This window comes from Petromyzon marinus, chromosome 26 (genome assembly GCF_048934315.1).
Source record: "Petromyzon marinus isolate PM22_M1 ecotype Great Lakes invasive population chromosome 26, UKy_Petmar_22M1.pri1.0, whole genome shotgun sequence".
Classification (NCBI taxonomy): Eukaryota; Metazoa; Chordata; class Hyperoartia; order Petromyzontiformes; family Petromyzontidae; genus Petromyzon; species Petromyzon marinus.
In genome coordinates, this window is record NC_133692.1 from 9,319,612 (window position 1) to 9,391,700 (window position 72,089).

Here is a 72,089-nt window from a genome sequence, read left to right on the forward strand (position 1 = left end):
GAGAATATAAATAACAAAACAGACATGCAGATAATGACTTCTTCACAAATCTGTCTCTCAACATACAAGATAAAAGTATTTTGTTCATAGAACCCATTGGACTAATAGCCTTCTGGGGGCGCATACGTTTCAGCGATTATTAATTAATTTCAAGCAAACTCTGGGCCATGCTCACAGTTTGCCAGCATTAACTCTGCTGTGCTGAACCAATGCTGCTGATTATGAATATGGAGAGAGGCAGAGCGCAGTCACCCTCCCCCCATCACCCTGAGAACCTTTCTCCTGCCAAGTGTCTCAGATCACAGCACCATGGAACGACCTGGTAGTACCTCGCATCCGCTGCGTGTTCACTGTGGGCGAGCCTTTTCCATTAGCCGTCTGGCTCCAACGCACTGGAATGCGCTCCCCGTGAATGTCAGGGGAGCAAGATAGTTCAGATGAATGCAAGTGTTTGCTTAAAGAGCCCACCTCTTTCAATGGATCCGTAATGCAGCGCAGATACAGGAGGCGAGCTGGGTATCTGCTTCTCCCATGCTACTCCTCGGGTTGAGTTAATGGTCTTCATTTTATAATATACGCAATTATTAGTTTTAAATGATATCGCCTCGGCTACAGTGCTTTGTGATTTTAAAACGTGTTGTATTTTTGCATAGTTGAAGTGATGGGCATTCATGTATGAATCAATATAGATTCCTATATTGATGTAAAGTGCGCTATAGATTTAAGATTAAACGATGCAACACTTCTACCATTTAAAAAGCAACTTCAGTAAAAAGGAAATCATATGATTCCATCAAAGATATCACTATGTAACACAATTTTTGTCCCTGGGTAGTAAGTGTTATTTGATAATTGCCTATGTCTAAAATTACATAAAATGGCTATTATTCCCCACAAACTTTGCTTTTTTTAACCAGGACAGTGATATTTTGAAATTAACATATTTTCAATGAGAAAACGGGCGAATTTGTGTCTTTTCGTTCACATAAAGTCAGAAAAAAACAACATACGAATCAAAATTAACATGTATATTTTTTATGGACATCCTACAGCCCATTGTGCCGTAGTTCTTCACCAGAGTCTCAACCAGCTCCACATAGTTTTCGACCTTGTGATTGCCCAGGAAGCCACGAACCACTGCGACAAAGCTGTTCCAAGCCGCTTTCTCCTTACTAGTGAGCTTCTTGGGGAATTCATTGCACTCCAGGATCCTCTTTATCTGTGGTCCGACGAAGACACCGGCTATGACCTTTGCCTCAGACAGCTTCGGGAAGAAGTCTTGAAGGTACTTGAAGGCTGCCGACTCCTTATCTACAGCTCTGACAAATTGTTTCATTAGGCCCAATTTGACGTGCAGTGGTGGCATCAGCACCTTCCGGGGGTCCACCAGTGGCTCCCACTTGACGTTGTTCCTCCCCACAGAGAACTCGGTCTGCTGTGGCCAGTCCCACCTGTGGTCGTGCGCCTTGGTGTCTAAATCTTTTGAAGTCATTTTTGTATTACTTTAGTATAAATACATGTTAATTTTTATTCATGTTGTTTTTTCCGACTTTATGTGAACGAAAAGACACAAATTCACCGGTTTTCTCATTGAAAATATGTACATTTAAAAATACCACTGTCCTGGTCAGAAAAGCAAAGTTTGTGGGGAATAATAGCCATTTTCTGTACTTCTGAGGCATAAGCAATTCGAGGAAATAACTCTTACTACCCAGGAACAAAAAAAAATTGCTACACAGTGTATTTAGATAAATAGCAGAATGTAGTTTCTGAATATTGTATGAGAGAAGCGAAGGCATACACATACCAGTAAAACCTTGGATTGCGAGCATAATTAGTTCCGGAAACGTGTTTGTAATCCAAAGCACTCGTATATCAGTTGTGATCACGTGACGCTCGGCAGACAAAGCGTATACATACTGCTCGTATTGCAAGACATCGCTCGTTTATCAAATTAATATTTATTTAAAAATGTTTGCTCGTCTTGCAAAACACTCGCAGACCAAGTTACTCGCAATCCAAGGTTTTACTGTATTTTGATACGGAATTAACCGTCTAGAATTTGCTGATGACAGAGTTCTTTAGGACGATTTCATGGGAATGAACGTCATTAAATTATTTCAAGACCTTAAGAAAGAAGACTGCAAGGTTTAGCTCCAACATAAATCTGAGTGAAATAAAATTAACGCGCAAAAAGTCTGCCGCACAAAACAATTGTTGGCACAATCCTGGAAACACACAGCAATACGCAGTAGGTACAGTAACGCTAAAGCAATTATTGAAAGTGAATCGAGTAAGAAATTTAAGAAAGACGGGAGAACAAGTGCAGGATGGCATGTGTTTAGGAAGCCGAATTTGATCATAACGAGCAGCAATGCCATTGTGCCTGAGAAGAAAAGTGTTCAATCGGGGCGCGTTACCGGCTATGGCGTATGGGTATGAGCTATACACCGAATTAGAACAGAGGCTGAAAAGTGCACAGTGGAGAGATGCACTCTTGGAATCAGACTGAGCGATAGCAAGAGGAACACAGGTCAGGGAACCAATGGGCACCAGAGACATCACATTGACTCTGCGTGTGTTTAGGACGGACACGTCGCCCCGACAAGGGATGATTGGCCGATGGCCGAGCCTGCTGACGGAGTTGTAGACAAAGGAGAGAATGCGCCCAAAAAGTCGACCGTCTTGGAGATAATGCGATGAGGTCATTCAGTCTGAGTGCTGCAGAAGGATTTTGGCATCGCGGTAACAGTTTGGGATGGTGATGTGCCTCTGTGTGGGGGGGGGGGGGGGGTGAGCGTGGGGCTCCCCCCAGTGGCGGACAAACAATGGCAATGATGATGATGAAGGAAACACATTCAGTTTAATGCCTCGATTTGCCCTTAGGATTTCTTCTTTAGTTGGTCTTGGATACAAACCTACACACTTCATATTAACCACCCCCAAATCATATTCTTAGTTTTTTCGGTAAAGTCACGTTGAAGAGAAACAACAGAATAACAAAATATATATAAAACAATAAAAAATTCTCACGACGTTTCGACCATAACTCAAACGGTCATCATCAGGTGTGTCGGTTTGCATAAATTTATTTTGAAAACGGCATATTTATTTATATATATAAAAATAACGTTTGCGTCACGCGCAACGATTGGCTGTTTGCCAGGACTAGTCCATCTATTTTTTGAAAAGAGGAGGGGGGAGACGAAATTTGTTTTTATGTATGCTGTCTGAAAGCCACTGTAAGCGTGAACAATCAATCAAGAACTGAAATGATTTATCAAATCTTTCCAATGATTGCTAAGATAGAATCCATCTTCTCGGTTGAGTTATGGTCGAAACGTCGTGAGAATTTTTTATTGTTTTATATATATTTTGTTATTCTGTTGTTTCTCTTCAACGTGACTTTACCGAAAAAACTAAGAATATGAATTACTGCAGTCACGAAAGCTTTAAATCAAAATTCACCCCCAAATCGTTTATAACGAGGTGAGCGCCCGTTGAGGCTAAACGGTTATTTTTCACAAAGGCCAAACAGCATGACGGTGTTGTATAAATGAATAGGAGGGAGAAAATGCAATGCAAAAGAGGTGTTTTTTTTGTTAAAACGAGACTGTGGAAATGGTCAAATACGATTCATAATGCCCTATATTTACCAAGGGGAGCCTCACTGAGTCCCAACACTCTTTCAGGAGGGAACTGCATTGGGATGTTTGGCCAATTTCGTTCACGAGCTGTTGGCTTCGCGTGTGGAGGAAAGAGGCGCACCGAGAGAACACCCCACACGTAAGAAGAGTCAACTTAAGTTTATTCAACCGGGTGAGGACCCCGAAATACCAAAAGCAAAAACAATGAAAATAAATCGCACCAATGAAGCAAGACGTCAAGCTCTGCACATATCGATTCAAGAATACATCACAGTACTTCCACCTACTGACCATCTCCATGGTGCGCATTATTTTTGTTTGTTATTTCTTTGTCATTCACTACCCGGGTTTACCCCGATATGTGCAATCGGTGTCATGTCACGGGACAAAGTATTCTGTCAGAACTCTCGCGGTGCATGGCCTTTGCGTTGGAGAATCACCCACGCGATATGAACAGCACAAAGCTACTTCTGAAACCCCTTCCAATTACCTCCGGTCTCCATATTCGGGGACAGGGCTCTCTCACCTGCTCTGACGCCGAGAGTCGCGTTTTTTCCACGTGACAGTCAAATCGAATTTTTTTTTAATTCTAAGACTTGAAATTTGAGTAAAATTCTAGTGCAGATACAAGTTTAATGTGATGGGGATTTTTTTTTTTTAAAGCAGCACATTGGTGAATGGGTTGGGACCATCCACACTCTGCACTTGAGAAGGCGATCTCATCACAGGCAGCTGCCTGGCTTTAAACGCGGGCTCCCAGTAGTACCAGCGCAGCCCTTTGACCTCTGGGCCACCCTGTCACCTCCACGCACGCGAAATTCTAAACGCGCGTTGTGCGCCGATGACGTGGAGGCGTTGGAATGGGTTAATGATAAAAAAAAACATATTTAAAAAAAAAATATATACATTTAATCAACTGGGCACAGATGCATCTATATAAATATATGCACAAAGATGATCTGGACGATGGTGGTAGCTTCTCGCTGCGTGTGAAAATTAGCCAAGTCTCACCACCACAAGGCACAGAGAGAGAGAAAGAGAAGCCTCCTTTCGATCTGCCAGCCTTCGCGGGGTTCTTTATCTCATGCACACACGCGACTCTCCGCGGATCGTAAACGCATGATTGGCCCCGTGTAATTTGTGACAGAGGCACGATGCGAATGCCTTCGAGCACGTTACGGTCATACGCAAAATACAGCGCTAACGACATGGCAACGCAATGCACATCGCTGTGCTGAAATGCACTGCCCAGGCTGGTGTTGTGTTACGAGCAACGGGTCTCTCCTCTGCTTTTTTATTTCCTTCCCGTTCCACTTCTCTCTCTCTCTCCTGGCTCTCTTTCACTGTGGCTTAGGCACATATTGCTGCTTGCCTGAATTAGACAAAGATTGCCACCCACTTTAGTCTTAACAGACTGTTGGGGTAAGTGCTGTTAGCGAGCACCTATAACATCTGGTATGCCACACACACACACACAAAGATACTTTTATAGCCACATAAATTACCGAGGCAAGTACTGTTAGTCAGCACCTATTAGGCTGGCCAAGTGTATGAGAGGTTGGTGTGGTCATTACCACGCCCGGCTGCATTTGTCGCCTCAGTACATACACAATACCAGGTACACATTTAAGGCTGAGTTAACCTAGGTGAGGCCCAGGACAAGTTCTGGTATCACTGATATTCGTGACGGGTAATTGAATTCAGGTCGTCAGATTAGTAGCGCAGTGTCTATATCGCTGTACTTGTTTAGCACCAGTTGTATGTAAGTATGTTGAACTTCTTTCACACCGTACATTGCCAATCGTGCTAATCGGAGGTGCTGGGAAGGACAACAAACAAAACACATAAATCAGTTTTATAGAAATTAGTTTACAATCTAGATGTATAGCCTAAAAAATACTGTTGGGGCAAACGCTGTTAACGAGCAACAACGAAGGCCAACAAGGCACGTGGATAGGTGAAAGGTCAGTAGCACACCCAGCCACCGTTGCCTCTCCAATGCTGCTGTTTATGGTTAAGTATGCGCCAGGTATTAAGGCTGAGTCGACCTCGGGGAGGCCCAGAACCGGTTTATATATTCATCACTGATGTTGCCCGTAAGCAGGAATTTAACTCGGGTCGTTCGGTTCATAGTTCAGTGCGCTAACCACTACACTACCGCTTCCCCCGGACAGAGAGACACACACAAACATATGCCTAACCCTTCATGATAATAATTATATATTTTTCTCCATCGCACATTTAACTTTAAATATGACTGCAATACAATAATACACACACACACAGTTATTTTTCCTTATATTAAATCATATCACCGGCTTCATCTCACCCTCTAGAGCCTAGAGCACTGCATTGCCCGTCTGACATACATATGGCCATACTCAGACACACACAATTATTTTATTCATTTCATTGTTTTGAGTTTTTGCCAGCCATGCAGATAAAAAAAACTGCAGCGGTAACATACAGCACTGTAGTGGGCGAGCGCCTGCAATCCGGCACTTGGGGCTTGGGGTTTGTGAATCATGGGGACATCGTCACGTGTCGTGAGACTTCCAACGCGCTGGGCTGCAATGTGGTCAAGAGATGGCAGTCCAGCAAATGTGTTCACAACCAGTCTGTGTGAATTGTTGAGTGTTATCCCCACGCACGCGGGGGGTATTCTCTGGGTACACTGTCTTCCTCCCACATGCAAAGCAAAACCACGAAAAAGACATTTGTTTAACATCTTAACGGAGGGCCCTCTCGATACTCATTGAGGCTGCATTGAATATACAGGGTATTTCAAAGAGATTGATCCGATTTGAAATCGCTATATCTCTGCAACCAGAAACCGCCCATGAATGAAATTCTTACCACTTGAAAGGGCGGGGCATAGAGTTTCAAATGATTACCGCGAGATGCCTCTCCCAGCGCACAAACAGCCCCTAGCCTCAGTCATTCGCGAGATGGTGACCCCCGCAACACAAGGGGCGTTTTGCGTTCTGCAATTCAGCAAGGCTGAATCCGTAATTGCGGTGCAGCGTGCGTTTCAACGGCGTTTTGGCATTGATCCGCCAATGTCAAAGAGCATTCGGCGTTGGTACCGACAATTTGAGGAAACAGGCTGCTGTTGATGTAAGGGGAAGAGCACAGGGCGACCACGCACCTCAGAGGGAAACGTGAGAAGAGAGGCGTTTGGGACGAATTCAACTATCGTCTCGATGTTGTCCGTACAGGAGGTGGAGGGCACATAGAGCATTTATAAAATGGTTAGTAAAACTTGATAAATCATTAAACCGTTGGTAACTTTTTGTGTAACATGTTGCCATCGTGAAATATACTGCTTTGAAATTGGGTCCATCTTCTTCAAACACGGATATTTTTAGTACTCATCAACGCAGAGGATGCTAGGAATCTGGTGTCAAGAATAGGCTAAGCAACTTTGTCAGCTCAGAATAGAAAGCGGCAGGAATTGCACATGTAACAGGAAGCGAAGGTTGCGATGGGTGGGGCGAATATTGAGAATGGAGGAGGGCAGGTGAACCAAAATGGGCGTCAGATTGGCACCACGGAGGTTGGTGGCCGAGCAGAAGAAGACCTACCTGTAAGAGTGGAACCCGCGGTGGTTGGTTATCATCCGTGCAAGAACAGCTGGGAAATGTGGCACAAGGAAACAATGGTGAGGTGCATTTTCATGAACACCATTGGCTGTGACGACCTCTTGACCTTGACCATTTGTCGACGGATACCCGCATTGACTGTGCAATGACAGATTAGGGATCTGGCATGAGGAAGGAAGCGAAGGCGAGGTTCGATGGCGTGAACGCCATTGGCAACCTCCAAACTTGATTACGGTATGCATGGCACGCAGCCACATAAAATCCACGGCACGTTATATAATGCCATCGAGTCTATCAGTGATTGAGTGTTGTCCATCGCACAAATGATTGTAAAAAAAAACAGATTTCTTCCAACCATAAAATGGATTGTACTGCCCCTGCTTATGATTTTCCAACAGCTGAGGGATCTGGCAGAAGGAAAGAAGTCACGGCAAGGTGATGACCTCCTGACCTTCACTAAGGCCCGCAAGGCAAACAAACTACACACAATACGCTGGACAGTACAGGGCTATAGATGTGTGGCATCCATACAAGTGGATGCGTTTTGTGACGATTACTTTAAAACACACGTTATTATTTGTAAACGTTCCATCATCATACCACGAAATGGGATTGTCTGGCCCTCCCGTACACAATCATCAACACACGCATATGTTTATTTCTAACAATGGCATGTATGCATTTATTTATTTCGTTTTTGATATTACTTTAGGAAATGAAAGATGAAGATATCTGACGTTCTTGTTTATCACAATTAACCAATGTGTGGAATAACGCGAGGGCAACGTAACAGCATATGGTTGTTAGTCAACGAGTCTCTGTCTCTCTGCGCCCCCCACCTCCCCCACCCCTCCCCTCCCCCCCCCCAATGCCCCCACCTCTTCACTCACCCCCGCATAGCGGGCCCCGTGTTCTATTTTGATCTGGTAAAGACAAAAGTGCGTGTGCTGCACACAGACACATGGACACACACACACGTGTGTGTGCATATATATACACATACACGTGCACACAACTATGTGAACACAGACACATACGTAAATATATAAAGACAAAGACCACCGCGTATAGTCTGAATGGACTTTTGGGGCAAGAGATGTTAGCGAGCACACACACATATATATGCACACGCACACATACACAGACATACACATATATTGTGTGTTGTCATTTACACATACAGTGAGGGAAAAAAAGTATTTGATCCCCTGCTGATTTTGTACGTTTGCTCACTGACAAAGAAATGATCAGTCTATAATTTTAATGGTAGGTTTATTTGAACAGTGAGAGACAATAACAACAAAATCTAGAAAAACGCATGTCAAAAATGTAAAAAATTGATTGGCATTTTAATGAGGGAATCACAGAGGTCAGACGTTTCTTGTAGTTGGCCACCAGGTTTGCACACATCTCAGGAGGGATTTTGTCCCACTCCTCTTTGCAGATCTTCTCCAAGTCATTAAGTTTTCGAGGCTGACGTTTGGCAACTCGAACCTTCAGCTCCCTCCACAGATTGTCTATGGGATTAAGGTCTGGAGACTGACTAGGCCACTCCAGGACCTTAATGTGCTTCTTCTTGAGCCACTCCTTTGTTGCCTTGGCCGTGTGTTTTGGGTCATTGTCATGCTGGAATACCCATCCACGACCCATTTTCAATGCCCTGGCTGAGGGAAGGAGGTTCTCACCCAAGATTTGACGGTACATGGCCCCGTCCATCGTCCCTTTGATGCGGTGAAGTTGTCCTGTCCCCTTAGCAGAAAAAAAACACCCCCAAAGCATAATGTTTCCACCTCCATGTTTGACGGTGGGGATGGTGTTCTTTGGGTCATAGGCAGCATTCCTCCTCCTCCAAACACGGCGAGTTGAGTTGATGCCAAAGAGCTCAATTTTGGTCTCATCTGACCACAACACTTTCACTCAGTTGTCCTCTGAATCATTCAGATGTTCATTGGCAAACTTCAGACGGGAATGTATATGTGCTTTCTTGAGCAGGGGGACCTTGCGGGCGCTGCAGGATTTCAGTCCTTCACGGCGTAGTGTGTTACCAATTGTTTTCTTGGTGACTATGGTCCCAGCTGCCTTGAGATCATTGACAAGATCCTCCCGTGTAGTTCTGGGCTGATTCCTCACCGTTCTCATGATCATTGCAACTCCACGAGGTGAGATCTTGCATGGAGCCCCAGGCCGAGGGAGATTGACGGTTATTTTGTGTTTCTTCCATTTGCGAATAATCGCACCAACTGTTGTCACCTTCTCACGAAGCTGCTTGGCAATGGTCTTGTAGTCCATTCCAGCCTTGTGTAGGTCTACAATCTTGTCCCTGATATCCCTGGAGAGCTCTTTGGTTTTGGCCATGGTGGAGAGTTTGGAATCTGATTGATTGATTGCTTCTGGGGATTTCTGGCTCCCAGGTGTCTTTTATACAGGTAACAAGCTGAGATTAGGAGCACTCCCTTTAAGAGTGTGCTCCTAATCTCAGCTCGTTACCTGTATAAAAGACACCTGGGAGCCAGACATCTTTCTGATTGAGAGGGGGTCAAATACTTATTTCCCTCATTAAAATGCAAATCAATTTATAACATTTTTGACATGCGTTTTTCTGGATTTTGTTGTTGTTATTCTGTCTCTCACTGTTCAAATAAACCTACCATTAAAATTATAGACTGATCATTTCTTTGTCAGTGGGCAAACGTACAAAATCAGCAGGGGATCAAATACTTTTTTTCCCTCACTGTATATTGTGTGTTGTCATATACACATACATAAACGAAAATGAACACACTCCGATTAAATGACAGACAGGCATAACTACGCAGACGCACACACAACAACAACAATTACACATCTGCACAGAATCACACAGGTACTTACAAAGCACGGCCAGCCGCACCGCCGATTAGCGCGATTGCCAACGTACGGTGCGAAAGAAGTTCAGCATACGTACCATACATTTGCATACACACGCAGATTCACATTCCTACAAACATCGTGCCACCAAACACGTGTAACCAGTAAACACGCGTTGATTTAAAACTACAAATATTAACACACCACATACGGACATGTACTGCCACGCACACAAAGCCACAGATTCCCGAGTGTTGGGTAAAGTGCTCGCACCGAGCACCTGTGAAGGATTCGCACGGCGCATCTACAAGGGGCGGTGTGGCCAAAACCACGCCCGGTCGCCTTTGTCTCCCCTGTATCGATGTTGACGGAGCCCACCGGGCACCCGCGTAAGGCTGAGTCGACCGTGGAGAGGTCCAAGAACGGTTTCAGACATTCGTCACTCATTGCTCGTGAGCGGGAATCGAAGTCGGGGGCCCAGTGCAGTGCGGTGATCAGTGTACACAGACACACAAACACTCTTACAAACTCAGAGACTTCCTCTCGATTAGCACTTCAAATAAATAGTATACACACGTACAAGACAAGGACCCCCCGTGTAGCCTTAACAGACTTTCTGGTGTGAGTGCTGTTAACGGGCACCTATGAAGGCCCGCACGGCACACGATGGGGTGGGTGACCAGCACCACGCCCGGCCGCCTTTGTATCCCCGCACCGGGTATTCGTTTTAAGGCCAAGTCGACCTAGGGGAGACCAGGAATTGAACTCTACCGGCTGAGCTCGTAGCGCAGTGCGCTAACCACTGCGCTGAATTGTCACACGCATGTACACATGTACACGAGGAGCCACACTCCCATATACGTACATACACGCACGGACAAAAGCATTGTTGTTACATATGCACATTAGTGAGTGTACGCACACGTGTACAAATTGGCACAGGCACGCGCACACGCAGACGCGCACGCGCACACACGCGACACGCGCGCGCGGTGCCGCACATCCCGTAAATAGAGGCTAGGATGGACCTCGCCAGGGACACTCCTCCCTACAGCTCCAAACCTCCACCCCCATTCCACCAACTCGGTCTAGTCCACGTCTCCCCCCCCCCCGCACACATCTCCCCACCCTCTTCATCTCTACCCCACGGCACCCCTACACAGACCCCCCCCCCTCCCCCCACTCGTTCCTCGTTCCCTCACCGCGCCGTCCACACATCAGCACCTCCTTCCCCGGCAGCATCTGTTCGTGTGCGTGCCGTCTCTGCAGAGGGCTCACACAGCGAGGCCGACGCGAGAGGTAACGGCAGTTCAGTGCGGGCGCGCGTTCACTCACCTGGGACGTGTCACTCACACGGGACATTTAACTCACTCGGTCACTCACGCGCGCCTGATTGCTCGCTCGCTCAGGTCAGGTATGAGACACTCACTTGCTTAACTCGCTCATCCACTCATGTGGACATTCAACGCGGTTTCTCGCGCACGCGAAAGGCTCGCTCACATGGTAACTCACTTCATTTGCTCACTCACTGACCCACCCGATCTCCCTTAAAATCTCACTCACTCGCCTGATCACTTGATTACTCACGTGCTCACCCATTTGATGTCACTCACTTATCTGAGACACTTGGTCACTTATTTGATCACTCACTCAATTAATTGATCATGCACTCACCTGGTCACCGCCTCACATGATCATTCACATGATCAGTCATTCATATGGTAATGTTATCCCATCTGGTCACTCTGTCGCTCACCTGATCACCCATTAGTCCGATCATTGACGCATCTCATCACACTCGTCCGATAACTCACTCACTCACCTGGTCAATCACTAACTTATCGTTAGTTCACTCGCATTCTCACTCGTTGATTCTCTTCATATGAACTCACTTGGTTATTCGTTCACTCAGTTGATCACACACTCACATTGATCACTCGCTCAGTCACTCGATCGTTCGCCCAAGCCGTCAGTTCTTCACTCATTAAATGTTCCTTATCACTCGTCCGCTCGCTCATTTCAGAATTCGCTCGTCCACTCGCTGTCTCGCTTACAAAGTCACTCGCTCGTTGGCTACCTTCATCGTATTCACTACCCAATCGATCACACGTCCACCCTCTTGCTCATTACGCAAGGACCCAATGCCTCGCTCTCAGTGAGTCCTTCCCTCCCCATCTCTCTCAGGCACGCATTAACACCACGCGCGAACATAGTCACCAAATTTCGCAATTAAACCACAACTAATTGACGTACTCCTATACTCTGAAATGAAAGCACCCTCCCGATAATCCAATCATTCACATCTACTTATGAACACAATCGTACCCACTCATGTGCATTTTACATTTTACTCACATGTACCATGCACTCAGCAACTCGCATTCACTCAACAACGCACACTAACTCACCAACTCACATGTACCAACTAACTCACATTCAATATATACAGCATATTTAATTCAATTACTTATTCATATTCACTCACGAACATTCACACCCACTCGCATACATTCGCAACAACACAAATAACGCAACACGTTTCGTCAATAACAGTGCCTTAAAAAGGGAATATGTGACGTTTCGGGCAATGCCCCTTGATATATTTGCATACAAGTAATTCACATGGTCTTAACAGGTCACTTAAACATGTTTTATTTGATATTATACTCGTTTTATAAGTGCAAGTACGTTTAAACACGTTTCTATTATCGCTTCACAATAGCAACAATATTAGTATTGTCTAATTATGACTATACCAGGCAATACAGGTTACCTTATACAGGGTCATACAATATAAAAAAATAACGATTTAAGGTTATTTCAGCTGCATTACGATTGCAGTCACGTTGAATGCATTTCTTAATGACAATCACAGACATAGCTTCGTGATTTTATCAGGAAGCCACATTCATTATTTCCACCCAGCTGAGCTGCGATAATAATACGTGTATACTCATGGACTTATTTACCCACGGAAGTCACATCGAGTCAGAGGACAGTTTTTTTTCTTTCGCGAGGTTTCTTGCAAACATTGGATTTTTATTTTATTTTTGAGCGTTTATAAAAGTGGGAGTTAACCGTATCACCCGGTGGAAACCCCACGTCTACGAGAGAGGCAACTCTCCATTCCCGTACAGATGGAAACAGATGGCGATTAGTCCACTTGCTGTACTGCCATCTCCTGGCGTGCCAGGGCGCTGGAACCTCGACGCCCGTGGGAAGGGAGTTTCACAACGTGTGTGCGATCGACGAACGGCCGCTCGTTTACACAGTGCTAGATTATAGGCCATGTGCATAGCCGCTACAGCCCGGCGAGAAACAAACTAACACAAAAATACTACCCCACATTGCAACCGTCACACTTAACGAAGGTCGGGTTGAGCTGCAGGGGATTTCTAAAGCGTCACTGAAATCGTCGACCGCTTATGCCCTTGGTGAAGGAGGCCGGCTCTTACGAGCGAGGTTCGTCTGCGTGTAATGAAATTCCGATGAGGAATCAATATACATCATTTAATTCGCCGGGTTGTTGTTAGTCACAGTTGCTGAGCACAGCCCCAAAAGCGTCCCCGAACGCCCAAGCGGCCAGCAACAAACAGCACTGTCGAAGCTGTGACAGGCGAGAGTTAACATCGTACCCTTCCTGAATTGAACACAGTTAATAAGAGGTTGGGAACAGAAGCACAAAGAGAAGTGGTGTGACCTTGCAAGTGTGGTGGTTGCACACAGTGTGTGGATGCGACGAAACGGTCTGGTAGACCGAGCCCTCGACATGTGTGGGTGGAATCAACAAGCAAAGCCCGCGGACACAGGAGGCCTTGGTGGGGAGCAGTAAAAGATTGGCGACTGGCCGCCAGTGACCTGGTGACGATTGGGATTCGGAATGATGACTACCACGTGGATAGGGCGGTTGGTGGATCGCGTGACGGTGGCGCTCAAAGGGTTCGCTCAATGCGCATGCATAATGTAAGTTGACTCATTAATCCCGCCCTCCCCCACTTTGTGCAAGAGCGCAGAAGCGTGGTCACCGCATCTACGCCTCTATATGAGGAACAAAACAGGTGGACTTCCACCACAAATCTGGCTGTCGCCTGATGAAGCTAGTTGTAATTACTGGCGAAACGTCGTACTCGGATTGTAAATGTTGTGGCTCGGCTCCCCAACACACCGGCGTTGCTGTACTAGTGACGAATTGGCCACGTTCTGTTCACGTGACAACCCTTACTAGTTGGCTGTGTCGGGTGGTGGCGGGTTTAAACGACACAACATTTATATATTTACACGATCTAACCCCCCCCAAAAACCCCCTCTATTATGGACGGCGTAATTGTTTGCAGACAGCTCCTGCGCAGGGTGAGGTGGGGGGTTAATGAATAGTACAGCAATTGGGTCACGAGAAGCCCCCCACTTTGACTTTCAAGAACTCCACTTATCTTACAAACGCAATATACACATAGATGATTGTGAGGGGATGCTGTCAATTAATGGCTAGAGAACTGAAGTTGGGCAGAAATATAATAATCTATGATTATAATAAAAAAATTTTAAAACCATTTATTTGTTTATAATTTGGGTCCCCAAACCAAGGCCGTAACCGTGGAGTAAACATTGGGGGGGGGGGGGGGAGACCAAATCTTAAAGGGGGTCTGGAGGTCGCGCCCCAGAAAAATAAATCAATCTAAATTTGAAAACGAATTTCCTAACTAAAATATTTAAAAAAATCACTAACACATAGAATGGATTTTTTGTTTAACATAATGTCTAGTAGTGTATTGTATTACATTGCTCTGTTTTTTTCTTTTTTACCTTTCCTTGTTTCATTGTATGTAACGGCAGAGATTAGGGATTAATAAAATACAACCATAACCACAATTATATAAACAGAAATCTATTTTATAGCAATATATTGGAGTGGGGGGCATTTTGAGCATATTTTAATATGGGGGGGGGTATGTGTCCCCCCCCCCCAATATATATTCTAATTACGGCCTTGCCCCAAACACGAAGGCTGATAGAGTAGGCTCGCCCAAAAGTATAATTTTGGAGTGAGTCTCCTTGATTCGCTGTAATTATATTAGCTTGGAAAAAAATATATACCATTACATTTCATCAGTGAATTGCGTAGCCCGCCTCCCATGGAGTGTGGCACTCCCACTGCCAGTGACTCGTGTAGTGTAGCACACAAGTAAATGTTCGTATCAATTAACCCAGACGCCCCCAGTAGGTCCATAATTTTGAGGGTGTATCGCTCCGGGCTTGTTCCACGTTATTTGCTGTTTTCCCCCGTCTTCGAAATCAATCTACTTTGTATTCTGGGTCCAATGAATAACAATAAAAACATATAGAATAAAAAAAAGCTAACTACCATCCCCCAGCAGGTACCTCTTGAAAATAGGCTTGAGACTCAGTGAGGTATTCCTGGCAAAAGTGAATGACGAGCTGATGAATGATGAGTAGCTTTCAGTCAAGCATTGGGTCCAAGTGTGGTATTTTTTATTTTGCTGCTATAAAATTATTAGGTGATGCTGCTGCTGCCTTAGCAGTGGTGCGTGCGCACAGCACAAAAAACGCAACACATTCGTCATTCATCATACAGGTTTTTTGGGTTATGGATGATATTGGTCGCGAAAGTCTACATGTCAAACTGACATTCGTCATTAATACCACCGTGGCCTCAAGGATAAAGCGTGTATAATAGGCAACGTTTTATGCAATGGCCCTTCTTCACAGCATACAGAGAAAGGCCAATTCCACCTATATGGCCATAATTATCTACTTTTTCTGTTGAAGGTCACAGTGGTATCGACGAATGTGTTTGAGTTTGGCTTTATGTTAAGATCATCATCATCTTGACCTCGACTTGTATAAGTCTTAATGGGGCTTTCACTTGGATTTTTTTACGTAAATACATTTTATGTAACGATGATGGGACATTTAGAAGGCGTTTACCAAACGCAGTGCTTGTTATATAAGTTATTGAAGCGCATTCCACATGGTATAAACGGACTCTGATTATAAGTCTCTGTAGACAGTGTGTTTATGTCCGTAAGCTTATTTTAAAGTATATAGATGGCTGGAGAAATGAGATTGACAAATGTGAGCACTAAAATAATAAATTAATAGATACACATCAGTCTGTTGCATTTCGAGAACAATATATCATTTCATTCCATAGGGCTTTGGACCGATTTTAGCAGCATTCGTTTAAACTGGGAAACATTGAGTCAGCAAATGTTTTTGCATTGCACAGGAAGCGGTCTAACTTTCGAGTGTGCTTTTAAATATATTTCTCATCAGACCCCATCATTGTGTTAAGTTCAGCCTTCAACCCTTATTTATTCTATATATCTGGTCTCTCAAATTATGTGCCATGAAGAAGGTCCACTGCTAATAAAATCGCCTATTTTTCATATATATTTTTTTTCTTTTGAGGCAGTGTTACTGATTAATGCATTTGTTTTTTTCTACATTATACCTGGTAGGGGAATGCATCGAGTTTGCCAGTTTGGACGATTTTAACCAAGTCCTATGAGCCCAGATGCAGCACAAAAATAGCCACATTGTTATAGGCCGAAGTAATTAGAACAGTGCACAGCGTAATTAAAATAATAATTCACAGTCCTTGGTTAATCCACTGCTGAATGCATCTCCCCATGTTGTGTCAGTCGTGGGGGTTGTGTGGCCATACTTGACATTGAAATACATATCATGTCTTCATCGTGGACTTGATAATTGATTTAAATGTAACCTTTAACAGATATTCAGGGCAAGTGCTGTTAGTGAGCACCTATTAAGCCCAGAACAACGCAAAAGGGGGTTGTGTGGACAACACCACGCCTGGCCGCCTTTGTCTCACCAGTGCGAATGTGTACACACCACACCAGCTACTCATTTTGAGAACGAGTATACCTCGGGGAGACCCAGGACCAATTCACTTATCACTGATGTTACCCATGTCCGGTGATCAAACTCAAGTAGTCGGGATTTAAAAATTCAGTGCGAACCACTCCAGCGCCGCTCTCCTCCAGTTCAAGACAAAGATCCCCTGTACAGCCTAAATAGATTGTTGGGGGAAATTGCTGTTAGCGAGTAGCACCTGCGATGTCTGGCATCACCCACACAGATCCGGTAACCAACAACCACGACTGGGCCGCCTTTGCCACCTTAGTGGCAATGTTTTTCACATCGCACCAGGTACTCATTTGAGGTGGAGTCGACCTAAGGGACGCCTAGAATCGCTTCGGATAATAATCGTCACTGGTGTTTATTAGTGGCCGTGAGTGGGATTTGAACTCTGGGCTACAGGGTTGGTAGCGCCGGCGCGCTAACCGTTGCACTACCGCTCCCCACAGTGAAACAAAATACAAAGATCCCCCATATAGCCTCAACAGACTGTTGGGGCAAGTGATGTTAGCGAGCACCTATGAAGGCCGGCACGACACACGAGGGGGTGGGTGGCCAGCACTACTGCCCGATCGTCTTTGTCTCCCCAGTAGCGATGTCTACACACCGCAGTAGGTACTAATTTGAGGCTGAGTCGACCTAGGAGAGGCCCAGGACCGGTTGCGATAATCGTCACTGTTGTTGGCCGTAGAGCGGGAATCGAACTTGGGTCGCCGGGTTCGTAGCGCAGCGCGCTAACCGCTGCACTACCACTCCCCACAGTTAAACGCGCTTAAACACACGGGCGGTTAAAACGCACACACACGCACGCGCACAACGATCTCCTGTTTTAAACTTGGCCTCGTGGGCAGCAGTGGGAAGGGCTGTGTGCGAGCACCTGGGGATGGGTCGACCGCCACTAAAGCGGGTGGTGTGGCCACCACTGCATGCTGAGGTTCACTACACACACACACTGCACCGCAGGTACACATTGCAGGCTGAGTCAACACGCACAGTGATTAATACTTTAAATATTGTGTATGACCAGCTGGGTTATAACCTACTGGTCGGCGTGTTCATGACCAAGGAGCCAATTTGCTTGTAGAGGGCGCTTTGACTGCTGGTCATTCATTTCAATATTCATGTTTTTTTTTTTAAAACCGGTAAAGAATCAGCGAGGCTGAATACTTATTTTGAGAAGAATGCCACTTTGGTTTGTTTGGCTGGGTTTAAACAAGTTTTTTTTATTTAATTTGGGAGAAACAGGAAAAGTTGTAGAAAAAGTAGTCAAGTACAATATCAAAATATGGTCATCAACGTGGGAGTGTCATACCACAGACGTGGGAGTGTCACACCACAGACGTGGGAGTGTCATACCACAGACGTGGGAGTGTCATACCACAGACGTGGGAGTGTCATACCACAGACGCCTCTGCTCAATTCACAAACCCCTTGCCTAAAGATTGCTGAATTTCAGGCACAAACCACCAACCTTGGTATCATCATCAGCATCATCATCAGCATCATCAGCATCATCAGCATCATCATCAACATCATCAGCAGCAGCAATCAGAGTCTCGTCTGCTTTGAAATTTATGTAAAAGCTTCACTCATTTACATAATTTGCGAGAGCTGACCATTATTATTCAGTTGTCATATCTCCAAATCAGGAACTCTGTACTAAATCCTCGATGAGTAAAACAAACATTTCTTCAATCTAAACATTTAGTGTAGTCATCCTCAATGAATATGTATGTCGAACTTCGCACCGCACGTAGCTAACCGTGCTGAATAAATTAAAAAAAATAGAAGACTAAACACTCACACCCGTGGACTGTTGTCGGTTATTGTTTTTTTTGTTATTATTTTATCCACGATCGTCCGCAGCAACGCAAATGTACTCATTTGTTTCTGCTTTGCGCCCAGGAACGTAAGCGAACGATGGCCCTTGCTCACAATATCTCACGATACATCACGATTTGTTGAACAGATCTGCTTCTGCTGATGAGACCCGGTGGGTTGAAACTGGATGATGCTGTTAAAACATCGGTCCGCGGGGCCCATAGGCGAACTGTGTAAGAACAACAACAACAATTGCGGGGAAATGGACTTTAGAATGTATTTGTATTCTTTACATGCAGGCCTCAGTTACCATCAGAGATGATGATATGTCAATGGGCTCCCACCTGATTAAATATAGGACGTAAATCATCAATCAATTTTGCTGGGAAAAGAGCGGCGGTTGCTGGAGATAACATTAACGATGCATTACTGTGTTGTTGTTATTATTCGGCGAATGTGAAGACAAATGGGGGTTTGGGAGTGAACATCAGACCAGTGTTAATGCTCCCACCAGCACTCTCTCCATTGTTTCAATCATAAATAAAAAAAACACATCGCCCATCCCAATCGTACACCGCTCCGCCCACAGTTTTGACCCGCAGCATCTCGGCTGGTCTGGCTCCTGCAAATAATCCAGCAGTGCCACGCTTGGAAGTGTTTGTTGAACTACTTTCGCACCGTACGTAGCCAACCGCGCTAATCGCCTATAGCAAATCGAGGTGGTGCCTGTAGCAGGAAGTACCGATTCAAACATCATCTCTCGCGATCCCACGATGCAACAATCCGTCTGGCTCCTGCACAAGAGCGGATGCCATCGCTCAATGTCTGTGGTGGACATCCGCGCCAGCGAGTGTGCTCCTTTGGCTGCCACTCCATCGTTCGTCTTGACCAGCAGCCACCGTCGCTTACAGCGATGTGTCGTGCCCCAGCCCCCGATTGATAAGTTAATATGATGTATTTAACTTGCGTTTGTTCTCTAATCTATGTGTTGTTCTCCTGCCTCTCTCCCAGTGTAATTCCAAGAATGCCTCTTTGCGCACTCTTCATTTGTTCCACTTGATTGTCTGTGCCCATGTTTCTCATCCATATGTCACAGCGGCCAATAGAACACTTACCTGCGTGAGATGTTTGTGTTATCCTTCCATGCTGCGTGGTTTCTATTTTGGGTATTCCAGTTTATTTGTACTGTACAAAATGACAACATCTTAAAATAAATAAAAATGCTGCAATACATTTTTCTCCCAGGTGGAGCTGCGGTTAGAGCACTCAAATAATTATTAGAAGGTCAGGAGTTCAATTTGCCGATCAAGAGTCGACTCGAATAATCATCCCTCTGGGGTTACTCAAATAAGCACCGATTTATGGTTGCTTTGAGGGTCAATTTCCGCCCACACGAGTGAATGGAATTGACCAATCACAACCAAGTTAGGGTCACCAGAGCTCGGGCCATTGTTGGCACCGGTTCTGGCTGCCTTCCCTTCTAGGCTGTTTTTTTTCCCTGCACCTCGGAAAAATTCGCTCTTTGAGAGTGAACGAAATCTGTGTGCCTAAATGGCGATTATTCCGCCAATTCGCCCATGGCCTCCATGGACGAATGGCGGAATGTTAAACCGAGCGGGTTGACACACACACGCGTTGTTATACACCCCACCGAATAACCATAGCAGGATCCGGCTGTAAGAATTGTGGGTCTCGGCGAGGCTTCCCTCAATAAATAATGACTCTGTTATCGTTATTGTTACTTAATTATTGTTGTGTCTTCATGCTTGCTTGGCGCACACATTAGGGCGCCTTCCCTTTTTTATACAAATGTAGTGACTGGATGGGGGACACTAAGAGTTGGAGGCACTCTGTTAATTAACACGCACCAACGGGTTAACACTTCCAAATAATCCGTCTATAGCCGACTACGGTTCCCAGTCAGGACAGTTGGTAGACTGCCTGACTGGCGACGCCGAGATGGTGAAGACGAAGACGGCTAAAGAAGAACGGCGAAGTCTCAAGCAACAGCAGCAGCACGACGGGGATCCCCCCACTCCACACGACAGCCTCGAGGTCCCCTCCAGGAGCCCCTCTTTTACTGTCAGCGTGGCCTGGCTCCGCCCCCCGGCCACGCCCCCTTTCTAGAACCTACCCGCGGGTTCCTCGTGCGTCCCTTACCGTGACCTTTCACCGAGATCCCTCTCTGGTGTATCACGTGGCCTGCTGTCGTCAGGGCTGCCGTAAGCTGCAGATCCCCTTCCCCGCCAGCAGCTATGCTGCTACATGACCAATTCTATGTAACCACATAAACATCGAATAACTCCAGCAGCAGAGACACGGAGACTGGGAGAGACACAGGGGATCACACCACTAAAATTATTAAACTTCGGGACTGGTAATAGGTTTTGCATGCTTCCAAATGGCGTCAGCGTCACATGCCGAAGAAAGTAAACTTCTTGGCACAAAGATGACGGCGAAGATATATTTTGTAAGTGTAAAACAAGATATTTCAGGCAACGTATAACTTTAGCTGACCCTGCCACACGTGTGAATCTAATAGACCTTCTGGCAGTACATGTTGGTTGACCAGATTAGTATGTTTTAGTTGATGGATTTTTCTAGACATTAGCATAGACATAATCATATATGAGCAAAATGTCAGGTTTTTAAAGCGAGAATTTACATCTGTCATTCAGTCTGTCACAATCATCTATAAGAATCAGATGTGTCTGTGGTTAGCATAGTAAATACAATCCTAGCGACCTAAGTTGATCTACAATCACACATCAGTGGTACGTGGTATTTGGAACTGTACTGGGCTTCTTCTAGTTCCAACTCAGCATTAAATGAGTATCTCGTATGATGTCAACATCAGCACGAAATACATAAATGCTGCCAAGCGTGGTGCTGACCCATCCACTTCTGACTGAGCTGTGACAGCGATAATATGAGCTTGCCTACAGCACTTGCTTCTGCGGTCTATAAGGCGAAATGGTGGCTTGTTGCCTTTTGTTTTGCGGTTGAGCGGGTGTTTTAATGGCTAGCACACTGCTCAACGATCCCAATGATTCGTACTCAATTCATGACCATGAGGAATTATACACCACCACCATTGGCAACTGGTACCTGAACCTGACGTGTGTGCCTCCCATTGTTAATGCCCGTGCAAATTATAGCATTTAAATATGCATCTGCTTTGCAAGGGAGACCTCAGAAAATTCCCCAAATGAATGGCATTGTGGTATGAGTACTTGTTTTACTATATGAAAAACATGAGTTCAATCCCAGTTTGAGGTCAACTCAGCCTACTACAGAGACTACTTAAATATGCCTACAAGCATGGGCATAATCTGGTTCTTCAAAACCGTGCTTGCAAAGCCCCAAAAGCGAGCCTTCTCATTTTAATTTCCCCTCGGTGTTTTACGCAACAAAGCATTCCTTAGTTTTCAAAGCTTGATGGCATAAATGTTTTTTCTCACAGCTTCAAGTTCGTGTGTGGTGGATGTTGTTTTATTAGGCCCTGGGCTACCATCCCTCCAGGGTAAAAAAAATAACTGTTTATACCGCTTAGACCTGAAAAGTGCTCATCCCGTGGTGAAGATGGGCCCTTTCATAGGAATGTGGAATATTCTCGACTGGCTCAGGGGCCACCAATAGGGGACAAGTTCCACCCCATTGCTCGTTCTATGGGTAAGAAAACCTCGACCGTATCCTACACCGTATGTCTCGCCCCATAAGAGAGCATTTGATCCCAAATTGCAGACACACAATGACACGATCAGTGCCGTATTGTGTGCGGACGTGACCGTGCCAACGTGCCTACGCATTCAACATTTATGCTGGCTGCGTTTCGTACCATAGGAAATCTGTGAGTAGACGCCCAAGATTGAGCATCTTTATCCCCGACACCGTTTCGCGATGCGATCTCTGCGCGTGTCGCACTTGAGCTTCAGAGGAGCGGTGAGCTCTCTCACGCTGATTTGCCAACGAATACTGAACGATCGATATTGTCGGACGCTAATTTTTCGTTGTCGTTCTGGCTTCTTTAATATCTATTACATTGCGGAGGAAGACGGCTGCGTTACTGCTGTTGGTTTGCGATAATCGACGTGCCGCACGTCTGTATCTCTCAGTAGGTTAACTGAAAAAAAAAACCTATTGGGTGCCACTGCATTTTATTACATCATCAAAACCACATCGAGCTACGCTGATGCAGCGGATAAAATTTGGCCGTGTCAATAAAACAAAAAAAATCCCATCGATTCCTCTCTCCGAACGTGGCTCGTGGCCGGAGTACAAAGCTCCCCCCATTACGGATTTCAAATCCCCCTCCTCGTGCTAAGCTCCGCAGGCGAACACGCAGCGGCTGCCGCTGAGCACCACGTGACGCGAGATGGCTGGGGTCGCAGGGGTCACGCCTCAAGATGCGAAGGTGATGGGGACCACCGTGCTGTGACGTCACGAGAGGGGGCTGTGACGGAGCGCCTGCAAATCACCAGGCTGTGACTGAGCATCATTAACAAAGCGTCAATATCGCCACGGCCCCTGAGTTAGCACAGGCTCAGTGTTAGATATGAACAACACATGATTCTTACATTCGCGATAAGTGCATGAAATGTTGCAAGCGGGAATTGATTATTTTCTATTTAATGTGTCGTGGAAAACAAAACAGCCGCAGTGATGTGGTGGAACGTCCCTCCCCTGGACCCTGAAATTTTGCAGCACTCCATTAAAATATCTACAAATATCCGTGACGAGAATGCGGTTGTTTTTCGTGGATTTATCCGTGACGAGAATGCGGTTGTTTTTCGTGGATTTAACCGTGACGAAAATGCGGTTGTTTTTCGTGGATTTTAGGAGTTTTTATCCACTCCCGGAAGAGATCTGAAAATCCGTGGAGAGTTCTCAGATATCGAGATCTTCACCCCCACATATCGTGGGAATTTCCATTAACTGGGGTGACGGGGGAACGGAGCATTTTGTGGAATTCACGAATTAATTATTGGAGCACGGATTTCTGGAATTCTAGTGTACATTCCTAGACTTAATAATCATCACTGCAAGCACAATGGCAAATCAATACTTGATTCTAGTCACGCCTCAACATCATGATAATTCAATACATCTCAAGGGAATGGAATCATTACACGCCAACTACGTACATATGTAGGGGTGTTATGGGAAAGAAACACACGGTGTGGAAAGGTGAGGCACAACCACACCTTGGTGGCTACAACCACATCCGATATGGCTCCACCCTCAGTGGGGTATGGGTATAAAGGGCGGGGAGCCAGAGAGCTCGGGGCAGTGTGTTGGGGCCAAGAATGAAGAGTCAGGGAAGAAGGAAGGCCAGCTAGGATAGACCCTGGGACTCCTGTGACCGCTGTCCTTTTCAGGGCCGGCACGGCAAGCCAGTGGTGCGGCCCCAGAGCCCCAGAGCCGGAGTCCTTTTAAGGGCCGGTCTGGTTGGTGGGGTGCCGAGATCTGTGTCTGCCCAGGGCATATCAGATAGCCTCCTCTAGCGCCTATAGCTGGAGGAATCGGGAGCCTAGGGCTTAGGCTAGATAGCCTGGGGTTATCCCTGAGTTTATACGGGTGAAGGGGCCGCTACCCCTTCCAGTGTGACCCCTTGTTCAATAAATAGTGCTGCCTCTACTCTACCGTCTCCGTGTCCTGGGAACCCACTACACATGTACAGCCCCTGGCCGGGCGAGGGTCTCCTTAATACCGTGCGGGTCGTGGGACTTATTAGAGCATAGCCCACCACACTGGTCAGCGCAGGCCGGTGAAGGCAGCGAGCACAGAGACGTGGCCCCCACCATAGGAATGACAGCGTAGGCGTGACGGGACACGGGTAAAGTCCTCTGCTGCTTTTGACAATCGACTGTGCATGGTCGCCCATCCAAGCACTGGCCATGCTCAACCCTGATGCCAGATGTAAAGAAAACAATGAGCGGCAGTTTTGTTGTGGCTACTTCCATCTACGAGGGTCAATGATTTGAATGAAGCAATATAAGGAATAAAATAACATTGAGTTGTGCCTCAGGAACATCAGATAGCTCGCCTGAATAGTGTTTTTTCTTTAAACCACCATTTAACATTCTCCGTATAAAGTCGATTTTAAACACATGCTGAGTTTACAAGCTCACAGCGAACTCGCGCGCTTACAGTGTGTGTGTGTGTGCTGTACGTAATTTCAAAATAACAACTGCTTAAACAATAATATTGAAAAATTAAGTTATTTATTTACCCTGGCTATCCTCACTGAGGATCCTCCTGCATGAATGTGTGTTGTGTATGTGTGCTTGTGGGAGAAAGCCAGACTACCCTGAGTAAAAACCTATGCGTACGAGGTGGATAACGATGAAATGGATTCAATTCATAGCCCATGCCTATAACACCTGTTTTTTTCCTAGGTAATTTCCAATCCATTGAATAACCAGATTCCATCATGCTTCGCTTCGGAGGGCTGATAAGATTGGATGCATTCTGGGCAATTTGGTCGTAGGCTTTATTGAAAGGAGTATTTAATTAGGTCATGGGGTTTTCCACAATATTTCAGAGGCAAACCGGCATAAAGTAATGATTCGTACGGTGCAGTGTATAAAGTCAGTGCACATTAATTGCAAATGGGAAAGGCACATCAAGGTAACTGACAAAGCATTCTGAAAGAGGCGAAAGAACCAAAGAGTACAGAATATAATTGTCAAAGGTCGAAATGAAAAGTTCTCAAGAGTAGAAAGATATATAGAGACAGAAAACAAATGCAGATTCATCCATCGTGCTGAATTGTTTCCTGTGATTGTATAATGGGGCTTTCTCCTCTCTTATTTTTTTTAATTTATCGGCAATGTTGCTAGTAGGCATGACTGTACGTCTTTTGGCGTCATCTGGTCGAGCACCAATTGGGTCGAGGTTCAAAAGAAAGCCGTCCCTTTGTGTGGACCAATCAGTTTCAAGGACAATGCATATATTATCATAGTATTTTTTTGTTTGTATTCTGACTGCAGGTATTGTGGTTAATGCAGACATGAATCCTCGTAAAAAAGGTTTCAGTTTTGTTGCCAGAAAAAAGTGGAAAAACCCTATTATAGGCATGACTGTGCCTGTAACATATTAATTAGTTCGGAACTTCCAAGTTGCTTCCATAACATTCCTAGCATCCTCTGCACATTCAAAGGTCAGCAGGTTTTTTTTAAATATTCGCAGAATTAGGTACTCGGCATATAATGATGCATCTATTGCTCGATAATAATTGGTTCTTATGACCACAGTACGCGTGTAAAATAATTCGTGCAAGCGTTATTTACGCTATATGCAAATCCCATGCAAATATTACGCGAATGTAGCATTTTGGTTACTGCAGTAGATAAAGCTATGCAAAGATAGACATACAAAAAATATATAAATAAAACGACTACAAAAACGAGACAGAATATTGACATTTTGAATAGGAAGTTAACCAAATAGAAATTCATTGAATCTCTGGGGGGAAGGGGGGGGTATTGTTACCTGCATAGTGGTTTAGAAGACTCACGTCACCATCTCAAGGTTGGCAGGTGAGACCCCGGTGAAGGGGGTCGGCTGAGCCCATCATCATAATAATCATCATCATCATCCATCTGGGGGCCGTAAAATAAGTATTGCTTATGATCAGACCGACCCCTGCCAAAGGAACGAGGAATTTCCACCACTGTCTCCGGGGCGGCCAATGGAACTGATTCCAGCCCCGTTCCTTGTCAGCACGGGGAGATGCCGGCGCCTTAGAATTGACGCACGGATCTCTTTTTTATTTTCAGTTTCTTTCAATCCATTCCTGCCTCTGTCGCTCTCTCTCTCTCACGCACAAACATCCCCATAAATTATAGAACCAACATCTGCCCCAAATGTTACATAAATTACGTAATCTCCCATAACAATAACAATAATACCGTGAGTATGTGTAGTGGAGTATGAATGTGTGTTGTGGAAACTGCGCGAATGCATGATCACACGGACAGTGTGGGTTTATCTGGGGTCAGCCTGTGGAGAAGGCGACAACAGTGTGGGTCGTCTTAGGACAGCCAGGTGCAAAGGCTGGGATGATGAGGTGACGGTTGGGCCAATTAAGACAGAGGATCAGCAACGGCGGTGATTGGCTGTGGCTGTTGTCAAGGGCGAGGAGGCGTCGAGATGTCTGGGGAAAGGCAGGTGTTTGAGGACGCGAAGCGTGCGGAGGCACGCGGGCCAATTAATTAGCGATAATGAGCATGGGGATAAATTGGGGGAGACACAGAGAGACGGAGGTTGGTTGGAGTTGGGAGCTGGACGATGAAGACGCAGAGTTAGGAACGGAGTAGAAGCAGAGTTTAGAAACAGAGTAGAAACAGAGTTCGGAACAGAGTTGGAGACAGAGTGAGAAACGGAGTTGGAATAGCGTTAGCGGAGCTGAAGCAAGACGAAGTATTTTTTGATTTAAAGCTTTCGTGACTGCAGTACTTCATATTATTAGCTCTTTCGGTAAAGTCACGTTGAAGGGAAACAATAAAATAATAAAATATATATAAAACAATAAAAATTCTCACGACGTTTCGACCATAACACAAACGGTCGTCATCATCACCTGATGATCATCACCTGATGACGACCGTTGGTGTTATGGTCGAAACGTCGTGAGAATTTTTATTGTTTTATATATTTTATTGTTTCACTTCAACGTGACTTTACCGAAAGAGCTAAGAACAAGACGAAGTAGTTAGCAGCGGAGGGAGCGTAGCGATAGCGGAGCGAAGAGGCTGTGTGCGAGTTGCTGAACGGAGACTCGCTGAGTGCGAAGCAAGTGAAATGATAGTGGGGGAGACAAAGGTGGTGAGCGAGACGGGCGGAGCACGGCGAGCGAGCCGTGGTGACCAGGATACTGTGGAGTGTGGAGGTCATGTTGAATGATGTAAATACAGCGGTGTTTGAAGAAAGACATAAGTTGTCCGCGTAAAGTCAAACACTACATATGTATGAAGCTCTTCATTTAGAACCTGCCCCCCCCCACACCGCTCACAACACCCAGTCACGACACAGAAGCAAATCAACGTGCTGATTGGCGGTGTATCACTTTCATGAAGGTCCACTACATCCACCGTGCATTAAGAAGAAGATATATTATGAATGAATACGAGGTGGGTCACAGGATCGTGCGAGGTGATGGTGGCAGATTGGGGCGGGGGGGGGGTGTTGGGGGCTTAATTCCAGCAGTGTATTGAACGTGGTTGATGATACTCTTAGGTTTTTTCGGTAAAGTCACATATAAATAAGAAATAATAAAATAACATAATAGCGTACGACGTTTCGGTTGCAACACAAGCAGCCATCATCAGGTACAGAAGAGCTAAATTTACGAGAGAGGGGAAACACATAACCTCAGATGTATATACAGACACCCAAGTAGGGGGAACTAACACAGATACAACAGGGGACACAGAGAGAGAAGCATATCAGACACACAGGGTTTAGCAACATTTGGAAACCATATAAAGCAACACAGACGGTCGGTCAAAACACAATTAACGCATAGTATGGTTGATTACGCTATTTCAAAGATTGCTAAATTGCAAGTTAAGTATGAAACTCAAAATACAGACCGCACACACACACAGCGTGATCAACCGGACTATGCATTGTGTTTTGACCGACCGTCTGTGTTGCTTTATATGGTTTCCAAAATTTTGCTAAACCCTGTTTGTCTGGTATGCTTCTCTCTGTGTCCCCTGTTGTATCTGTGTTAGTTCCCCCCTACTTGGGTGTCTGTATATACATCTGAGGTTATGTATTTCCCCTCTCTCGTAAATTTAGCTCTTCTGTACCTGATGGTGGCTGCTTGGGTTGCAACCGAAACGTCGTACGCTATTATGTTATTTTACTATTTCTTATTTATACGTGACTTTACCGAAAAAACCAAAGAGTAATTCCTGCAGTCACGAAAGCTTCAAATCAAGTCTGTGGTTGATGATGTTGATATTTGTGATGTACCACTAATGAAACATACTGATGTACTGTACAGACAGGGATACTGCAATGCTGCGTAAGTTAACACACGGGGCTTGCAGTCCAGAGGTGGCCGTTTTTTGACTCAGTAATAATAATGAAGCAATAACAAGTAATTTTAGATCGCTTCATTCATGCAAACTGCATCTCACAACGCTGCACAACACGCGGAGGCATATATAAACCCCCCCCACCCCCCCCGATTCAGCAATTGAAACGAGCAACTTTCAACAAAAACCCAGCAGTGTAAACTGGCAGTCCATAGTATGGTGATGAGGCGGACGGCATTTCGCATGTGGTGGGGTAAAACGTGGGCACTCCCACCTCTTCTGAGATGCCTGGCCAGAGATGAAGAATCGCACCTGTGGCGGGGGCGGTCCTCTCCTAAGCCCCCTCTAGTCGAGACCCTTCTGCCAGCAGTGCCGTGAGCAAGCCACGGCCGGGCTGCGCCTTTACCCTTCACCGTCTGTACACAAAGTAGTGTTCAGTGACGCTTACTTCCGAGGCGGCGGTGCTTATAAGTACATGATAATTAATCAGCGAGGCAGTAATTGCCTTGGGAAAAGCTCTAGATGATCCGGGTTAAGCTTTAATAGCTGGGGGGGGGGGTGGGCGTTGAGTCAAATTATTTGTCCTCACGGCTGAATGGGAGCAGAAAATCCCAATCTCTCCTGGGAGCTTTTATCGGTTTCTGGCTTGAGCTGCGCGTCTGTGTGCAAGCTTCCACCCCCCGCGTAGGGGGGAACAAACATTGACAAGCGTGGGCTCATTGAAACCAGAATGGCCATGGACAAGTCACAGGGGCAGGGAAATTAGTCCGGTTGCCCTTCGAGCTGTATGGTCTAGCGTTGTATTGATACATAAATGTCCTTTTATTTATGTATCAATAGGGTCAGGAGGCTCGGCGGTAGAGCGAGCGTCTCGCCCTCGGAAGGTCGCGAGTTCAATTTCCAGGTTGGGGGTTGACTCAACCCATCATCCCTCTGGGGTCGATAAAACAAATAGTATCACTACATGGGGAAGTCAACGGTGGTTGTCTTTGGAGAGACCCATCTCTGGCACAATAATGTGGAATTTCCACCACTGGTTCAGGTCTATAAACAGGAAATGAGCATCGCTTCAATGCTCATTTTAGCAGGACATTACTTGTAGTGGGTGAAGACAGTTGGGGAATATGGAGCATAGACGTCTGTATGAAGTGTGCAGTACTTTGCTGCACTGCCCTTTCCCGACCTCATAGCCTCGCAGCAGCCAAGCCCACACGGTGGTGGTCACCGATCCAAGCACTATCCAGGCTCAAACCTGCTTGGCTTCTGAGATCTCAGGAGACTGCGGGTGTCCATCGTAGGCACATCACAAACACACCTCCACTTCGTCCCACCTGCAGTAGTCACAAATGAACGCATGTAATGCAGTGCGATGGTGATATTCATAAGGAGTAGTTTTATTAAACGACGTGCCCAACCTATGGCTGGTACATGTCGCGTTGCTCAATTCGTTTCATATTTAGATGAACATTAGATCAGATTGTGCATTAATCGCCGTAATTATGATTACTTATACGCATCATTAATTTGCTCATTATGATTAAAATAACAGTATGTATTTTGGTCGATTGGAATCGAGTGCACTGAACTTTACTTTCCAACTCTAATCCAATTGAGGTGCTTGCCACGACAGTGTGCTCATTCGATTTGATGCTATTGGACTATTATCCGCTAAACGATATTAATGAATCGAGAGTGGGTAGATGAACATGTTGTTTCTACGTAATGCTAATTTAAACTTTAAAAAAATCTATTTATGTTGTGAAAGTACTTTAAAGACAAATATTTTATTTAAAAATAACTGGAGGATGATTAAGAGTGGACAGTTGTCCACTAGATGTTCCATCAGTTTAACACGTAGGCTTTCGCGACCAATATTATTCATAATAAAGGTTTTTGGGTTAGATCGCGTTATTTATAAATGTGTCGTAACCCTCCACCACCATTCTGGCGAATTGCCCGATGATGCTGGATGTAATTACCAGCGAAACGTCGTACTCAAACTGTAAATGTTGTGGATGCTAAAGTAGTGAACTATTTGTCTTTTGTCAACGTGACACTTTTTTGCTGATTGGCCGTGTCGGGTGGTGGAGGGTTACGACACATTTATAAATAACGCGATCTAACCCAAAAACCTTTATTATGATGTTCCATCGTTTGAAGTTGTTCACCACATTCACACTGCAGAGGGTCCTTGGGTCTCCACTTACAGTCCACTGATAATGATGGACTGCAACTTACCCATCGTTTCCAACAGTAGCGTCCTGATTATGGCTGTCTGTGTAACAGTTCTCAGTCTAACCCAATCCTGAATCAATGTCAACAATCACACTCAACATATTCAAGATCGTCCATGATCTCTTCCCTACCTATCTCTGCTTATTTTACTTTACTCTCCTCCATGCACTCTCTACTCCAGCAACCAATGCTTTCTGCTACAAGCCCCAGTCGACCTATGCTCAGTCGGAGGACACTCATTGTCCTCTGCAGTCCCCATCGTCTGGAACTCCTTTCTCCCATCGCTCATTGGACCTTCTGACTCTTTCCCCCCCCCCACCCCCCACCTCTCTCTCTTTGATGATCTTCTTCTAAGCTAGTGCACATCGTGGCGACACAAGACGTGCTCAATTACAAATTGTTTCGCGTGCGCTGATTGCGCACAGCGCAACGCGGAACGTCACCCCAACTTTTAACGGCCGCGTGCTTTCAGTCCCACAGGTGTCTTCCCGATGGCGCGGACGCTCCTTTAGGAAGCCCCCACCGCGGGAAGGAGACCCCCATCCCACCCCACAGAATTCTCGTCAACCACCGGGGCGCGACCGAGCCGACCGGCCCAGAGGTCCCGTCCCCCAGAGACGTGGGGCACCCAAGACAGAGGAGACTCGAGTCGACACCCCGCCCGGCTCACGCCACGCCACCCCCGAAACGAGCCATGAGATCGTCGGAAAGCCTCCTCCCCCCCAACTGCTCCTCCCCGACGCTCCTTCCACTCGGCAACTCGTCGGGCTTCGACCAAGACGCGGACGACCACGACGACCTGCTGGTGACGTCCATCATGTGCGCTGTCATGTCGCTGATGTTCGTCGTCGGCGTGGCGGGCAATGTGTACACGCTCGTGGTCATGTGCCAGTCGATGCGCTCGTCCGCCTCCATGTACGTGTACATCGTGAACCTGGCGCTGGCCGATCTGCTCTACCTCTCCTCCATCCCGTTCGTGGTGTGCACGAGCTTCGCCAAGGACTGGTACTTTGGCGACGTGGGCTGCCGCGTGGTGTTCAGCCTCGACCTGCTCACGATGCACGCGAGCATCTTCATCCTGGCCGTGATGAGCACGGAGCGCTACGTGGCGGTGGTGCGCCCCCTCGACACGGTCCGCCGCTCGCGCAGCTATCGCAAGGCGCTGGCGCTCGCCGTGTGGGTCGTCTCGCTGCTGCTCGCGCTGCCCATGATCCTCATGGTGGAGCTGTGCAGAGTCAACAAGACCAACGGCGAGGTGCACTACCTGTGCGCGCCCTCGTGGCGCATGAGCTCCCTCAAGGTCTACCTGACCGTGCTGTTCGTCACCAGCATCCTGGCCCCGGGCCTCATCATCGGCTCGCTGTACGTGCGGCTCGCGCGCACCTACTGGCTCTCACAGACCTCCGCCATGGCCACCAAGGACACCAAACGCTCGCCCAACCAGAAGGTGCTCTACCTCATCTTCAGCATCGTGCTCGCCTTCTGGGCCTGCTTCCTGCCGTTCTGGACCTGGCAGCTGGTGAGTGTCTACCACCCGGGTGTGGCCCAATGGAGCGAGGCGTTTGTCAACTACATGAACATCGTGGCCACGTGCCTCACCTACAGCAACAGCTGCATCAACCCGTTCCTCTACACGCTGCTCACCAAGAACTACCAGGAGTATCTGCGCAACAAGCACGGACGCGCCGCGACCACCGCCGGCGGCGTTGGGGTCTGGGCCGCGACCGGCGCCGGCTCGGGGGTCGTCCCCGCGTGCGGGGCCCAGGGATCGGAGCGACGGCATTGGCGGTCGGGGCGCACGCATGGCGCCTCGCAGCGCTCCATCTCGTCCGTCAGCCAGCCCTTCACCGAGACCATGATGGTCACGGGGCTGCGCGAGCACCACGAGCCGGCCGTGTAGACAGGAGGGAGAGAGGGAGAGAGAGAGAGCGGGGTGCCGTAGATGTGCGGCTGTGGGGAGCTCTGGGTGAGAGGATGAAGGGCTGCGGTGTAGCCACAGTAAAACGATAGATATTCGTTTTGTGGAAGGGCTCCTAATAATGTGTTGAGGGCCTGCGTTGTGTGATATTGATGGCTGTGGATTATTTTTCGAATCGAGAACCGCGCGCACAAAAACGTCGCAACCGATTGCTAATGTTCACTGAACGTCATCGTTGGTTATGCACGTCCAAAAACAGCAAACAACTGTTAGCAGAGACTCGAACTGATGCTGCAGGCCGTCATCGCGAAGGGATAAAGCAGAGGGTGACGCGTTCCAGATTTTTGTAGCGCGGAGAGGCAAGGCACTTTGCGTGGCCGCAGGGTCAGCCCCGAAACGAATTTCTCGCGGCGAGATGGAGAGCGGCCGATGTACACGGTGGCGTCGACAGACGCGTGGGTTATTGTGAACGACTCGGGAAGAGCTTGAAGAGTGAGTTGAGTGTAAGTTACCGATGGAAGGCAGCCGAGCGATGACGACGAGAAAGAGAGAGAGAGAGAAACAAGAGAAGCAGAGGCATACGGAAACACATGCATCATCAAAAAAACCTAAATAGGATTTCACTTCTGAGAACCGTTTCCCAATATTTCTAGCGACAGGCCCTGAAGGCTGCGATTATGGGGCAGCCCATGACGATGCTGTGGAACAGCTCCGTGTGTTAAGGTCACGGTCTGATAGACGAATCATCAAACATGTCACACCGAGTTCCTCCTGCTTCTTACGCTGGCAAGAAACTCAGTAGAGTTACTGCCATCTGCATGTATGATGATGCATCGATGCATCATCATATATGCGTGAAACTTGCATCGAATCATGCATGCGAGCTTCGATTAAAAAAAAAAGGTATGAATACTAAGCGTATAATTGGTTCAGGTAAATCCTGGGGCCAGCTGAGGCTTTACCTTCAGAACCTTTGCAAAAAAACTGAATTTTTTTTTCAACTGAATTGCAATCCTGAATTGTGAAAAGTCATCAAATCTTTATTTTGCTCACTGCAAACTCAAAACACATGTACACTCTCACCAGAGTGAATATCAGCAAAAATAAGTCCCAGATAATAATCTTGAGTAATGAATGCCCAAATGTTTTTCTACGTGAAGGTTCAGATGGGTTTCGCCTCTGGTGGCTGTGAATTGTGGTGACCAGATTGCTTTAAACCACGAATGGCATTGCTTGACGACACTAACCAGGTAAAGGTGCAGCTCTGCAATTGCCTGGTCAAGCCACCGCTGGCACAAGGGCCTCCACGAGTGGGAGTTCTGGAGAGGTGATTTGGCGCATTTTTCCATTCAAGCTAGATATGTTGGGCGAGGTAGGAATTACCCACGCTTTACCCCACCACACCCGATCTGCCGATCGACTGTGGTTGCACTCATTCATACCGCTGGGAGGGGGTGGAGAGCAGAGGCGGTGATGGGGGATTTTATACATTTGTAGTGGGCTAATTCAGAGACACTAGTAGGAGGCACTCTCTCTCGTTTATTCCGGCCTTCACAGCCTTAGGGGATAACTACACACGGGGTCGAGACAGCCAACACGCTGCCAGACCCACAGCTAGAAGAGGGCGAAGATCACGATGACGACGGCATGACGAGTTCCACTCCAGACGGCAGCAGCCCCGACTGTGAGTCGGAGCTCGCCTTTTATCCTCCCCAGCGTGGCCAGGCTCCACCCTCGGCCCCGCGCCCCTCTGGATCCCCCAGAAGGCTCCGTGCCTTGCCCACAGGTCCAACTGGTAGAACGAGCTGCTACCTCCAATCCCATTGGCTACCAATCTCCCAGCGGCACGTGCTAACAGTGACTCATTCAATGTCACTATACACTTGCACCGTTGCTTCAACTGCCGGCCAAAAGAACAAATCAAACTTTTGACCTCTGAACTGTGCTGACCGTTACACCACTGCAGCAGCCCCCACTCACTACCCAGGAAGTGATATTATAAATGATTGGTGGCAATGGGAGACAGATGAAGACCGCCAAAGTGAAATGCTGAATAAAAAAACAAATTGTTTGAGATAAAGTTTTGGAATTCTCGCTGATAAATAGCTGGGTATGCTGAATATAAAACAAGACTCTGGGTCCGATTCACATGGCTGGCGGACATTTCTTTTTATCATAGTATTCGTGTAAACGTGCCAACTACTTTATCGCCATCAAAAATAATGAGGGAAATTTGTTGAGCCAACGCAGATCATCCCTGTGGTCAAGATGAGAATCTGGCCCTAAAAGTAGAAATTGTATATATACAGCATATCGGTACAAAATGATATAAAAACAAGTTTTTAAAAAAGTACATGTTTTCTTTGTACTGTCAGTGGTGCACAATCTGAAATTACAACAACAAAAAAAACTCAGCTCAACTGTCGGTAACACTGCCCGCGAAGAAAAAAATAAAGCGATATAATAGGCGGCGTTTCCGGCAGCGGCCCATTTTCACGGCTAAGCGATGAAGGGCTTTTTTCCTGAATCGTCGCCGATATTACCGAGATCACAGATCGCACAGCTTTCCCTCGCTCAACGCGGTGGTAGTAGATGCGATCCAAACAAAGGGTGCAAAAAGCGAAAACCTCACGCGAGACAGCTGCCACACAGCAGACGCACGATGCTGTCCTCCACGTCCGACCGCATGGCCACGCGTGAGTGAATTCAAATGGCACGGAGGAGCGAATTATAATTACGGGTAGAAATAATTTCGCCCGGCATACGCATGAAATGGCACGAACCGAACCCACATAAAGCGAGGGAAAGCTGTATATATTGCCTCTTTTGGGGGTTTGTAATGACCAAATGCGTTAATTGTTTTTGTATTATTGAAGTGCTCCAAGCAACGTAAGGGGCCTCGGGGGGGGGGGGGGAGGGATAGCTGCTCGGCATTTTCTGAATATTGGGCGGCCAAGCCATATACCGAGCCCTCTCATTTACCTTCAAGGGCCTCCCTGGCTATCTGCCCCCCCCCCTCACCTCCGACCACAACTTGAAAATAGTTTCCACATGCCTGGTCTTTTGTGTAAGCTATCCTACACGTGCTGCGGCATCGTGTATATATGTGTGTGTCATTGGCATTGTGGGATACACCTCCCCATTAAAAACCACAACGCGCTGCGCACACTTTTCGACAACCGTGTAAGTGAATTAACGTGGCTTGCTGAACGTGCAGGACGGTTACAATTCTGCTGTGCTGCTGCTGCATGACTGTCAATAGAACTTAGTGACCTAATAATGTGCAGTAAAAGCCAATGGTGGAGCCCTGCGATTGCTTGCTCTAGCCACTGCTGGATGAAGGACCTCCCCCACTAGACGGAGCTCTCGACTGCAGTCCCGAAATACCCTCGTAAGGACAGCATCGAGTGCCCGGGATGAAAACAAAAATCCTGTCCCAGATTGGTGATCGTTAATCCCTGCGGATAGATTCCACGGTTTAAACACTCTGACATTGTCTGCCTTATCAGGGATACTTCCAGCGGAGGCGCTGCACCTACTTGATCCCGGGCATGTGCTCCCCCACTCCACACCCCTCTCCTTATTGTTTCGAGAAATGTCAGTGCCTCCCACCCCTCCTGTGTAAAAGTAGTCTTTAAATAGTCCCCGGACAATGTGTCATCTGTCACCAATTGATACACCCGCCACGCCAGGCAAATAATAAACATAATGCACGTGTACTTATTACTGTAGCACTTACAGCCTACTACTACAGTGAGGGAAAAAAGTATTTGATCACCTGCTGATTTTGTACGTTTGCCCACTGACAATTAAATGATCAGTCTATAATTTTAATGGTAGGTTTATTTGAACAGTCAGAGACAGAATAACAACAAAACAATCCAGAAAAACGCATGTCAAAAATGTTATAAATTGATTTGGATTTTAATGAGGGAAATAAGTATTTGACCCCCTCTTAATCAGAAAGATTTCTGGCTCCACTCTTAAAGGGAGTGCTCCTAATCTCAGCTTGTTACCTGTATAAAAGACACCTGTCCACAGAAGCAATCAATCAATCAGATTCCAAACTATCCACCATGGCCAAGACCAAAGAGCTCTCCAAGGATGTCAGGGATAAGATTGTAGACCTACACAAGGATGGAATGGGCTACAAGACCATTGCCAAGCAGCTTGGTGAGAAGGTGACAACAGTTGGTGCGATTATTCGCAAATGGAAGAAACACAAAAGAACTGTCAATCTCCCTCGGCCTGGGGCTCCATGCAAGATCTCACCTCGTGGAGTTGCAATGATCATGAGAACGGTAAGGAATCAGCCCAGAACTACACGGGAGGATCTTGTCAATGATCTCAAGGCAGCTGAGACCATAGTCACCAAGAAAACAATTGGTAACACACTACGCCGTGAAGGACTGAAATCCTGCAGCGCCCGCAAGGTCCCCCTACTCAAGAAAGCACATATACATGCCCGTCTGAAGTTTGCCAATGAACATCTGAATGATTCAGAGGACAACTAGGTGAAAGTGTTGTGGTCAGATGAGACCAAAATGGAGCTCTTTGGCATCAACTCAACTCGCCGTGTTTGGAGGAGGAGGAATGCTGCCTATGACCCCAAGAACACCATCCCCACCGTCAAACATGGAGGTGGAAACATGATGCTTTGGGGGTGTTTTTCTGCTAAGGGGACAGGACAACTTCACCGCATCAAAGGGACGATGGACAGGGCCATGCACCGTCAAATCTTGGATGAGAACCTCCTTCCCTCAGCCAGGGCATTGAAAATGGGTCGTGGATGGGTATTCCAGCATGACAATGACCCAAAACACACGGCCAAGGCAACAAAGGAGTGGCTCAAGAAGAAGCACATTAAGGTCCTGGAGTGGCCTAGCCAGTCTCCAGACCTTAATCCCATAGAAAATCTGTGGAGGGAGCTGAAGGTTCGAGTTGCCAAACGTCAGCCTCCAAACCTTAATGACTTGGAGAAGATCTGCAAAGAGGAGTGGGACAAAATCCCTCCTGAGATGTGTGCAAACCTGGTGGCCAACTACAAGAAACATCTGACCTCTGTGATTGCCAACAAGGGTTTTGCCACCAAGTTCTAAGTCATGTTTTGCAGAGGGTTCAAATACTTATTTCCCTCATTAAAATGCAAATCAATTTATAACATTTTTGACATGCGTTTTTCTGGATTTTTGTTGTTATTCTGTCTCTCACTGTTCAAATAAACCTACCATTAAAATTATAGACTGATCATTTTTTTGTCAGTGGGCAAACGTACAAAATCAGCAGGGGATCAAATACTTTTTCCCTCACTGTATGAATCAGCAACCAGCCTACAGCCTACCAGCTCACGTGGCCTGAAGGGCAATGCCACCCACGCCCACAATCTCACCCTGCCACTAGGCAATCATCTGTACATACGAAAGTGCCGCGCCAATTATTGCCGCACTTGTACCTGCTCAGAATGTGGCCGCGTGGCTCAGGTGACTTATATGTGACGTATTAGGGCACTGGGCCTGCACTGCTGAGATCCTGGCTTTGTATTTTGGTAGCCACCTGGGAATAAACTGGGTTCTCAAGTGTAGTGAGTGGCTGGTATTACTCCGATCATCAATGACTCCCCAATAAACTCGCCGAGTTAGAGGGGTTTTTTTGCTCAATTTTGATAAAATTTTTTTTATTTCTATGGGAAGAATGCTTCTAGAGCTTTTGTCAAGGCGAAAAGGTGGTCAAATTTCAAAAGTCATAAATGCTAAATTTATGCAATCAACTGCAAATTGCAGAAATAATCCTCTAACATTTTCATCTGAATTACTAGCATTGAAACGTGCAGATAAATTGATCAATAAGAAGTCTTCTTTGCACTAGATGAATTATGCCAATGTCAAATAAAAAAAATACGGAAGGGACTGCATTGGCAAAAACACAAAAGGACTCGCAGCATCCATCATACACACTGCCTTATTAAAGTAAAACATTTTTTATTTAGACACATAGCATCTTTAAAACATAGCATGCGCGTAATTTCCCCCCCCCCCCCCCCCCAAATAAATATCACTCACGGTTGAATTAAAACCGTGTACGCTGCTTGCTGGCGGATTATTATTAATTGGGGCTATGTTTCGCAGTGGTCCGACACAGCCACCCGCTCTCCGCGCAACAAACACCAAGCGTGACACGGCACCCATACAGACAACCCGCCCTCCCTGCGCCCAGAGGTCCGAGTCCCCTCCATTCATTCGCCTTGTCACATGCAAAGGTTAAACTCGATGTCCCGTGCCTGAAATTAATGACGGTGGGAGTGGTGATCATGAGACCACTGCCACAGGGAAGCTTCACGGCCCCAATTCCAGCTGCACCTGCACGCGTGTGTGTTGTTGGGCTGCATTGCTAGCTCGAGTGCAGCTTTAATTATCAGCATTATGCTCGAATTCTGATCTGTTGTCCAAGAGTACATGTTACTGTAAAGGTCATGTGTTCAATGTGTTACATATATTTCATAGTATAAGTCTGGTCGCCATGGATTCGCAACAAGAGGGCATTGTAAAAATACTGTATGGAGTGTTTTTAATTGTATTTCTCAATTAGGCTAAGCTACTAAAATCCTGGATTTGCATCTGGGTTTCAGTGATTAAACTGGGCCCTCTCCTTTAGACGGGTGATAGTCTCAGCTCGGCTACCAATAACAGCACAAATAAACGGCATCGTATTAAATAAGCCTTTTCACTTATCTCGGCTTATACGAGCTCTTCACGGAATTCAAATGTATCAGTTTTTATTGTCAAGCTCCACCCTTTGCAGGTCGCATCTGCAGTGCGCTCCCAAGTGCAGAAAATTGAGGCCCGGGCACACCACTCGCAGTTGCGATATTTTCAAGTGAAAATTGCTTTTGTCCTCATGGCATGTAGCCAATAGCAAATGTGCAAGATCCAATAATTACCATGTATAGTATCCCACCACGGAACATAACAATTATAATAAACGTCTATTGGGTGATTGGCATGCATGTAACCACTCTTTAAAGGGCAGTTGAAGAAGTGACGTTTAGTGGTGGTGAGAAAAGCCTATTGAAGTAGCTCCTATTAAATAGGTCCTGTGGCATCAGCTTCAGCAGTGAAACGGAAATGTTTTTACTCGGGTGGGAATGATGTATTAAATGAGTGATTAATATACAAAAATATCCACTTCACAATATATTCAGAGAATTAGAGGTATCGGAATAGATCTTTCAAATTAACGTGTACTGTAAAATACTGGAAATTCGTTACTTTTGCAGACACTGGAGACGATACATTCACCGAAATAAAAAAAAGTATACTGTATATTATTCTTGATCCCACCGAATCGCAATCCTGACTTTCGAAAATTCATAGAATCGCATGGAGAGGCAGTGAATATTCCACCCCTAGTTTTTGCAGTTCATATTATTAATCGCAGTATAAAACAAGTATTAATTTACATGCATTCATCAACCCACTGCTGGATGAAGGCTTTCCCATGCTGTGTCGGTCATGGAAGTTCTTTGGTAAGTGTGGGTTGATGAAGAGGGCGGCGTGGGTAGCAGAGGGCCTTGGGAGCTGTCTAGATATTGGTCCCCACTGGTGGCAGCTGTGGCCTAGAATCGAACTTAAGTGTGTGGGTTCATAGCGCCGTGCACGAAGCAGCGTGTCACTGCTGCGCCACTGTAATATCGAGGTGTAAAGCCATCACACGAAGCAATTGGATTTAAGAAAAACACTGCTACTGTTTTTATTGCCAATAACCTCCAATGCCACACTGTATAATGCGCAGTTCATTAGCAGTATACAAAGGTAGCAGACGCATGGACAAGATTAGTGCGGGCACTGCCTTGGGGTGCAGACATCCTAGCTGTCTTCGACAGCTCTGCGAGTCACTGCAAACTTCCCTCTGCTATATTCCCACTTTATTTTGATTCCTCCTCTCATGTTCATGACAAAAAAAAACTCGTGAGGACAGACGGAGACGCCTCGACGTCAAGCGGAAGCCCCCTGTGCACAAGCGGGGGGGGGGGGGGGGATCATGAAATCAGCAAAAGACGTAGAGACACACGGAGTGAGACAGATGCTGGAGAGAGACATGGGCAGAGAGACACAGAGACAGACACTCCCTGCGACGTGGAGAGAGAGAGAGAGACGAATACACAGACGCAAAGATAGAGACGGGCACGTCGGCGGGGAGTGAGAGGCGTGGAGAGAGATAAACACACAGAGACGGACACAGAGACGTGAAGATAGACATGTCAAGGCAAGCAGAGAGCCACAGAGAGGCAGACGTAGTACAGGAACATCAAGCGAGACGCACAGAAAGAGACTAAGCGAAATTAAATTACGGATCCTGCACAAAATAACAGCCCCTGTGACACAACCTCATGCTCTCCGCTCCAATATGAGACGTAAATCACCCTGCATGTCCCTTTGCACAGTGAGATCTCCCCGTACAAACAGCACACGAACGTCTGTCCACTCGTTAAGATGGGAACAGAGGCGTAGCTAGCGAGCGTGCAGGCGGTGCAACTGCGCACCACCGACTGGAAGGGCCCTGGAGCTGGGTCACGAGTTGTCCCACTGCACCCAACAGCTGAAACGAAATGCTGCACGTGTACGGATGCTATTAGAATGCACAATTTTGAACGGGTTACAGCTGTGTTTAATATCTGAAAAATATAATTTCATCTAACAGCCTACTGGTTTCCTCCAGATTAATGTTTCCCAGTAGCATTTGTTAATAATATTAAACACGGTTTGGGGATCAGCGGTGCACTGTGCTGGGCGCGCCCAGCCGCCTCGGTTTGATTTCCGGCTATGGCTGATATCCGATCCAATCCTGCGCACCCTCCACCCCTCCACGTTCTTCATCAGCCCTCTCACTGCTCAGTGCGGTGAAGTATGCCTCCCCCCCCCACCCCCAAAATAATAATACAACCCCCCAATGACCGAGACGGCACGGGGCGACCTTCATCCCGAAGCGCATTGACAAAGGGCTGCGTGTAAAAACAAAGTAACTTCAAAACCAGCTTCGACTTCACTGAGCATCATCGTCAAGGTGTAGCCTTGTAAATAATTGCCGCCTGGGTGATGGGACGTGCGCGTGTAGTCGGACACGAACGTTGTTGTGCCTGGAAATGTAATTTCAGAAACTCAACGGAGGAGCCCAAAAAAGTTTACTGCGCTCCCTCGTGTGGCAAAGAAAATTAACATGATTCAATAAGAAGTCTTATTTATCTTGGGTGATAAAAACAAACAGCCTGTAATGTTATTACATTTTAAGAATATTATTACTACCGCACAAGCACTGGTAATTCTTAAATGTTGTTATGTATTTCGTTACACGTATTTCGTTCCATTTGACAATGACGTGACATTCTGCCATTGAGCAAACCAGACGCATTGGGAATATTACGTTCAATGTTTTTATTGCACGAAACCCCATTGTAAATGCATTTTTCGCGTTGCATCAAAAACTAATGTTATTTCAACGTTACATAATTCACTATGGAGTACATGTATTCACACAACCAATGACAAATCTATCCCTTGTATCATTCATTAATATTTTTTTCATATTTTGCTTGTAGCTCCCTGATATCTTGAGAGCACTGCCGTTAGTGAGCATCTATGAAGACCAGCACTATGCTTGTGCTCCGGTTTTTTTTCCTCCACATTTATAAACGTGCGTTTAGAGTATTCGGCTGCTATAAATTTCAACGTGAAAAGCCACTTCATTGAATGCATGCTGAACTTCTTTCGCACCTTACGTAACCAACCGTGCTAATCGGAGGTGCCACAAATGAGCTATCATTTGTGGCCAGGTCGCTTGTGACAAAAAGCTATATGGATCGGTGGGCCTTACCTGGTAAAATAAAAATAGATTCGTTTTAAATAGTTGAGTGCTGAGTATGACAGGAACCAGACACTACGTGAGCTGGGCCAGCTTTGTCTCTCCGGTGCTGAAGTTCACAATCACGCCAAACACAAAGCCAGTGACTATTTTCGGCTGAATGAACCGATGGGAGAGCCAGAACGGGATTAGATGCCAATAGTAAATGATTGAATTTTGCATCAAGACCAGGAAATTTATCTAGATTGCTGATCATATAGTGCAGAGCATACACCCCCAATAACACTGCTCTCCGGTACACAAGAATGGAGATACAAGCAACGCGATATTATATAAGATGCCAATTTATACGATATATAGCTGGGCATATTCTAAAAATTATTGATCATTTGTCATTCCTTGGGTCGATGAAAGCCTCCCACACACAGTTTTGGTTCGGGGAGTTTTTTTCACCATACTTCACCATGCTGGTAAGTGCGGGTTGATAAAATTGGCCCAGAACTACGTCAGATGCCACTCACCACTGATAGTCTAGTAGCCATGGCCAGGAATCTAATTCGGTAAACCAGTTCATTGGGCACAGCTCCAGCTCCTGTATAAACCCGTCGTGAATGATCCGTTAATAATTGCCATCGGGCCTTTTGGAGGGGCCAAAGCGACCAACTGACTATTCACGTGGGCCTCGCCTTCCCATACACGTTGGCCTGGACGGACACAGATTATGGGCCTTCATGAAAGTGATGTTGGGTAGGTGAAAGTTTAATATATAAATACACAAAAATAACTCTGTAATTTATCGATTCCTGTTATCTGCAATATTATGACTATATATGCACGCTTGATGATGCACGGTATAAAAATTGGTCAAACAACAACAACAAACCCTCGTCACATGACCCTGCGCCGAGGAAAATTGTGACGAGCGTCACAGCTTCGCGTCCCTGTTGCCCAGCACGGTCGGGCACCCCTTGGGCGGGCCCCGGCCTCGTGTAACCGCATCAGGCTCGCTCGGTTTTGGATGACGGCGGTTGCTAACAACTGAGAGTACATTTTGGTGTAAATTTTATTTATTTATTAACAAAGCATGTTCGAGTAGGATGCTTATGGTTACTGGTATCGTTATATGACCAATTGGTATCGTCCATAATAGAGGTTTTTTTGGGGGGGTTAGATCGCGTAAATATATAAATGTGTCATTAAACCCGCCACCACCCGATTCATAAGGGTTGTCACGCAAACAGAACGTGGCCAATTCGTAACTAGTACAGCACACCGGTGTGTTGGAGAGCCAAGCCACAACATTTACAATCTGATTACGACGTTTCGCCAGTAATTGCAACTAGCTTCATCAGGCGACAGCCAGATTTGTGAGTCATCCTGTTTCACATTTATATATCTACGCGATCTAATAAAAAAAACCTGTATTATGGATGATTTTGGTCGCGAAAGCCTACGTGTTAGACCAGTTGGTATCGGCCAACACTCTGTGAGCGCTGGCTATAATTATATTAAGTTTTTGAATGAAGCAAAGGTTCTTAATTGGATGAGACTACGATTCTGTGACAGATGAGAGGTCTGTCTTAAGATGAGAAGATACAAATATCGAATGAGAAAATTATTAGCGAAATCAAATCAAACGGCTGTTATTTTACAACATTGTCACACATACGGCTGAAATTTAATATGATTTTGGCTTCCCACTGTTTTCTACCGCAGAATGAATCAGAATTAAAGCAGAGTTTTTGAAACTAACCAACCAATCAACAATTTTCTGCAAATCTACAAAACTCCAACACGCAGAGCATATAATCTTGTACACACGTGTGTTTTTGCAGTTTTTTAAAATGTGACATTGTGTTGATGGATTTTTTTTCTGCTATTGAAATGTGAAGACTCAGAGTGTCTCCAAATAGATGTCAAGTGGTCTCATACATTTGTTTCGTGAATGTTACAATCCACACTGATATGCGCTTCATTTTTCTAATATTCCAATGCTCTATTGTGTGCATTTTGGTCACGTGAATGCTTAATGAAATACTCCGTGCCTGTGATGTGTTTTTCGGTGTGTCTTTACTGGCGAAGTTTATACTGGTAGGAACCTCCTGGTTACACCAGCCCACAGGGGATTATTGTGTCCGTCCGTCGTGCATCCAAAAATGGGTGGGGAGGGAGGGGCTGGGTGGGGAGGGTGGGGAGGGTGGGGAGGGGCTGGGTGGGGCTGGGTGGGGAGGGTGGGTCTGGGTGGGGAGGGGCTGGTCACCCCGTGGTGCCCTTATAAAACTCAACGTTTCACTTACTCACGCCGGCTTGTGCCCGCCCTCACAGTCGGGCATACTTGCGGAATACACCACGCCGCCGTTGACCCTGACCATTGACCGAGCAACCCAACGTTCCTACCAGCTCCCTCCGCAGGAATGTGTTACATTGAGTGCCACGTTGCGGCAAGTTAGCAATGGCCGTTCTACAGAGAGACAGGCCCTGTGACGGAATGGGAATGTTTCTAGACCACTCGGGGAAAAGAACACCGGCTCGTGCCCGTTCAAATGCGGGCCACACTTTGCCTTGATTGTTTTAACACACATATATATTTAATCAACTTTGGCGAAACTATTTCCGTTTGTTATCCGTTCGCCAAATTGCACAAATGCTTAACGGAATGAAATCCCCACTGTCTCTTTCTCTCGATTGACCTTGTCCAAACTTGCATCACGGTGACGCTGCCTGGCATTCACACAACGCCCTTTGCTTTATCGAACTGCGGCTCGCAGGTGACAGTCAGTGGCCACCGATCTGTTCACTCCAGGTCAGGTCATGCACTCTCAAAAAACACTCAGCATGAGTGTTTGGTGTATTGCTCATCCCGATTGGTTCTCAAAGTATAACCTTGGAACAAAAACATGTTACAGTAAATGAAGAGAATGAGGATTGTGATGATGATGATGGTGATTTTCATTTAGAAAATAAAAAAACCCCAGGGTTCTTGCTCAAATGAGAATTGGACATTGCTCATCTCTGTTGGTGGCCTTGAGACAAAGGTAGAAACTTCCGCATTCCTTTGACGTGGGCCAGTCTCTCCATATGCGACTGCTGTCAACTTCCCGCAACGTGGCACTCATCGTATTGACCTGGAGCGGCTGATAATCGTGCAATTGTGAGGGTGTCAAAGGAGAGCAAATGTCCTTTACCAATTGTGATGTATGGAAACGACGCATCGATGTATTAAAGTGTATTCTTATGTCCATGATACGTGCATCAAGTTGCGTGTGTGCGAGAGTCGACTAGTTTTTGTTAAAATACATGTTTGCATGACCGGTAGTCAAATTGAAAATATAACTGGTTCAAAAACCGGTTACCGAGTTGCCACAGCTGAAACAACGTGGGAAGGTTTCTTAAACACACCCCCCCCTCTCCACCACCTCCATTCATCCTGGAGTTTAAATGGGTTCATCACATACTCTTTGGTTCTTTCGGTAAAGTCACGTAGGTATAAAATAAAATAAATCACGACTTTTCGGGCGCAACACAAGCGTCCGTCATCAGGTGGGAAAGGACGCTCAGGTGATGACAGACGCTTGTGTTGCGCCCGAAACATCGTGATTTATTTTATTTTCTACCTACGTGACTTTACCGAAAGAACCAAAGAGTATGGATTCCTGCAGTCACGAAAGCTTCAAATCAAGACTGGGTTCATCACAGTTAGTCGATCGGCAGGCTGTGTGCGGTGGGCAAAAGTGCGGGTACTCCCCACTTACAAGATTTTCTGGCTTGTGTAAAAGGGTCTGTGAAATACCATCTAGAGGGTATCTGGAGGGTAGGTGGATGGACAGTGTTGTGGAGGCCTTGGAAAAGAGAAGACAAGTTGGGAGAGTGATGGAGCCAAACAGAACATGGGAAGATAGGACGGACAAGGAGGCAGTGACGTAGATAGTGAAGGTTGTTGGTTCTGAATTGTGGTTGACGCAGCCCGTCAGACTTAAGTGCTCGATCATACGAGTACCGCTTTGCGCGAAGCCAACATGGGCCTTGGACCAGAATGTGAAATGTCCACCACTGACTCAAGTCCACCAATGGTGATGAGAGCTGCGGGGCTTTGAGCGGAGAGACGCGTCGGCTCGCCTCTTCACGAGGAGGGCAATGGAGACACCGCAACTGGCATGTTTACAACAGGACAAGTCAATTAGGCGGTAATCATAACACACACATCCACCATCATTTCTTAACAATTACAAGTGCCCAACCCTTTGACGATAGGCAGTGCCAAATCATATTCGCTGTTACCGCCAGGGTAATTTTGCTCTAATTGATGTAAATTTTTTTCGAGCTCATTACCATGTACAGGCTATTATAAAACATAAGAACAACGCGGTGCGCCTGCTTTGGCTTCAGACTGTCAATGTGGCATTGTTATTAATATTCCAAAGGTAACTGAATGTAGTACGCTGTTGCTGCTGCTACTGCCGCTGCTGCACATTAGTGTGACCTTGATAATAAAACAAATGTTCACTGGATAATGTGTACCAGTATATACCTGTATACGTAGTGGATTAACGCGCGCATACAGGGAGGATTGTAAAGAGGCGCGAGTTATGGACAGTGCGGTCGTGTAGGGCCGGACAGGTGCGACGTGGGGATAACGGCACGAGGGAGATAGCTCGTTAAGTTGTTATAAGATGCATGCGAAGGCATAAACGCCATGGTGACGGAGAAGCTCCTAGCGTTGGCCCAGGAGCTGGGCATCGTCGTCCTGGCGGGGGATGTGGCGGAGATATGCTCGTTGCGAGTCGCCACTAATATTCATGCCCACGAGGTCCTGAAGCGGAACCGGTCCTCTCATCGCCGCCGCCTCCACCTCGGAGCGCAGCGAGCCCCAAGACGCCCAGCCATCGGAGGAGGTCTTCGCTGCGACTCGTTCGGGGGATTGGAGGTCGGGTGGCCGACCGCCTCAGCATCCGGCGCGCAAGCTGGAGCAACCGAGACCATCGTCAGCCCTCGTCACCTGCTACAACTGTGGCCTCCGAGGCCATGTTGCATCGGGGTGCCGGGCTCCACGGCAGCGCGCACCAGCAGCGGCTCCACAGGACGCTCACGTCCATGCTGTGCCATCAGGTGTGCGAGTCTCAGGTGGATTGGGACCTCCAAATCCCGGGTGTTCTTGCCGCCTATAGGATGGCTCCGCACGCGGCAACTGGGTATTCCCCTTCTTCCTGATGTACGGCAGGGATGCTGATCCGCCCGTGGATGCCCAGTTGGGGATTTCGGTGCCCTACCCTAAATCCAAGTTGGCCGATAACGTCAAATTCAACCTTTTTAAATTGGCCGAGGCACGGGAGGCTGCGGCACAGCATTCGAGCTCTCGCCAAGTGGCGAACGAGCGGTTGCGTGCACACCGCACACACCCACGAGTGGAAGCCTGACGATAAGGCCTGGCTACACTGTCCGCAGGTACCGCTGGCAACATCCCCTAAACTGCTGAAGCCATGGATGTGTCCGTCGACTCGGGGAATGTGGTACCGTTGCCTGATCCTCACACGCCACTGCCTGTTCCACTTCCAGGCACACCAGAATTGACGGCTGACAAAGCTCATCGGCCACCGGAGCCGGCCGATGAATGTGGAACCAGGCAGCCCACACCGTGCCCTCAGGGGCTGCCTGCCTCAACCCCCAGACAACCATTCCCTGCCCCGTACGACGGACCAGCCAGTCAGACTCGTGCTAAATCACGTCGGTTTTCGTGAGGGATGGTTGCTCACTGTCCGGGTTGGTCGTGTCGCATCGCGGGCTCTGGTACTGGGGGGGGGGGGATGATTTTTTCTATATATTGTGCATAGTGTCTATTTGTACAGGTGGGTTGGGGAAATTTATTGCGATTGTTGTTATTGTTCTGTTGTTCTTGTTATTGAGGCACACACAATTCGGGTTCTTGTTAAGCATTTTATTGTTGAGTGTTGTTGCAGCCGGGACGGCTGCAGGCTGTACAGGGGGGGTGATGTAGAGGTGTTACGGGAGGGTGACACGCGGTTGTAGGGCGGTGGCCACAACCACGTCCGCTACGGCCACCACCCTGGGGGGCTGTGGGGGACGCTGTGATCCCTCCCAGCCCCACCCCTCAGTGAGGGACAGTATAAAAGGTGGAACCCGGGGAGCTGAGAGGCTGTTCGACTCAAGCAAGATGAAGAGCCAGTGAAGATAGAAGATCGACTAACCAGACCCTGGAACTCCTTTGGCCCGCTGTCCTTTTGAGGGCCGGGCAAAGCAAGCCAGGGGGTGCGACACCAGAGCCGCGAGGCCCGATGTCCTTCTGAGGGCCGGACTCGTGTGGCTGGTGATCGGGACCTGCGCCGAAGCTGGGCCAGGTCAGACAGCCTCCTGAGAGAGGACCAGGATAGAGGGAACCAGGGAGCTAGCGTGGGCTAAAGCTCGGGGAACGTTCCCGCTGTAGAGTACGGGTGAAGAGGCCGTTACCTCTTCAAGTATCAGATTCGCCACTGTGATTGAAGCGTCTGTAATAAATACGTGTTGCCTCAAGTGAACAGTCTTCGACGTCAATAAGGCCACTACACATACAGCATCAGTTACTCATTTAAGGCTGAGTTGACCTATGGAAAGCCCAGTGCAGTACCATACACCGATTTATATATGTATATAAGTTAAGTAATGCATTGGGGTGGACATTTCTTGAAGATACAATAAGACTCAATACAAACACCCATACATGAACGCGACCAATGTCTGTGCAGCCACATTGTCCAGGCGAGTACAAGCATCGGACATTGACTCAGCCCATCATTCCGCCAGTTATCTAAATAAGTGTCCTCTTGATACACTTTATAATGGAAATATGGAATTTCCACTGCTGCCTTTACACTCTCAGACGAAATTAGCATGGTGGCTCCGTGCTTAATTGAGTAAGGGATTCTGACTTTACTACAAGCTAAGCAAACTTTGTCGAGCTGTTCCTTCGTTAAACAAAATCAGCCTATAATCAACTCAACCGCAATACACTCAATCCAAATCAGACTCTCGGAAGCTAAGCATCGTTGAGCCTGGATCATGCTTGGATGGGTGACCACTACGCATAAAGAGGTGTTGGTAGGCTGCTGCGGGGTATGCTCCCCGCCCTCACCAACCTGCACTGACCACCGTGGGGAAGTATGGTTACATCACCCCCCTTTGACCACGTACAGTGTGGGGGAGGCGTTCGTCCAATTGGGGAGGGACAAAACGTGCCGTGCATGTACTTGTTCCTTAATTTAGCTCAGTGGATGTGAGACGTACATTATCAGTAATGCCATCACACGCATGTGCTATTCATAGCCTGGCGCGTTAAACGTCCTACTGTCATCCATCGCACGTAGACGATCATGACTGAGTGAATGAGCGACTGATGGAAATCCTAACAATGTGACAGAAGGGCTACAACGCTTACATTTAGCACGGATAGGTGAGTCTCATCCGTAACGAAGTTGATGAAGATGCTCGTTGTTATAAAGTTATGGCGTTTCACGCAGGTAGGATGATTATCTTACACACATCTTGTGAAGATCAACCCGTGTCACAGTGACATAGCATGGAACTAAACCATTACTTTAAATCACAACAAAAGTATTGCCGTAGATATTTCGCAGTGAAAAAGGGGGACGTTTGAGAAATAATGCCCTGCCAGGCAATCGGTCAGTCACGTAACCACGAGTGAATGTTATCAGTGGGAACATTTGAAACACAAAAATAGTTGAATTTTGGCCCATAAAAATGTTGAACTTTTTTGGCTTTAAACCGCGGCATTTGAAACGTTTTGTTTTTGTTTTAATACGAAAAACAAAAGTCAGGAGTGTGTCTTATAATCCGGTAGATGTGCGCATGTGTGAGATCAGGTTAGCAGAGCTTTAATACGTTGGCTTTTCGCGACTAATATTATCCATAATAGAGGATTTTTGGGTGAGATCGCGTACATATAAATGTGATCGCGGATTTAACGACACATTTATATGTACGCGATCCAACCCCCCCCCCCCCCGCTGTATTATGGATAGCAGAACTTTGTTGAAAGCGGCTACACAAGTTTGAGGCGCGTCTAACTTCCCACAGCGTCTTATAATCCCACGGAACATAAATACCAAATGACACGAAAGGATCCCGTTACTTATTAACGGCACTTTCAAGGACACACCGCTGACACTGTTCGGAGCATCGGCTCAGGGAGTGAGGAAGGATCACTGCTGTACTGCGCGAGGCAATGCATTAGAAGTACCAATACATCTGGAGAGCGGAATACTTGGAATGATACTGTGAGACAAAGAGCAGAACACATGGATTAGAGTACACACACACAGGTTAAAAGTATTATTTTTACTGCGAAGGAAAGTAAGTAGGCTTGAACAGGGCACGTCGCTAGGAGGGATGATAGCCGGTGGACAAGATTAACTACTTGGAGGCAGCCAAAGGAAATGAAAGCAGTCAAATGGTCGTGGTTCCCCGGAGATGGAGCAGTGAAATTGGTTGGTGCACGGGCGCTGCGTGGATTGTTGCATCATGGACCCATGAAGGGTGGAGGCAACTTGCAGTGAATTTATTAAAGGCGGCGATGATGATGATGATGATGGAAATATTATCAGGCATCATACAGAAACGGTCAAATATTGACAAATGTGTTCTCAATTGACCCAGAATCACTACCGTTACTGAACAGTTGGCTGTCTGACCTTGGACCTTATACAATTAAAATGACAATTGCATTGAGTTAACTTCGTATAAAATAGCAACGCTATTTGTGCCCACTTAACGTTTATTGGTTAAATATGTTAACCAAAAACTAAATGTAACTTTCCTGTCTAATACGCTTTTCAATCTACACTGCATTGATAATCTGCTTTCGGTTTAGAGTCGAGCACGTGACCATGGCAGTGCAGTGACGCCACTGCGATGTCACTCCACAACGTTTGGCCAGTCGAGGCACTCAGGTGCTACAGTGGTGTGAAGCTGCAAATCTGTGTCATTGGGGGAGGGGCGGGTGGCCCAGTGGTTCACATTCATGCCTCACAGCAAAAGCACCTGGGTTCGATCCCCAAATCGAGTTCTCCCTCTGTTCTGCATGGGTTTCCTTCCGGGTTCCTCACACAGCAAAAGCATCGTGTTACTGGTATTGGCCAATCATCTCACTGCTAAACAATTACCTGGAAATTACTCAATTGGGATTTCACACAGCAACATTGTCCCCCTGCCCCACCTGAGAAAACTTAACGGGATCCTCCTGACTATTTTTAAACCAAGAACATTTGGTGGAAATTCCACACATTATCTGCTACACTTAGAGGAAAAAACATTAAAAAGCCGACTAAATGAACACTGCCCGGTACACGCAGACCAATGAAAGCACGCATTTCCGAGGTGTACGAGCTGTTTATTTGCGATTGCATATTTCTTAAAGTCAATATACAGGCTATAACATTTCCTCACTCATTTAATACTCGATTTGTACAATGTGCTTGCTTTAACCCCAGCGGAATAAGAGGGCGCACCGCAGAGAGTCGATGGGCAGGTCGCATGCCGTGGGGTAGAGTGTGGCCCTTCCATCGCTTCCGCGACATTTGGCCAGCGTTGGAAGAGCGGGCCAACATCACTCTCGAGAGCGGCTCTCTGTGGCTCGCCCGTAGTACGGAGACCCTTCCGTCAGCAGCGTGGTGAGCAGGGCAGTGCACGGCCTGCCCCTTTGCATTTTTGTTACTTTTAAAACATCACCAAGGTCAAGTCTCGTCACTGGCAGGGTCCGCGCAATGGGATGTTTGACAAATTCCGTGAATGATTTTGAGTGTTTGCCAGCCCTGGCTACCAGCCCTGGGATGGTTCAACTTGCTAGCTGAAAGATTGAGTGTGTGTAGTTGGCTGTTTTACGATAAATGTAATACTAAAACAACTACATATATCAAAAATGTTTTTACCAGGTAAGGCCTACTGAGCTTTGTAGCTCTTTTTCAGAAGCGACCTGGCCACAAATCATAGCTCAACGAAGTGGCTCATCACGTGCAAATGTGGAGCAGGAAATACTCTAAACGCGTGATGTCGATTCTAAATGTGGAGGGGAGAAAATGCCAACTCCAAATATACAGGCGTCAGTTTCGAGATGGAACCCACGACCTCCTGTATACCAAGCAACGTAGTTAATATCTCACCACCGTGGCGCCCAATACGAATTTGCTAGCCCTGTAACATGCGTTAGGAGGACGTGTAATGCTGGGGCCGTACACGTGGCACTGACCCCGCCGCGTCAAAACACCATTGACGCGAAGCAGGCGAGGTTGCTGTGCTTGACAGCACTCACTGCCCGACCGTTGGGTCTGGCAAGTGTGACAGTGTGAGGAGCAGCACGGGAGGGTGCGTGCGAGTGTGTCTGTGTGAAGGCCTTAATACAGTGGGGAGCGGTGGCGCAGTGGTTAGCGCGCTGCGCTCCGAACCCGGCGACCCGAGTTCGATTCCCGCTCACGCCCAACGTCGGTGACGAATATCTGAACCGGTCCTGGGTCTCCCCTAGGTCGACTAAGCCTCAAAATAGTATATGGTGCGGTGTATAAAAATCAGCACTTCAGATGCAGAGGTGGCTGGACGTGGTGCTGGCCAAACCACCCATGAGTGCACCCGCCCCGGCCTTCACAGGTGATTGTTAACAGGATGTCCCAAAATTCTGCAGTAGGTTTTGCAGGGAATCTTTGGCTTTGTGTCGATGTGCATGTGTCTGCGATGGGCTGTGTTTGTGCGTGCCCTGGTGGGGTTCGTTTGCTTTTCTGCACATGCAGGTATGCGAGTTATTTCTGCGAATGCGCGTGTGTGCGTGTGTGCGCGTGCGTGTGCGCGCGTGCGTGTACGTGTGCGCGTGTGTGTACGTGTGCGCGTGTGTGTACGTGTGCGCCACACATCTGTGCACGAAGAGTGTTATTATTTTTGAGTGCGAGTGTCTGGGCTGGAGTACTGACATGTGCCTGTGTGCGCGGGAGCACGCATCCTCACGTGGTTTGAGCTCCCTTCGGTCGACTTAGCCGAAAATAAATCGCATTTTGATGTGGTGGTGGCAGCGGTGGGATCAGCATTAGGACTGAGGGAGACAAAGGTGGGCGGGTGGGCGAGCAGGTTACTATCCACACCGCTACTTTGTTTTGGTGTGCCGCTAACATCACTTTGCCCCATTAGTCTATCATTGCGCAGTTTAAAACGGGGCTATTAATGTCCTTTTGTTTACGTGTGAGCGTGTGTGGCAGTGTGTTGGCGTGCTATTACGCCACTTAATCAATGACCATGGACACGACTTGCTGTGCCAAGTGAGAATTCGTGAGTTCTTCTCCTGATCAGCATTATGATTCTTCTTGGGTTCTTTCGGTAAAGTCACGTAGAATAAAATAATAAATTAATAAAATAACACAATAAAATTCTCACGACGTTTCGGCCACAACACAAGTGGCCCTCATCAGGTGAAGGGACGAGACTGTCTGGAGGACAGCGCTGGAGCGAACACAGCCAAGCTCAGACCGCGACCTTTAAGCTGTGTGAGAAGAAACAGAGCGCCTTGACAAAGGCATTAGCATAAAAATTAGCATTTAATTGGCGGACTTAGCATGATGAACGGTGTAGAGGGGGTGAACATGTGCAGACCGGAGAGGGGGGGAGGGGGAGTTTACATATTGACGGTGTGAAAAGGGAATTTAAGCTGCTGCGAAAGTTTGGGATACCACTACTTGAAATAATATACTGTACCATTGAAAATTAGTTTAATGTTTAGTTCGGATAATTTAGCATTGAAATAGCTGCGTGATTAGCTTGTGACTGGTCACAGAAATAGCTATGTTAAAGTCAAAGCCTACACATCCACAGAGGCACCTAGTACCAATCAAACAGCAGAATTTAGCATTGAAATAACTGAGTGATTAGCTTGTGACTGGTCATAGAAATAGCTATGTTAAAGTCAAAGCCTACACATCCACAGAGGCACCTAGTACAAATCAAACAGGAGAATTTAGCATTGAAATAACTGAGGGATTAGCTTGTGACTGGTCAAAGAAATAGCTATGTTAAAGTCAAAGCCTACACATCCACAGAGGCACCTAGTACAAATCAAACAGGAGAATTTAGCATTGAAATAACTGAGGGATTAGCTTGTGACTGGTCAAAGAAATAGCTATGTTAAAGTCAAAGCCTACACATCCACAGAGGCACCTAGTACAAATCAAACAGGAGAATTTAGCATTGAAATAGCTGAGTGATTAGCTTGTGACTGGTCACAGAAATGGCTATGTTAAAGTCAAAGCCTACACATCCACAGAGGCACCTAGTATAAATCAACCAGGAGAATTTAGCATTGAAATAACTGAGGGATTAGCTTGTGAGTGGTCATAGAAAGAGCTATGTTAAAGTCAAAGCCTACACATTTACAGAGGCACCTAGTACATGGACGCCAAAGGGGCTGCAACAACTCGACTATCATATAGTAAACCGATGTGAAAATACCTAAGTCTAAATTACATCAATATAATAAATGTACTCAATATATTCTTCAATAAGCTGAGCTATTAACAGTAACTGGGTATACACTACACCATATAATGAATACCATATAGTAAACCAATAAAAAAAACTAAAATATAAACTACCTCAATGTTATCAATAAACTCTATATATTCTCCAATCAGCTAAGCTACCAACAATAAGTCGTTATATATCACAATGCTATATGGTGAAAAAATGGGTGGATTCTTACCCTCAACTTTAGCACCACGGATAGCTACGAGCCCCATTCAGACGGACGAGTTCATCCATGGTCGGAACGGAGGAGGGGGAGAGAGACAGCTGTGAGGCGCTGTTATACTCCATGTTGTAAACCATACCATTAACCGTGGTGTGAGAGGTATTAAGAGTCAATGCCAGCGAAAGAGCTGCGGTCTGAAGGTCATCGTAAAATACAATTAAGTAAGAACCGAAATGGTTTAAAACATCTTTCCAATGGTTACTAAGCCAGAATCCATCTTCTCGGTTGAAATTGTCTCTGTGCTTGTATATGTGAATGGCCTCATGAACGAATCTCTCATGGTAGCCGGTTGGTTTGCAAAGAACCTCCGTCTTGGAGAAGTCAATGTCATGTGAGCCCACTGAATTATAACAGTGATCTGCCACGGCGGAGGAGTTTGTTCTACCGTGTTTCAAGTCTGCTTTACGTTCGCGGATGCGGTCCGAGATATGTCGTTTGGTTTCTCCAATGTAGCTACTACCACAGAGGCACTTTAGTTTGTTAATGCCCAGGTACTGTATGTCTGGAACAGCATCTTTTACAGATGGAATCAGATCACGGATTTTATGTACTGTGTTGAATCGGACCTGGATCTTGTGTTTATTCAGGATTTTGGAGATCTTTTTAGTGACCCCTGCAATGTAGGGTAAGGTGATGGTTTTGAGTGGCTCCACAAGAGGATCCTTCTTCATGACTGGAGTGATGGCTTTGCGGATTGTGTAGTCGGAGTAACCATTAGCCCTGAGAGCCTGGTGTACGTGCTTGAGTTCACTGGTAATGTGTTCCTGGTCGGAAATGCATTGGGCTCTATGGTATAGAGTCTTGATGAGGGAGTTTTTCTGGGATGGATGGTGGTGGGAATCCGGTTTCAAGTAAGCATCTGTATGGGTAGCTTTCCTGTAGACAGAGTGGCTCATTGAACCATCATGTCTCCTTTTAATTAAGACATCCAAAAAGGGTAGTTTGCCATCTTTTTCGACCTCCATGGTAAATCTGATGGCTGGGTGTATGGAATTGATGTGGTCGCGGAATTGGTCTAGAGCAGGCTGGCCATGTGGCCAGATGACAAAAGTGTCATCCACGTACCTCTTCCATAAGGTCGGGTGTAGAGTGGCAGTCTGGATGGCGTCAGTTAAAGCCACAAATTAAATTCATGTTACCAATTTAATGAATCAATTCCATTCATCTATTCATCAACAACATTAATATTCCTTAGTTAATTCGATAAACGTCATCGTTTTAATCCTTTAATCCCATTCATCTCCGCCATTATCATCGTCAATTCAAATAGTGTCATCAATGACATTCACCTTATCAACATAATCATTATTATCAGAGACATTCATTTAATTGATCAGTTTTAATCATATTATCGTCTTCCAATTTTGTTAGCAATGTGACGTTTTTAAATTTGATCACATTTAAGACCGTCTATAAATAGGGTTAGCATGCATACCTTGAGGGGATCTCAACAAGAGGTTAAAACAAAACTCATACTGTTGTTTTGTTCGGAGGGGAGGGAGTGAGGTGGTAGATGAGAGCAGGGAAATTGAGATGATCGTATCGATGGACAAGAGACAGTTTTAGCCAGTGGAGAGGATGAAGGTCTTGAGCTTGGACTTGAACATGGGGAGGATTTCAATTCCGGACAACATGGTCAGCAGCAGAGAAGGAACGACTTCCCCATTGAGTGGAGGTTGACTGAAGCCTGCAACAGAAGGCCTAGGTCTTTTTTTGGCATCGCCAGCATGTGGAGGGGAGTAGAGTGAGACATAAAGGGAGGGGAAGGGATCGCGTACACAGGGGATCTTGAAGATGGCGAGAGCGATCTTGTAGTTGATCTCGGATTGGGTCGGGAGACGGTGGAGGGATCAGAGATTTCGGCTCACGTGGCTTCGTTTACGGGTGCAGGTGAGGCATCTTGTGGCAGTGTTGTGGATCACTTGGGGCTTGGGGAGGAGGGAGTTTTGGAATCAATAGGGGAGAGAGAAGGCATGGATAAGAGTCTGAGTGGCAAATGGGGCAAGGGAGATGTTTGCGTAATGTTATTATTTAATCATCACTATCATAAAGTTCTTAACAATATCAAAAATTAATTGCCTCAATGCCAAAAATTTGGCTCCATCGTCTCTTCAATAAATCTAGCACTATCTGGTGAGGCACACCACTATGTAAATTGCCCTGTCAAGGTAATGTGGAATTTTCATCACCAGCTCAGCAACAACAATAGCATTACAGAGGCTCACCCATCGTTTTGGGGACACTTTTACAATGGGTGAAATTGCCCCCCCCCCCACGTTTAAACCGTCTAGTTTATTCATGGAACGCGTGCGCTCAAATTACATTGTCCTTTGAAAAACGTGCAAGCATTATGAGCGTGCTTGCATTAAAAGCGGAACATTTAAGCTCGCTTTTATTTCGTGCTAAATCTGTTCGACAGCGTTTCTACGTGACAGCGTAATGCAAGGTACAGCCTTCGTTCCCGAAGATGCGGTCACATGCAAAGCCACGAGATTACATTCGTGGATGCCCGGTGATCTAATCAAACGCTCCAACCCGCCCAATTTCAATTGGAACGTTGCCAGTTAAAATCCCGGACAAGGATCCACTCAGCACCTAATCGTCCCTCTGGGGTCCATAGAATGAGTATCCACTTTGTCGGAAGTCACCAGTGGTTATGTTATACAGACGCTGTGGCCTCTACCTTGAGAATGTATAATTTTTGCTTCTGGCTCAAGGCAGCCAATGGAAGTGAGTTCCACCCCATTCCTCATTTGAGATGGGAGACACCGACTCTTAACCTGACCAACCCAACCTACTCTCTCGATGACCGGACATTCCATTGGCTTTCTAGTGTTTCTTGTTTTATGGTGACCAGTCTCTGTGGCATGTGTCCCTCATTCTTGCTCTTTTTCAGTGCCTTTCTCCACTTTCACCTCTCTCAGTGCCCATTGTCCCTATTAAAAGGTCTTTTTTTCCAGTTGTATTCCATGATATGAGAGGAAGTGTCCATTCACAGCTCTCGAAAACCAGTACTACCCAGTGTTAGAGAATGGTCAACAGAAGGAGACATCAGATAACTTATTCTGAGACCACTACAACTGGGGGGGCATACATTCCCACATATTATGCTATGAAATTGGTGTTGATTACATGGCAGTTACATATATACAGTATATTTTAAAAAAATATTAGATATGAAATTTTGCCTAATTAAGTGCATTTATCTTGAGTGGTGTATTATTCGGAAACTGACAATATGCCTGATTCATAATGCTCTGGGAAGACAGATTTCCTAGGACAGCCAACTCAAACAGTAGATGTCCTGAGAAAACCAGTTGGCTGGCGACCCTAGCCCCACTACTTACCTACTTGCACTATACGCTATGTGTGAGTGTGAGTTGACGCGTTGAGGACTGACTGCCCCATCTTATCGAGTGTTCAACCACCACTCTGTAGGTCAAAGCACTTCCCTTTCTGCCTCTTTCCTCATGATGCTCGACTCTGGAATTGCCTCCCATCGACTCTTTTCCAAAGCTATTGTAGCCTTGCTCAATTCAAGATACGTATTACCGCTTATGAATGACAGCTTTAATAGTGCTGGTTTTGTTGTTGAGCATTTGCCATTTTGGGCCTTGGGCCTGTGCTATACATATATATGATCAATGCACGGTTAGGGTCAAACCTAGACAATCTAGATATTGCCCATTGTGTCTGAATATCTTGTATTATGATCCTAGGAGTAGCATCTTCCTTCCCTGGGCAAAATTCACCTCTGTACCCTCGAATCAAGAGACATTGAACAGCAAATCACCGCTCAGTGTACACTTGAATGGCTGTAATTGGTAAACGCAAGAAGACTTGAGATCATGGAAGTTAACATGCCCTGCGATAAACCCCAGTGCTTGTTTCCTTAGTTTTATTTTCCTTCACGCTCTCCGGGCAAGGTTCAAGGTTCACCCCAGTGCTTATTTCCATTGTAAATCGGATTATGCTGAAACACTGCAAACAGCCTGGTTGCAAAGCCCCACTGCAAATTTAGTAATTTTTGTTTCATCATTATGAGCCCATTAATGATCAGGGTCAGCATGATAGAGAATATAGGTTTTATGATCCACCACGCAGGGCTGTCATTCCATTAACGAATTTCATATATACACACACATGTAATTTTTACTGACCATTTTTTTGTTGTGTTTTCTGTCTCGTTTGTAGAGTTTTCCTCTGGCAGAGCACTGTGGATGACCGAGGCGTCCAGGGGAACGGGCTCACGACTTGCATTAAGCTACCACGTGGCCTGGTGGCAACCTTCCATTCTTAAGTTTTTTTCCCGGTGAATTTGATAAACTTATTACATTATTCATTTAAATGTATACACATTAAACCATTGAATGTACTTACATTTTTTGGAGAAAAAAAACATCCTAAAAATAAGACACCCATTGGATGTGACAAATTAAAGTGATTTATAAATTAATTCAGTGCCTGATTTTTCACGTGATAGTTTTTGTTTGTTGTTGTTGTAATTGTGATTACTTTACTGCATTCTTGTGATGTTGATGGCCCAGGTCACTCTGATCTCTTGAGTGCTCACCCGGTTAAACAAAATATACTTGGAACCTTGTCATCTTCTAGTGGCCATTTCATGCCAAGGTATCATGTTACACTGCTCGGTATGACAGTCTCCAGGTGGAGATTTCTTAACCTTATGATATGGCACCAACAGCACAATTAAATATATTTTAGAGAAAAGAGTATACTCAAATACCAGGGTCAAATGAAAACTAAAAATGATGGAAACATAGTTTTTTTTAATCTGTTCATTGAAATAGACCTTGAAGGTTTAGACAGATTACCTGCTTAAGAAATTGGGTCTTAAATATATTGAAAATGATGGGCAAGAGCTTTTGTCCAAACTGTTAATACAGCAATATGCTACTTTCCATACAAAATTCTCCCAGCCCAACACAGACCCACCTTTGTGAATGACTGTTTTTACAGCGGTCATTGCGCCAAATGCCATTAACGGTGGAAGAATGCAGCGGGATTTAGTTTTAATAGAGGAAAAATAAATGGAAACGTTTTTATACAATGTGAAAATACACACTCGAAAGTGATTATAGCATGTACACGTGTACAGCCCTTTTGTCAATCCACTGCTAGATGAAGGTCTCCCCACGCCGTGCGGGTCCTGGAGGTTATCTGACCATACTTCACCCCGCTGGTCAGTGCGGGTCGGTAGAAGCAGTCAGCACAGTCGTGGGGACATAGCAGAGTGAAAGGTGACGGTTTGCAGCTCTGCCCTTTGCTGCCCACAATGTATCCCCACAGCAACTGATAACACCTGCAGCATTCATGGTGGCTGCCCATACAACCACAATCTAGGCTCATCCAGCCATAGCTTGACTTCCAAGATCTGATGAAATCGGGCACATTGCAGGTGATTTAATCATAGGGTTCGCAATAACAATCCTTTATTTTTCCAGCAAAGCCAACATTTATTTATACAGCAAAAGCGCGTGCTTTTGTAAGCCAGAAAAGACACAGATAGCTGGCGGCCAGATATACGGTCAGCCTGCGATGTCCCCAACAATATGCTCATTGCAGATCCAACGAATTAACTGCCTGGCTTCTCCTTGACATTGCAGTGCGCATAACCACCGTGTGATACCCACACCTGGGAGGTGCGGCTCCCTCCTCCCTGAATGCGTAAATAAGGAATCGCAGCTGCGGCCAAGTGTAATACATCACTCACATCAAATTGCACAGACAGAATGGGTCACTGCGTTAATCTATGGTCTTCTGTGAGTCTATGGGTCTCTATATGAGTATTTGGGTATCTGTGAGTCTAGGGGGTTTCTATGTCCACTTGGAAGCAGCTTATGCCACCCAGGAACAGCTGCCACGAGGGGTGCCCTTGGAATGTTTAAGATGAGATGTCTTGCCAGTTACTTTGAGCTTACCAGGCATGCAAGAAACGCCATATACATTTAAAATGTTATGGGTCTCAAAGTGAATCGATGGGTTTCTAGACGCGTCTACGTATGCGACTTTGGTGAAGTGGAATCCATCACTCATGGCACCGATCATCGCCCAACACACGTTCTTGCTGGAGGTGCAAATGGAATCCATCTGGTGGACGCCAGGTGCTACATCATCAGCACACTGTTATAAACTCGGTCCGAAACTCTTATATAAAGAAGAAGAAGACGTTGAGTCTAAATAGTTTATTTTAGAGGGCGCTGTTGTTATGGCGCAGTGTTGCACAAAAGGGTGAACTTGACTGGCTGAAGAGAACCATACGTTCCGGTGAATGATATTGAAAATCCACTGCACAGATGGGTCTCGCATACAGCTTTCCACTCTTTTACGGGCACCTCATTGAAAAACATCAATATTAACCGGAGTAACGTTAAACTCTATGCTCGTTCAACTAAAATAAACCACCGCCTGTTATTCTTCATATATGTGTGGCTATTTAAACGCACGCCTGTCTACGCTCGCCCGAAATATTTTTCAAATGAACTTAGAAAATCACATTCTTTAGTTCCGAGTTGCTATTAGCGAAGTTGTGAAGAACAATTTTCAACAGCAAAATATTACTTACGCAACGTTGTCATTCCAATGCTGAACGTAGGCTATGGGTTGGGTGGGTTGCATGGCCACACTTCATCGCACTGACCACACATCATCGCACTGGTCAGCGTGCGGTGCTGACCGACACTGCGTGGCTGGGGGGGGGGGGGGTTCCAGCTATCACTCGTCTCTCACCCTTGGCCTTGGCCAGGAATCAAAATGAGGATGCCAGGTTCATGGAGCACTGCGCCAATCACTGCACCAGCGTGCCGCCTCGTTGTGCAAAAATATTCACGAAACAATTGCCAAAAACGATTCACAAATATACATGGATCGTTAGCCACCGTCATACTTGTTTCTCTCTATAAAACAACAGTGTTTGTCGGGATATCTTGCCTCTACCATGGGAGTATGAAACTTTCGCAAGAGGCTTTGGACTGTAAACAGGAGATGAGTGTTCGTTTGAGTGGAAAAAATATCTCGAGGTTTCCCCCGCCCCCCCCCACTGCACTAAACGTACACTTCCGACGATTTCTTTTTTTTTAATTTCAGCCTCACGTCCAGTAGCTGTATTTATTTACCTATAAATAGCTGAGGCCATCTGTCAAACCCGCAAGTGTTTGCTCACCTTCCAGTAGTGCCGGTGCAAGCCACTGGTCGCACAATGCCACGATCAGTTCACAATACCTCTCCCACCCCATCTCCCAACAAGATAATTAACACAAACGTGCAACGTTATCATGAACCTAACCGACCCCGTTACACTTGGATGCAGGCACAGTGTCACTGTGTGAGATCATTGGTGGCATACGATTGAATACTTGATTTGGAGCTTTCGTGACTGCAGAAATTACTATTTGGTTCTTTCGGTAAAGTCTACGTGACTTTACCGAAAGAACCAAGGGGTAGTACAAGATCATCTTTAGGATATTGAGGGTCAGGGGTAATACGAGGCCTAAGCAAACGCTTAGTTTTCTTAGGAAATCCAATGGGCCCCAGATTCGTGAATATGAGTGAACCAAATATCAGCTCACTTTAAAATCCCGAATAACATTTTTTTAAAGTTTATCTTGTCTGCATCTCCCTTCTCTCATCTAATCTGCCACGTTTCACTACATCTTTCTCATCCGTCTCTCGTACGTCGGGTCTATATGTCTTATTATCTCACTTGGGGGATTATACGCTGAAAGTGGGGTCTCTCCTCAATCCATTAATATATTACCACCATCATCGACCAAGGTGTTCACAGTGGTGTTGTACGGTATATCGGTGTTCTCGGGTTGCTTCTTCAGTAACTGGAAAGTAGTATCCGACCCAGTTCCTTAACAAGCTCCCAGCCGTGGTGCGAAACATCGGACATCATGCCGAACAACAACAAGCGGAACAACCAGAAAACACACCACAGAGCTATCATAATCATCATCATAATCATCATCATCATCCTCTTCATCTATCTATAACCCCCTTCGTTATCCCCCTTCTCCCTTTGTCTCCTTATCGCTGCCATCATCGTCTGTGCGAGAGCATCTTTCTATCCGGTTTTTTTTTAACAGAACGCTTACGAGCAACAAGAAGGAGGCTCTCGAGTTTCCGTCGGACAACATGTAGACGTAAAGTCACCGTGCGCGCGTCTTTGCGCGGCACGGCCGGGCGCATTCGTCCCCTCCGAATCGCGCCTCGAGACGCGATTCCTTCCGCACTTTTCTGGCCCCCAAAGAGTGACCAGCGTAGCAGGAGGGGGAAATGTTGCACGTGGAAGAGGACTGGCACCGTTAGGACACACTTGTATGGAGTGCCGGATGAAGCGAGTGCGGTGCCTGTAACATAATGTTATAAAGGGGCCCGAAATAAAAAAAAAACATAAATATTAAAACACATAAATGTTTAACTTGTATGGTAAAGTAATTGTATTTTTCATTTGCTATACAGGCAGATAATACGACAAATCGCTAACCTTAAACACTCAGTCGTTCATAAAAGTTAAAGGCAGTATAATACTATAGTAATAGAGAAAGTGCAGAATCACTGATCCGGAATAGATAGCTTGAACGCATTTAGCGCGGGGCCCTTAAAAGTGCGGGGCCCCCTAGCACATGTAGCTACTTTTGCTGCTCGGATAATCCGGCACTGCGTGCAGGATGGACAACAACAGGAAAAGAAAAAAAGTATTCGTTGTTTGGAAAAATGGACGGAACCGGAAAGAGAGTGAGACCTCACCGAGAAACGGCTTGCTGACGACATCAGAGATTGTGTGCCAGAAAGATGTGGCCACGACTTGAGAATATTGGCACAAGACAGTGGACAGCTACGGGCTACTTGCCCATGGATCGTGATGATAATGATGATGACATTTCTGCCACTGTGACTCCACCCTAAACCCCCACCCACTGTTGATCCGCGAATGGATTGACATGACCCAGCAATGGCGCGTTTTGCCGGTTCCAGCCCACCAGCCACCCTGGTTAATACTGCATTGCGAGTGTATTCGCCGAAAAATACGCACCGTCTGCTTCACTGCAGATGTTAAAGATTTCACGAGGTTATTCGAAAAAGATTACCATCTTCTTTGGGTCTTTCGGTAAAGTCACGTAGATAGGTTCAAAGAAAATAACAAAAATAACAAAAAACTACGACGTTTCATATCGCAACGCAAGCGGTCGTCATCAGGCTGAGCCGGCTCAGACTGATGACGAAAGACCCAAAGAATATGAATTCCTGCAGTCACGAAAGCTCTAAGTCAAGATTAGCATCACGGCCCAAATTTGACAATTGTGCAAAATTACTCGCAAATTAAAACACTGAAAAGCCACGTGGCACCATCGCTCCCTACCGGCAGATGAATCCCTGCCTTTGCTGGCCGATGCTGCGTTCACCTCGTGCTGCACAGGGACAGCTACCAAACAGGGGGCCCCCCTGTCGCGGGGCGCCTCGAGACGAGCCGTGTGGGAGGCGCGGTGTACATACAGTGAGGTGAGGATGAAAGTTGATCAATTGTGCGATGAGCACTGGTGTGATGGTTCCGTTTTTTTGTAAATAAATAAATCGGCCGTTCACGAATTGCCCATGGTGAAATGTTTCCGACTTTATCCAGAAAACAAACTGGCCTTTAAATGTCTATCAAGTGTCGTAATTGAATGTTTCTCCCGAAGGGCTACCTACGGGAGAAACATTGCGAATTGCGAATATAATACAGCTTTAATAAAAACCTGTCGGTGGAAACAATCGCCCTCTCTTTTCCGTTCAGTGAACGATATTTAGCTAGTAACATTAATACTGCACTAAAAAAAACCAAGTGTAATCACTCAGGAACCCACACACGCAACGGGCACAGATGCACGCGCACACCCGCAGTGCCACAGCCGCACGTGTTCTGCCACAAGCTGCAGCAATTGAAGAAAACCGCTTACTTTGAGGCTGAGGTTTATTTATCACGTTGCCGCGCATGAGCTCCGATGAGGATATTGTGCAGGGACAATAGAAATCCGAGGAAGCAAAGCACAGATCAATGATTCGTCAATAACATTAATTTACCACACGACGCACGATCATCCATTTCCCTGTATGTCGTGAATGCGCGACAACACGCGATGTGTACGCAGACTTTTCGCCAATCCACTGCTGGATTGACTGGCCGTACTTTGGAAAGTAAAATCTTGATGAAACATTACAGTTTATAGTTTAACATATAATGGAGAGGACAGGCGGGGTGGGTGATGTCATCTGCCCGACTCGCTCAAGTACAATGAGTCACCAGGGTTCGAATTTTTGTTTTCATTCATTATTATGTCCTTTCCTTTGTGTCTACAGTATTATTCTGATTGTGCTGTTATCCTGACCAAATAAACCCAATTTGGAACTCTCGCAGAGCAATGCGACGCCCTGCGTTAAAATTTAGGAACTGGATATCACAAAACTACTTCCGAGATCCCTTTCAGTGACCTCTGAACCATGCACGAGGGAACAGTACTCTCCCACCCAACCTGCTGCAGAGTAATTTTCATCTCATGACAAACGAAACATTTACATTTTCCAAGCTGGAATTTACCCAAAGTATGTGCAGAACCAAATGTCATTCAATTGTTTTTTTGTCATAAAAAAAGCAATTGAATGACGCCTTTTGGCGTCGCCTGGTCGAGAACCAATTGGGTCGAGGCTCAAAAGAAAGCCGTCCTTTGGTGTGGACCAATCAGTTTCAAGGACAATGCATATATTATCATAGTATGTTTTTTGTTTGCATTTTGACTGCAGGTATTGTGGTTAATGCAGACATGAATCCTTGTAAAAAGGTTTCAGTTTTGTTGCCAGAAAAAAGGGGAAAAACCCTATTATTATATATAATATTGAGTGACCATAATGAGAGCAACATTTTGAAACATAAATGCAATGACTCTCGGTGTTAAAGGAATTCAGGAGTTGTAACAGTTTACCAATTGCTATGGTTCAATTTGACCAGTTGTATTCAATAAGAATAGGACAGTAAATGTGAATGGGATAAATGCCTATTATCATTATTATTCAAGCCCTGTAAAGAGTGGCATTTCACAAGTCAATTATCCAATATCCTGTATTGATTCATTTTAATAATCATAGCTTCGCGAGGCAGAATAAAGTAAAACGCTTTATTATTCTATTTATTTTCATCCCGAGTCTATAAACTGGTTACACTTGAGAACCTAGTTTAATCACATGTGGCTAGGACCTGGTTTAGAACCCATAACCTCAGGCTCTGTTTGCTCTGCAGCTCCGACTTGGCATCAGATACAACGTAAGTACATTTTAATCCCTATGGCCATGATAAACGGCATTAAGTGAAAAAACATATATAGCTGGTGGGTAGTCCGTTATGAAAGCGTATCATAGCCAAAGCACAGAGGCTCAGAACCATGTTAATGAAATAGAATAATTAAAAGTTCTCATTATCTAAAGCAAATAAAATAATTAAGTTTTCTCGATTGAAAACTAATTTCTTTAGAAATGCTTGTTGTGTTTACTTTGTTATCCCTTATTCACACCTCCGATGAGCACGGTTGTCTATGTACGGTGCGAAAAAAGTTCAACATCCATACTTACATTTTCATTGGTCTTCATTGCACCAACAAAAATAAAATATCGCTCAATGTGCTTTGGCCTGGCTACAAAATAAATTCATGGAAGTGGGGGCGGTTTACTGCGACTGACATTTGAGTGGCATCCGGAGGTCAGCGAAGATCTAACCCTGAGGACGGTGATGATGATGATGATGAGATTGTACGAGCGGACCTCAGAAGTTGGTTGTCAACTTCACAACAACTGTGGGATTTAGCAGAAGGGATGAAGCGGTTTGTTGGCATCAACAGCTCTGGTCCCTGATCACCTCTTTACGTTGGCCTTCTCCTGGGAGAGTGCTGAGTAGTATAGCCTCTCTCAATAGGAACACAGTTGACTTCCCACAAAAGTAGTATAGTCTCTCAATAGGAACATTGCTTTTGTGGTATTAGCTGTTCAATAGTGGTGAAATCCGGCAGAAGGAGGTGGTGCCAAGGTTTGTTGGCATCAACCACACTTGCGCCATGATAACCTGCTCATCTTCGTCTTAATATGCAGACAGTATCGGGGAAGTATGTTTCAAAGTGCTCAACTATACTCGTACAATCGGAATAATGTGAGTTCAAATTCCCATCGATGGTCAACTCGGTTGATCATCACTACAGGTTCAATAAATTGAGTATTTGTCCTTTGGATAAAAATTGTCCTCGGCATGTACATGGGGACATTCCACCACCAGCTTCGAGGTGAGTGCAGCCACACACTCATTTTTTGAGGGTGCAGACATTTTGGCACAACCCAGAAATGGTTTTAGCAGATTTCTAGCAGCAATTACTATTGCCGGGGAAAGAAAGCATGTGGTTTCGTTCTCTCGGTAGCTGAGCAGGGCATGTGCTGTCCACAAGTCACGTCTAAAGTGGACGGCTGGCAGTGTGTGTCTTTGTGATTTTTTTTTATTCCAGAAAAAAATGTTCCCTACCGAAAAAAGCTGGCCAGCCAAGGTATGCCTGGAATTCGCATGCTCGCATCGACCTGCTTGTAGGACAACTATCAGTGAAATATGTAGACTGATGGATTTTCAATTTAACGTTATTCAACTCATTGTCTTGCAGCTCATTTATTGTAATTAATAATGTTTTAGGTTTTATATTAACCGTATTCGAAATGTTTGGTTCCCTATCTTACATATATTATGATTATGAATTGTCTACTATTATTTGAATTACTTAGATAACTTTGGATTAGGCCTCCACAATATACCAAGTTCACTGCGCTGCACAAATGATGATGATGATGATGACGACAAGAACATACGTTTCTTGCTGCAAGTATGGATGGTCTGAATCCTAAGATTCTCAGGCGTTTTGCTTATTTCAGATGGCATGAGCAGATGTCTTGGTACTCCAGTAGCAACGGGCCACACGTGCAAAATAATAACACATGGCAGGGTGGATTCACGAATAGCCAAAGAAGCTCGCATTGTAAAGGCTACGCCAGGGCCTAATCCTGTGCATTAGTCACGTGGCTGTTAGAGTTTCCAAAACAAAAAAAATCGAGTTTATTTTAATTGAAACTTAATTTTAAGCTTCCGTGACTGCAGGAATTACACTTTGGTTCTTTCGGTAAAGTCACGTAGAGGATGTAAGTAATTTTCTCTCTCTCTATGTGGCTCTGTTAAATTTCACACTTAACTTCACATTTAGCTATCTTTGGAGATCGTAATCAACCAGGCTATGCGTTAACTGTATGTTAGCCGACTCTGTGTTGCATTACATTACATTTCCAAAAGATTAGCTAAGTTTAGTTTTCTCAAACTATTTCTCTCTCAAAAAAATTACCAGGCTCTCATAGGGCCATTTGATCTTCTTCTTTCACCTCGGTCGCTTCGGGGTGGATTCATTGACATGCTAATTTCTCTGCTCCAGCAGCAGCCACCAGCAGACCCACCTCTCTCTCTGCACAACCATCCCCCCCCCCTCTCTATTTAAGGCCTCGACACAGGGGCATTTGGGTCTCTGTGTGTCTATGTTGTGTGTGTCTGTCTCTGTGTGTCTGTGTTGTCTCTCTCTGCTGGTGTATCTGTCTGTGTGTCTCCGTGTCTGTGTTGTCTCTCTCTGCTTGTGTCTCTCTCTGTGTGTCTCTGTATTGTCTCTGTGTCTATGTTGTGTGTGTGTGTCTCTGTGTGTCTGTGTTGTCTCTCTCTGCTTGTGTATCTGTCTGTGTGTCCCCGTGTCTGTGTTTTGTCTCTCTCTCAAATTTAGTTCTACTTGATGACGACTGCTTGTGTTGCAATCGAAACGTCGTATTCTATTATTTAATTTATTTTCTTTATACGTGACTTTACCGAGATAACCAAATAGTTTATTTTAATTGGTTTCACGCAGTCAGTGAGGGTTTGCCAAGCTGATACTGCAGTTATTTCCACGCCTTTCACGCACTGCCGGTCCTGAAACCACACGCAGAGTTTGATTCCTGAACGCTTGTGGCAACATTCAATCCGCTCAATTCAAGTTCCGTATTTTGGCACAATTTTGCCACGTGGCATGGATGCATTATGGGGATTCGCCGAAAGCCTCTCATCAGCATGGCTGGCAAGGCGATGTTGAAATAATCTTTGCTTGGACCTTGCCCGTTACACTGAGATGACCTGGAAGTTGTAATAATCAGTGCGATCCCACCTTCTTAAACAGGTGTACCACCAGAGCATCCTTACAATCCTGCAGAACCCGTCCTGTGGTTCAAATCGCAGCAATTATGTCATGCACAAAACCGCCACCCTCCCTCAGCAGCTTATTTTGGAGATCATCTCTGCCTGGCCTTTTTACCTGATCTCACTCTGACGTTGTCTCACCAATTGGTGATGTTTACACACAGCACCAGGTACTCATAATTATACCACTTGCAACGAATGTTAGTAGCGGCTTGGAATCGAACTCAGGTCACTGGGTTCGTAGTACAATGCGCGACAGTTTAACTGTGCAGATATTCTACCAGCATTAGGACTGCAGACACAAATTAACAATTTCCAGTACAATAGAGCAGAGAGGTCGCAATCTGTCTATGATACTTATCGTGTTAATGACAGATTTTAGAAGCTACATGGCGCATAGGGCCATCAAAGAGCCAGCAGGTTGAGGTGATTAGGTGGAGGCCTAGGGGAAAAACCCAGATGAAGTTGACTAATTAGTTACTAATTACCATACTGATTTAATTGCTCTAAATTCATGACCGTTTTTTTTCTGAATTAAATTCCAGGAGACCTCACGGCTTCCTTCGCTTACACTTGGAAGAGGAAGAGGGGGTAAATAGACGAAGAGGGGGTAAATAGACGAAGAGGGGGTAAATACACGAATAGGTGGTAAATAGACGAAGAGGGGTAAATAGACGCTATGTTAAAACACGTTGGGCAGAAAAAAATGGCAGATGGTGATAATTAGGCGTGCATTTTCTCATTTGCGAATTTCATTGTTCTCAAAATGTTGCTATTTAATTTGCTAAACATGTATTTCAATTTTTCCTACACCTACATTAAAATATGTTAAAGCATGTATTATGATAGTATGTAGTCCCGTTGTGTTATGTGCACTTTTACTATTCATTGTGAATTCCAAATGCTCCTTGTTTAATGATCTTGCTTTATGTGAAAACATTATCAGCAGCAGGCATGACCTATAGGTAGCATTGCTAGAATGATAAAGCAGGGTCCATGTCACTTGTCACACATTTATTGAATATAACTGCAACAATATGACAGTAATATTTGATTGTTACAGGCAGGGTAGTCACACTATCTTGACATTTGATGTGTATACATATTCTAAGTCAACTGACTTAGAATATATATAAAAGAATGCAATACAAATGGTGTGGCAAGGCCCTGACTTCACGAGTGGCTTGACGCATCGCTGTACATGCGCACGTACACACTGGAGCTTCCTCCCACGTAAACCATTCCGATAAATATTCCGTCGAGACTTTGCTGGATCAACCTATCTGGAACCCCCCCTAAGGTCAACTCAGCATAAAATGAGCACGTGGTGCGGTCACTGCCCATCAGCATTGGGCAGACAGAGGTAGAAGGCTGTACGTGAGTCACCTGGCAAGCCCTGACCGTTATCCATCCAGGATCAACGCCGCTTATCCTCAGAGATTTGACGATATTAGGTGCATGCAGGGAGATTCTGTTAGCCTTAATAGGTGCTCAGTCACAGTACTTACCTCTAGAAATGCTATCATAGAGGTTTGTTTCCTTAGATTATTACATTTCGCTACACAATCGATATTTTAAAAAGTAAATTAACATGGTGATCAGCAAATATAATCAAGCACTTAAAAAAAGACATGAATATTTAACCGCAGCACATTGATAACTAATTAGCAGGGTGAATTAATCCGTGTAAATTGTTAAAATGGCACGTTAATTAATGGACACATCGCGTGTGTGATTGTATACACGTATGCATAAATAATGAATCCAGCAGGCGAGACGTCTCAATTAAATAAACAAGCAGATAACCAGGTTTGCATGCTGTGAATTTATATGCAATGTTAGAAAACTAATCAAGATTCAAAGCTTGTCAATCTAAACTTTTCGCTGCATTTCTACTGGGTGATTATATATGCACAGTTACATCCCGTTTGTAAACCCACTGCTGGATGAGGGCCTCCTCCCCACGGATTATTTGACCATACTTTACCATACTGGTCCGTGAATGTTGGTGAAGGCGGGATGTGTAGACGTGGGAGCATAACAGTATAGTACAACAATATTTTTTTATTTTTGCTCCACTACCTTCCGTTGCCCAACATGCAGACTCACATTCGAACACTCGTAACCAGGCTCAAGAG

The 72,089-nt window shown here is 45.8% G+C and overlaps 1 protein-coding gene across 1 annotated transcript; it reads left to right on the plus strand.

The window, feature by feature from the left end:
- The first annotated feature begins 10,684 nt into the window (after positions 1 to 10,684).
- LOC116946239 (urotensin-2 receptor-like) lies at positions 10,685 to 44,925 on the plus strand. Its single transcript, XM_032961252.2, has 2 exons — positions 10,685 to 11,395; positions 31,574 to 44,925. Exon 2 carries the CDS (start codon positions 31,796 to 31,798, stop codon positions 32,999 to 33,001), a length of 1,206 nt encoding a protein of 401 aa, XP_032817143.2. The 5' UTR covers positions 10,685 to 11,395; positions 31,574 to 31,795; the 3' UTR covers positions 33,002 to 44,925.
- Positions 44,926 to 72,089: the final 27,164 nt, after the last annotated feature.

Bases quoted from the DNA above. Each gene is read 5' to 3' on its own strand.
- LOC116946239 (XM_032961252.2), top strand. From the start codon at position 31,796: ATGAGATCGTCGGAAAGCCTCCTCCCCCCCAACTGCTCCTCCCCGACG.